Source organism: Nelumbo nucifera, chromosome 8 (genome assembly GCF_055504915.1).
Source record: "Nelumbo nucifera cultivar China Antique chromosome 8, China Antique-T2T, whole genome shotgun sequence".
NCBI lineage: Eukaryota > Viridiplantae > Streptophyta > Magnoliopsida > Proteales > Nelumbonaceae > Nelumbo > Nelumbo nucifera.
The window spans coordinates 16964099-17025046 of NC_142656.1; the positions used below are offsets into that span (position 1 = coordinate 16964099).

At 39.0% G+C, this 60948-nt stretch overlaps 3 protein-coding genes and 2 long non-coding RNA genes across 5 annotated transcripts; 3 read left to right on the forward strand and 2 right to left on the reverse strand.

Moving 5' to 3' along the window:
* Nucleotides 1–13118: 13118 nt before the first annotated feature.
* On the reverse strand, nt 13119–13772 carry LOC104592646 (putative fasciclin-like arabinogalactan protein 20). Its single transcript, XM_010252080.1, has one exon. It carries the CDS (start codon nt 13770–13772, stop codon nt 13119–13121), a length of 654 nt encoding a protein of 217 aa, XP_010250382.1.
* Nucleotides 13773–15058: 1286 nt separating this feature from the next.
* Nucleotides 15059–19237, forward strand: LOC148789660 (uncharacterized). Its single transcript, XM_088893756.1, has 4 exons — nt 15059–15079; nt 18171–18363; nt 18429–18544; nt 19163–19237. The coding sequence occupies exons 1-4, from the start codon at nt 15059–15061 to the stop codon at nt 19235–19237; spliced, it is 405 nt and encodes a 134-aa protein (XP_088749882.1).
* A 7982-nt stretch (nt 19238–27219) lies between these two features.
* LOC148789661 (uncharacterized) lies at nt 27220–27841 on the forward strand. The gene is made up of 2 exons (XR_016079119.1): nt 27220–27488; nt 27654–27841. It is a non-coding gene; the product is annotated as an uncharacterized LOC148789661 (long non-coding RNA).
* Nucleotides 27842–44815: 16974 nt separating this feature from the next.
* Nucleotides 44816–45453, forward strand: LOC148789662 (uncharacterized). The gene is made up of 2 exons (XR_016079680.1): nt 44816–45092; nt 45262–45453. It is a non-coding gene; the product is annotated as an uncharacterized LOC148789662 (long non-coding RNA).
* A 12144-nt stretch (nt 45454–57597) lies between these two features.
* LOC104592647 (putative fasciclin-like arabinogalactan protein 20) lies at nt 57598–58248 on the reverse strand. The gene has a single exon (XM_010252081.1). The coding sequence runs from the start codon at nt 58246–58248 to the stop codon at nt 57598–57600; it is 651 nt and encodes a 216-aa protein (XP_010250383.1).
* Nucleotides 58249–60948: the final 2700 nt, after the last annotated feature.

Consider the following 60948-nt stretch of genomic DNA (forward strand, 5'->3'; position numbering starts at 1 on the left):
GTTTATAGTACTTGAGTGCACCATGGCCAAGTTTGTTACATACTTGGCAGACAATTGTATTACCTCTACATCGACCTTGTCCTCATCCAGACTGATTTCCACGCCCCTTACCTCTACCACAGTCATAGTTCCCTTTGTTATTTTGAAACTGAGAATTATTATTGTTATTCTTGCCATTATTATTGTTATTTGCAGCTATATTGGCATTGGGAGCTTCACTGGAAACATTATGTTGAACAAACTAAGATTCATGACTAAACAATAGACCAAGAACATCATTGATGCCTAACTGATCAGCATTAGTTCTATTAGTAAATAGCAATGATAAGAGATTCATATTCACTTCCTAATTTAGATAAAACGTAAAGAACAAGGTCTTCCTTAGCTACTGGTTCAAAAACAACAGACAGATTGTGTGCAATAGTTTTTGCTTTCTAAACATACTCAGTTATGGACATATTGCCTTTCTTAAGATTCTGTACATGCCTCCTTAGTTGTAGCACCCTAGATCATGAGTGAAAAGAAAGCGATCTCTATAAGGCACTCCAGACTTCAACTATAGTAGACAGTCCAACAACTTGAGTTAATACGCCCTTTGTTAGAGATGCAACAAGCCAACTTAAAACGAGTTGGTCCAACTGTACCCATGAAGAATAATTTGGGTTAAGAATTTTCTTACTACCATCATTAAGATCTATAATTTTTTCTGGTGGTGCCTTGGTTGAACCATCAATCAAGCCCATCAGTTTGTAGGCTCTGAGAACTGGTAGAAGTTGAGCCTTCCATAGAAGAAAATTTTCTCCATTCAGCTTGATGGTGAGGTATGGAGAAATATTGGGAATAGAGTTCACAACTACTATAGTAGTCATGTTCTGAAGATCAGAGGAGTTGGAGCTCATAGCTTCAAACGAATCAGCACTTTGAGATGCCATAGGCTCTGGTACCAAGATAAAAATATAGAAGAGAGAAAATAAAAAATAAATGAATTGTTGAATTGCTTGACCCGTTGATCAGGCTGAGATGGGTACAGTATATATACACAAAGAGCAAAAATAATAAAAGAAACTAAGAATTGAATAGGCATTTGCCTATGTACAATGATTGCTAATTAATTCTCTTTCTATTTTAGTGGTTGCCAAATCTTTCCGAGAGCCTTCATTAGTAACTGCTATTCTTGGAGGAGATCTTTCATTGGCAGCTGCTAAAGATCCGATGTTGCACTGGTCTAAGGTCGAAACCTTGCTTTCTGGGCATCCTCTCGTTATCACTTCAGTGAATGGACGAGCATCCATCAATGGCGTCAAAATCACACATTGGAATTTATACAATGATGGGTATGTCATTATTCATGGCGTGGAGGATTTATTTGATCCTGCTTTTTCAGACTATTTGGTTTCTTCATTATGATGGTGGAGTTACGATCAACAATGACGAGTCGGTTAACAAGGGATCAACAAACGTGGTGGATTTTCTTCTTAATCTGATAGAGTGATGGGTTGTGCAGATTGCCACCTTTGGGTTAATCTTTCCTGGTTTCCTTGTACCGTTTTGGTTTCTTTTCTGTTGTTGATGCAAAGAGTTCTTGACTGATACCTTCCCTGTAATCTGGGTTCTGTATTCTTGATAGTTCTTCGTGGTTTTTATTTCATCATTGTCAGAATTGTTGTATTCTTCTGTAACATTTGTGAAAAAAAAAAAAAATAGTGACTTTCTTTAACTTCGATTTCTATCTGCTTATTGTATCATTGTTTGATTTATTGATTCCCAGGCTGCTAAGAGAGTCTTGTAGGGTTTCTTGATCAGTTCTTGTTTATATTGCAAAATCGATCCTAAACAATTAAGCCTTTCTCTTTCTACAGTTTTTTTCCCCTCACAGTTCTAATTGGTATGCTATAGTAAGAAATAAATTGATTTAGATTTGAATGAACGGAACTGGAAACCATTAGCTACAACCCCACAATTAATCATGGACACGCCAGCCCCTTGTTAATGTTGGAAGCATCATATGAATAGGATCTGCCATTTTATTTCCATCACAGGCGTGTCTATATTTAAATGGGGTCTTCAAGGAAGTGAAATGAACAAGGTTGCAGCTAGCAGATGTTTATTGAGTTCTGTGGATTTACAAATACTGCAACAATGGATGATGTATTTGCTACGAACTCCTCTCCTTGATTGCCATTTACGTACCTCAAAATTCCTTTCTGTATTGCAAAAGTCAAGCTATGAAGACGGTAGACAAGTAAAAAGTTTGTCAATCTTATTATTAATTGGATCGGTGGATGGATTGCAATTATATATGCGTATAATTTCAGAAACCACAAGCTCTTATTGATGATGATTGCTAATATAAACTAGCTAGACGATAGTTCTTCTTAATCACAGCAAAAACAGTGTACAGGCTCCCCAAGCTTCGAAATGCAACATGTCTTGCACCCGTCCAAATCTGCATAAATCAATGCATAAACATTATATCCACTGTAGACGTAAATTTATAAGAAAGAAAATGATAAAACTAGTGGAATTAAACATAAACTAAGTGATGTTTTGTTGCCTTACGCGTTCCAGAGTTTTGGTGTCCATTAGGATCCACAGCCAATGGAAGGCGAAGTGAGCCACAGTGAACAACTTCAGACGCTACAGCCAGTAGAAGCAGTACGAACACTAGATTAACAGCAACCTTCATCTCTTCTGTGTATTAATTGAAACTGAAGGATGAGTTTGAGAGACAACAAGAGAAAAAGGACACAAGATGAACAAGTTGTATGCTGCAATTCACACTAGCTTTCGCGGTATATATAGAATTTCAAGGGGATACTAATTGATGTTTTAGCCAAGATAGAATTCTTTTTCATTAAGATATTGGTTTTTTCTGGTGCATGTAGTTAAGTGGAAACTCACTTTTCTTTTAAATTAAGGTAAATAACGGTGGCTGCCATTGCTTTAATAGGAACTTCATATGTCCTTGGTAATAGGCCCAAGCAAGCATCCTGGTTGGAGATGGTCGTATTAATGTGGCTTGGGCTTAATCTCCAGTAGTGGGTGCGACATCCACTGGGGAGGTGGTAAGGACATATGAAGTTCCAATTTTATCTTATTTATCAGGTACTGTATAAAGCATATACCCATTAATGGAGAGCTTGCACTTAGAAAATGTACTTAAAGGGATATCTATATCCTATCTTTCCACCATTAATACCTTGTGCCAGGCATAATGAATACGTAGCATTAATCACCATGATAACAAAGATATGCAACTACTCTGAAAAGGAAACCATTGATTTCCAATTCGGGATCCCCCAATTAATTAGTTAATAAGAAATTTTGGTTATCAAGAAAAGAATACTTTCTTTTGCTAATGCAAAGAAAAAAAAAAAAAGCTAAAAATGATGAAATTCTGAATGAATTTTCCTATTAAAGCAATGGCAGCCACTATTATTTACCTTTATTTAAAAGAAAAGTGAGTTTCCACTTAACTACATGCACCAGAAAAAACCAATATCTTAATGAAAAAGAATTCTATCTTGGCTAAAACATCAATTAGTATCCCCTTGAAATTCTATATATACCGCGAAAGCTAGTGTGAATTGCAGCATACAACTTGTTCATCTTGTGTCCTTTTTCTCTTGTTGTCTCTCAAACTCATCCTTCAGTTTCAATTAATACACAGAAGAGATGAAGGTTGCTGTTAATCTAGTGTTCGTACTGCTTCTACTGGCTGTAGCGTCTGAAGTTGTTCACTGTGGCTCACTTCGCCTTCCATTGGCTGTGGATCCTAATGGACACCAAAACTCTGGAACGCGTAAGGCAACAAAACATCACTTAGTTTATGTTTAATTCCACTAGTTTTATCATTTTCTTTCTTATAAATTTACGTCTACAGTGGATATAATGTTTATGCATTGATTTATGCAGATTTGGACGGGTGCAAGACATGTTGCATTTCGAAGCTTGGGGAGCCTGTACACTGTTTTTGCTGTGATTAAGAAGAACTATCGTCTAGCTAGTTTATATTAGCAATCATCATCAATAAGAGCCTGTGGTTTCTGAAATTATACGCATATATAATTGCAATCCATCCACCGATCCAATTAATAATAAGATTGACAAACTTTTTACTTGTCTACCGTCTTCATAGCTTGACTTTTGCAATACAGAAAGGAATTTTGAGGTACGTAAATGGCAATTAAGGAGGGGAGTTCGTAGCAAATACATCATCCATTGTTGCAGTATTTGTAAATCCACAGAACTCAATAAACATCTGCTTGCTGCAACCTTGTTCATTTCACTTCCTTGAAGACCCCATTTAAATATAGACACGCCTGTGATGGAAATAAAATGGCAGATCCTATTCATATGATGCTTCCAACATTAACAAGGGGCTGGCGTGTCCATGATTAATTGTGGGGTTGTAGCTAATGGTTTCCAGTTCCGTTCATTCAAATCTAAATCAATTTATTTCTTACTATAGCATACCAATTAGAACTGTGAGGGAAAAAAAAAAACTGTAGAAAGAGAGGCTTAATTGTTTAGGATCGATTTTGCAATATAAACAAGAACTAATCAAGAAACCCCACAAGACTCTCTTAGCAGCCTGGGAATCAATAAATCAAACAATGATACAATAAGCAGATGGAAATCGAAGTTAAAGAAAATCACTAATTTTTTTTTCACAAATGTTACAGAAGAATACAACAATTCTGACAGTGATGAAATAAAAACCACGAAGAACTATCAAGAATACAGAACCCAGATTACAGGGAAGGTATCAGTCAAGAACTCTTTGCATGAACAACAGAAAAGAAACCAAAACGGTACAAGGAAACCAGGAAAGATTAACCCAAAGGCGGCAATCTGCACAACCCATCACTCTATCAGATTAAGAAGAAAATCCACCACGTTTGTTGATCCCTTGTTAACCGACTCGTCATTGTTGATCGTAACTCCACCATCATAATGAAGAAACCAAATAGTCTGAAAAAGCAGGATCAAATAAATCCTCCACGCCATGAACAATGACATGCCCATCATTGTATAAATTCCAATGTGTGATTTTGACGCCATTGATGGATGCTCGTCCATTCACTGAAGTGATAACGAGAGGATGCCCAGAAAGCAAGGTTTCGACCTTAGACCAGTGCAACATTGGATCTTTAGCAGCTGCCATTGAAAGATCTCCTCCAAGAATAGAGTTACTAATGAAGGCTCTCACAAAGATAAGAAACATAGGTAAGAGGGGCAAAATATATGTGCATTTTAAATAACTAGTATGAAGATTTTCATGGCATATGGGGGACTATGGCTCCCCTCTGCCACCCCTGTCTCCACCCCTGCTTCGACCCAATGAGCTGTATAGATTTAAGCATCTTATTTGGGGCAAATTAATACATGGTGATGCCCTAATTTTATATATTGATTTAAGAGGGTGTAACTCATTTTGGATCATTAGGGCAAATCTTTGGCCTACCTCCCTCCATCAGAGCAAATCTTTGTCCCAGCTATCAAGAGTCTTGCGAGGTTTATATAGGCTGGCTAGTCCAGTTATTTAACTATCCACAGAAACTTAAGGGACCCAAAAGTGTCCCCACAGAATCTTAAGTGACCCAAAAAGTGGCATGAGGTTTATATAGGCTAGCTAGTCCATTTCTCATTGTGTTATATTATTTATTTGATTATTTGATAATTCTTACATATCGAAAGGCAATAAGTGGAAGCAAAGGGCATGCAAAATGATATTCTAGGTACTTGAAGATCCAATATTTTTTAGCAATTTAGTTATACTTTGCTTCATTTTAATGATTTTTACTTGATATATATGAAGTGCTATTGGTTGCATGTATTGCTATGTGGAGAGGGGTGTTTAGTTATACATTTTCTTCCATATAGTCAAGTTCATTGGAAGTGATAATTGATGGCATTGAGGGCGGTTGGATGGATTTGAGCTGGAAACGATGGGTGGAGTGCCTTGACCCTAGCTCCTTTTAGAAGTGCTTTTTCTTTGTAGGTACCTTACCTTCTTAAACCATTAAATCCACCATTTTTAGTCTAAAAAGCCAATTCTCAATTTAGCTTATAAAAAGTCTCAATGTACAATCTAACACCCAATTAAAGTCAACTCTATCTCATTCAAGTTTTTAGTACCAAGAAACCTACACAATCAACCTAGAAACTAGCCAAAAACCAAACTAATTATATCCCAAAAACTATCTTAATTCATATTTAGGGGCACCCCTAGTTCAGTCATACCAAAACCTAAATATACTTCTACTATCCCAATACCTAAACCAGAAACAATTCATTCTCACATAACCCTTACAATCTATGACCTAACTCGAACTACCCATACATCCTTGAGACCAAATCTACAGCCAATTCAATTTCATCAAGTTTTTACACCTATGAAAGCCATGCAACTATCCTAGAAGCTAAACCAAAACCATCCAAATTTCCTCTTCAAACCAGTCCCATGTTGGCCTAGTTCAGCCTACAACCATGTCTCAATTGATTCTTAAAACCACTTCTATTTCAGCCTTAGAGTCACCCATAATAAACTCATTCTAGGCGACCAAATTAGCCCATTTTCACGTTGGCCTAGAAGCCCAAAACCTAAACCAAAATTTAGCCAATTTCACCCAACCCTTATAATAGATCTAACTCAAAACATTATTACAACCTTTAACTTTTAGAATTAAAAACCTCACCCCCTTCTTCAAATGCTTTTTTTTTGTTATATTCTTTCCTTCTATTTTTTCAAAGTGTTCAATTGCTTTTCTTCACCACCGATTTTCCCAAAAAAGAGAAGGCTTAGAGAGTTCCCAATTGCTACCTATCTATCCATAGGCCAACCAATATCCACTTCCCATTTTCAGTGTTATCTTCACCAAAAATCTCTTTAACTCTACCTTCCACTAACTCTCCTCCCCCACCCTTTGTTCCTCTTTGTCCTTAACTTGGACTTTCACATCCATAAATTTTTTCAAGTCTTTCATTATTTTACCTTTCCCCATTCTATCAATAGCCACCTCTTTTTTATTCCACTTCATTTTAGTCTTGTGAATGTCATCCTTCTTAAAATGTCTTACCATGTAAAGAAATATCTAAATATTAAGTAAAACACAACTCTGAAATATAAGAAGCTTGAAATCAATATCATAACATGTTAGGTAGTGTTTGCCCTTAGCTAATCAGATTAATGTACAGATACATTTATTGTAAATGAATAAAAATACATAATTATTTCATGTTATCATTGGTGTGTTTCTATGTAATTACCCCTTAAACTGGAAACTTATAAAACTCGTGTTAATTTAGAATGTTCTCAACCATTAGATAGACCTAAAGAGTTTATTCTACCAAGACTGATACTAATGTGCTACCAAAGAAGTTGGGGTAGCTTGACTTAGCTGCTAGGGTTAAACCCAAAGCACATGTAGTGTGTATTTGTTTGAAGCACTGAACCCGAACATTTTTTCAGTTATGCCCTGTAGCTTGGAGACTGATGGGCAAAACTGGAAAATTACACATAACCCCTAGATTTGATTATGGTATTGCAGTGAGTGTTGGATCAGGTTGTCTTTGATATGCCAATCATTGAGATCCTTTTGGGGCCAAAACCTGGGTATGTTGGGACAGTATGAAAATTCACTTAAGTGATTGATCATAGTGATAGGATTAGCCCCTTTGTTGGACAAAGTGAATGATCGGGACTGCACTCTCTCTGATGGACACCAAAACTGTCGGCAGTCAATTTCAACTGTGTTTGAGATTCGTTTTGCAATATATATTTACATCCGAACAGAGAGTGCAACACTGCACCTTGTAGTCATAGGAGAGGTCCTTCTCTGTCGGGTAGTGTTTGATCATTGTGGGCTAAGATGTTAAGTGTAAGAGACCATTAAGGGTTGTTTACCTGATGGGCTATATCTTACTTAATTCAATTATCCTTGTGCCTTCATAAGATGGCTAGACTTAGGGATCATTTAATTGTAAATGTTGGGTCCATTTTGAGCCCATAGTGATGGGCTCAGGGGTTCATTGCACTTAGCAGTGAATTCGGCTAGGCCTTTTCACAGAGGCTAGGTCAAACCCATATGGGCTTATGTGAGGTCATTGTTGGGGTCCCACACCATACAAATTGAACCTAAATGGGACAACAAATCCCTTGGGATGTGAGCCACTTAATTAATGGGCCTAAAGTCCATGATTAATATGATTAACCAAGTGGTCACATGACTGCTTAAGTTGTCATGTGACTTGGGAAAATATGGGTTTGGAGCACCCATTCTCATAAGAGGATAAGACCTATCTACTGTAAGAGTCCAGATCCAAATAAAGATTTGGATTACAAACCTCCTAATTCGAATAGGAGTGGTGCTCTTGAAGGATTAAGAAAAGAGAGATTGAACTACTTTAGATGACTCTGCTTTCAGCTTTCTCTCTCTATTCTTTGTTGCCCAGAAACCCTAGTTCAATCTCCAATTCTTGGAACTGATCTTGATCAATTCTATTTCTGAATTTTGCAAGAAAATTGCAGAGAAAAACCATGCTCATCTCCCTTGTTCGATCCAATCTGTTGAATTACAGTTTTGCTAAAAACTGTGTTGCTGAACCGACTTCACTCCAAGCTACGCCACTTTCAGTGGAAGCTAGTTTTGGGATTCAATTTGGGTGTGAACTACCACTTTGGTAGCTACATTTGTGGAATCCGGATCAGGTATACAACCATCTCCTTTTGGTTTCAATTGTGATCCGTTTTTGGTGCAAGAATGGCCTTAGAAAAATGCAGTTTTTTTGAAACTAGGGAATGCAATTCCCGAAATGCTGAAAGAAATTTTTGAAATTTCACCCAATCTATCATGGTTAGGCCATCCATTTGATGGATCTCACCTTCCTTCATAACCAACATGCGTCATACAAGTGCATCAAGCCCATTTAATTAAAATTTTAAAATTTATCTTGCGTTAAACAGAATACTAGTGGATCTTTTGTTACCTATCTTTCTTCACATTTTTTCATTGTATCTTGCATATTTAATTGGATCATCAAAGTAATCATTGTTCTAATTCATTTTTTGTTTTTCTTTGTAGGTTAAAGATGCAAGGAGTGACTCTTAAAGCATAGTTGAAGACAATGGATTAGTCTTTGAAATTTAGAATTTCTCTATTTTTTTTAAAGTCATGTAGACTTTAATATGTATTAAGGGAAATTTGACATTCGTAATACATTCTAAACAATGGATGTACTCTTTTTTGTAGAACAATGAATGTATTCAAATTATATGTGTAATGATTTGAATTATTACAATGATATAAGTATTTGGTAGAAATTATTATATAATTTTTACGTGATGTATGAACAAAATAGGTGTTGCTTTAAGGTGGTAGTCCTAATTGTCATTATTTTTCTATTTTATTTGGAATATAGCCACAATTTTTATATAGATTGAAACAATTAGCTATGGTTTTCCAAAAAATTGTGGGCATATATTGCATTTTTTAGCCGCAGTTTGTCAAAAAACCATAGCTATAGGTTAGAGTATTTAACTTCGGTTTTAGCAAAATATACGTGGTTATAAGTTAGTACATTTAGCTATGGTTTTGTAACAAACCGTAGCAATAAATAGAAGAATTACAGTTGTGATTTTATAAAAATCTGTGGTTATAGATTTGGATATATAACTACGAACAATTTAAAAATCGTAGCTATATGCATCTTTTAGCTACGATTCAGCCTGTGGCTAAAGATTCATATGATTTGCATTTGTCCTTTAGCTACGGACAGATACCGTAACTATAGACGGGTTATAGCCACGGATTAATTGAACCATAACCATAAGCTATAGCCACGTGAACATAAGCTACGGTTTTCTGTCTGTAGCTAGACCGTAGGTATAGATCTATAGTTACGGTTTTTTTGACCTGTCATATTTCTTGGGTGGTGAATAGACAATCAAGATGATATCATTCTAAGCAGCCCATGTTTTAGGCTAATTTATGCTACTCAAGTCTAAACCCTTCCTTCATTGGGTCAAATGGTTCAACGGTTTGACTGGTTATGTCATCGGGTTGTTGATTCAATTCACAGTTTTTACCATGTATGGATTCAGATTCCCAGCAGATGAGTTTAACGGGTCTGACCCAGTCAACAAATAGGTTCAACACCTTGGTTTTAGCAGAGAGATATTGTAGAATTATAGAGTCAGCATTTTTAATTATTTGAATTACAGGTATTTTTCAAATTTTTCAATGAACACACATTATTTTTCAATTAATAAACAATTTTAGCTTATTTATTTTTTTATGATAAATTAAACAAAAGGATGAGAAAATAAATACAAATGACCTGATACAAGAAAAGATCAGCTCTCACAAGTAAAAAGCCCACTCAAACCAAACACACAGGAACCACAAAAACAAAAACTAGACACGGCACAAACAACGTACAACAAGCATTGTGGAGGATATGAAGCAAAGGAAACCTTCAAACCGAAGAATCCGGCTTTCATCCTCATACCGTCTTCACATCTCTTTGCAGCTGTGCATTGTAAACATCTATCTATGAATACAAATAAACAAGTATGGAGGCATTTCCAATGCAATACTGCAAAAGGTTGTGAGGATGAAATCTGAATTACAAACTGAAATCACTAGGGCCAAACAGAAGTTATACCGCTTTCCACCCCTCCCCCCTCAACCTGATCTTCTCCTAACATTTTTTGCATCTCCACCTCTTTCATTTAAATAGATATCCACATACACATCCATAAGATCTTTCAACTTAATACACCCTAAAATTCCTCAAGTTTGTAAACATTCACTTCTTCTGCCTCCACCTTGTCCATATCACTAACTCCCATTGGAAATCGGATTTGATACTTACAAGATTGTACTCGCACCCTTCTCATAGCCTTTTCAGTGTGTATTGGGAAGATTTTCCTATAAATAAAAAATACAAGTGTAGAGATATTTCCAATGCAAGGCAGAAAAAGGTTGTAAGAAGGGTATGAACATAATTTTGTGAATACTGAATCTTACACCTGACATCTCATACATGACAGGTTCCACTTTTATGATAGGACCCAGCCTCGTGGTGAGGTGTGCAGATCAAGATGGTAGAGGGTAGACGTACAAAGGTGTTTCATTGGCAGATCTCAACTCCCATCACCCTCTGACAACCCACTAACCATGCTTAGACGAGGTGGGATCTTCTCCTCACACAAGGCGCCTCACAGGCACATCCCACTGTGAGGGCCTGAGTATTTCGTTGCAACAAATTGGGCCCTGCAATAGCTAGGCCTTACCACACCTCCCAGTGGATGTCGCACCCACTACTGGAGATTAAGCCCAAGCCACATGAATACGCCCATCTCCTATCAGGATGCTTGCTTGGGCCCATTACCAAGGACATATCAAGTTCCATTTTTATCCTATTTATCAGGTACTATATAAACTATAAAGCATATACCCATTAATGGAGGGTTTGCACATAGAAAATGTACTTAGGGGGCGTTCTTTTTTGGATTTTGAGAGGGAAAAGTTGATCAATGGGATTTTGATTTTCATTGATCAAGAATCCCATGTTCCTTTTTCAGAATTAGGTGGGGACCAGGTAAAGCTTAACACATTCTTAGGTGGGTAAATAACTTTCCCACCTTGGGGGTAAGTATTTCCAGGTAAGTAACTTACCGAAAAGCAAACAGGGCCTTAAGGGGATATACATATCCTATCTTTCCACCATAAATACCTTGTGCGAGGCATAATGAATACGTATTATTAATCACCATGATCACAAAGTTATGCAACTACTCTGAAAAGGAAACCATTGATTCCAATTTGGGGTCGTCCAATTAATGAGTTAATAAGAAATTTTGGTTATCAAGAAAATAATATTTTCTTTTGCTGGTAAACATTAGTTTTTCAAGCATCAATGGAGCTGTGCACCCACAATTATTTACCTTTATTGTTTAAAGGAAAAGTGAGTTTCCACTCAACTATACATGCACCAGAAAAACCAATAGCTTAATGAAAAAGAATCCCATCTTGGCTAAAACATTAATTAGTATCCCCATGAAATTCTATACATACCGTGAAAGTGTGAATTGCAGAAAACAACTTGTTCATCTTGTGTCCTTTTTCTCTTGTTGTCTCTCACATTCATCTTTCAGTTTCAATACACAGAAGAGATGAAGGTTGCTGTTAACCTAGTGTTCGTACTGCTTCTACTGGCAGTAGCGTCTGAAGTTGTTCACTGTGGCTTGCAACAAACATCACTTATTTTATGTTTAATTCCACTAGTTTTATCATTTTCTTTCTTATAAATTTACGTCTACAGTGGATATAATGTTTATGCATTGATCTATGCAGCTTTGGACGGGTGCTATAACACATGTTGCATTTCGAGGCCTCGGCAGCCAGTACAGTACTGTTTTTGCTGTGATTAAGAAGAACTATCGTCTAGCTAGCTAGTTTATATGGCAATCATCATCAATAAGAGCTTGTTGTTTCTGAAATTACGTGTATGTAATTGCAATTCATCGATCCAATTATAATAAGAATGGCAAACTTTTTACTTGTCTACCGTCTTCATAACTTGATTTTTGCATAACAGAAAGGAATTTTGAGGAACGTAAATGGCAATCAAGGAGAGGAGCTCCTAGCAAACACATAATCTATTGTTGCAGTATTTGTGAATCCACAGATTAATTGTGGGGTTGTAGCTAATGGTTTCCAGTTCCGTTCATTCAAATCTAAATCAATTTATTTTTTACTGTAGCATACCAATTAGAACTGTGACGGGAAAAAAACTGTAGAAAGAGAAAGGCTTAATTGTTTATAATCGTTTTTGCAATATAAACAAGAACTGATCAAGAAACCCCACAAGACCCTCTTAGCAGCCTGGGAACCAATAAATCAAACAATGATACAATAGGCAGATAGAAATCGAAGTTAAAGAAAGTCACTATTTTTTTTTTCACAAATGTTACCGAAGAATACAAGGGAACGTATCAGTCAAGAACTCTTTACATCAAGGACAGAAAAGAAACAGAAACAGTACAAGGAAACCAGGAAGGATTACCCATTTAACCCAGAGACGGCAATCTGTAGATTCTGTACATCCCATCACTCTATCAGCTTAAGAAGAAAATCCACCACGTTTCTAGAACCCACGGTAACGGACTCGTCATTAATGTTGATCGGAACTCCACCATCATACTGAGGAAACCAAATAGTCTGAAAAGCAGGATCAAAGAATTCCTCCACGCCATGAACAATGACGTGCCCATCATTGTATAGATTCCAATGTGTGATGCTGACGCCATTGATGGATGCCCGTCCATTCACTGAAGTGACAACGAGAGCATGCCCAGTAAGCAAGGTTTCGACCTTAGACCAGTGCAGCTTCGGTGAATCCAAAGCCTCCCTGTCGAACTTCCCCAGTGCAACGTGGTATCTCAGCAAGGTCAAGGGAGGGCCTGCGTACTTGAAGCCTGGAGACATGAACGCTCTGTCCAAGGGGCAGAATATGGTGATGGTTTTATCGTTGCTGTTGAAGAACTCAGATGGGATCGTGGTGTTGAGAGCCATGTCCAGAGTCAAGGACATGGTAAAGAAATTGGCATTCGAGAGAGCATTCTTGATCTTCTCGATTGGTATTATTCCTCCTTCCACACGATGAGCAGCGGCAGTAACAGAAGTACCCAAGATAGGTGAGACACAGAACGATGAGAGGAAGAGAAGAAACAAAATGGAGAGAAGATGGGGACTGGAAGCCATTGGCGAGCGAGAGAAGTTGAAGGTGAGGAGATGGAAGAAGGATTAAGAGAGTACTGACACAAGTTAAAGACCCTAAAGTCACCACATCTATTTATAGACCTTGGTCTACTTGTCCTTGGCCAATTAGGAATCAGACAATTCCGAGATAAGTTTGGAGTCCGAGTTATGAAGACAACAGGGACTCGGCAAGATTATATAAACAGACATCTAATCATACACTAATTCCGTGTATAGCAACTCTTGTTAGTTAGTGTGGAGTCTACACGGTAGGACCCTGAACCATGGAGAGACCCATCATCATTTACAACTTAATTCAGATATTAAAACAATATTAGCACCTTGTATTTACTTGGAAAATAATCTTGATGGGTATATATCCCAGACTTTGGCATTAATTAGCTTAGAAGCTATAATTGTTTTTTGTCCTTGTAGGTCAAGGATCCCTGTTAATCCCCATCCTGCCCCACCAAAGCAATCTCCATTCACAACCAGATGGGTCGATAAGGAGGACGAATGCCCAGCGGGCCGGGATGGGAAAAATTACCATCCTAACAAAGATTTAAGTACAATAAAATATACCTTTAAGGTTATCTTTGTTTATGATAATTGCATATTCATAGGGAGTAAATGCAAAAGACAACGTTGCAAAAATGTAGCGGCCGTTTGTGTGAGATCTCCCCCTCACCGTTTGTGTGAGATTCTATTCCATCATTAGATAGTACAATCTACTTCACTAGTCGATGGAACCGCCGGAGCCCATTCCGTTGCAACAAAGACTGAGATAGCTCTGGTAGAAAGTCTGGAATATCTGCTTGCTCCACGAAGTGATCGGGAAATAAAAACAAAGAAGGATCATGTGTCCAGCTCTCAAGATTGGAACAGATCCTTGGTGATCCGAGTCCTGTCAGATAAAGAAATCGACCTAATGGGTTTGAGAAAGGGTTCACAAGCGGCTTGGAACATCAAAGATGCAAATGGTATTGCTGAGTTCGATTTAGACACCTTCCTGGTCCATTTCCCCTCTAGAAGATCTAGGGATGCAATATGACAACGGGCCTTGGACCTTCAATAATGATCTCATTATAATGGAAAAGTTCTTGCCAAACAGAGTTCCCTCGTCTTACTTGCTTAATAGAATTGATCTTTGGGTTCACATAGGAGGTCTACCGGTGGAATACCTCACACCACTGGTAGGGATGGAACTAGCGGAGATGATTGGAAAACCTTATGAGCCAAGAATCGGTGCAGAGAAAAGTTGGAGTAAGTTCATTCGAATCAAAGTTTCCATGATCATCTATAATCCCTTAGTTAAATCTACCAGCTATACTCTTCTGAGTAACAAAAAGATACCTATTTCCTTTCATTACGAAAGACTACCACGATCAGCAATTACAAGATTCTGTAGTGGGCTGAAAGAGGAAGCCTGAATCAGATTTGGAGCCCAATGTGGAAATAACAGAATCCTTGATTACAAGAACCACAATTGCCCATTTATGTTTGAAGAAGAAAGCGCGACTCAAAACTCTCGACCAACAAATGAGCGTGGGCATGTTATGGGCCCGCGCATAGGATCTTGTTGCAGGTCGGTCCGCCGGAAGACTCCTATCTTCCCTTGCCCTTTCCCTTGCGTACAAACCCTATTGTGGCAATCGCATGGGTGATTTGTCCAAGAGATCACCCGAACTCTCCTAATGGGTGATTTGTCCAAGAGACCACCTGAACTCTCCTCACTCTTTTCTTGACTCGAAAACTGAATGCCTCTATTTCAATTCGTGGCTCTTTAAATAAGGGATTACAGAAGGAAATTCCTAATTAAACTCAAACTCCTAATTACCTACTCCTAATGGCAACACAACTCTTACTTAAGATAAGATAAAGATAAGGATAAGATAAGATAAGGGATAAGGAATGGTATAGCTGGCGGAGAGTTGGCGGGCAGAGCTGATGTGGTAAGATAAGTGTGCCCCCACCCTGATGAGCTGTCATGTGGGCCCCGCCCTGGGCGGCGCACGCGTCTCACGGTGCTGCTGCCGTGCGGTGCGTGCTGCATGCGTCTAGGCGGTGCGTGCAGCGCGTTGTCGGGCAGTACGTGCTGCGCACTACCGGGCGGTGCGTGCTGCGTGCTGCCAGGCAGTGCGTGCAGGGCACTGTCAGGCGGTACATGCTACGCGCTGCCAGGTGGTGCGTGCTGCATGCTGCGCGCTGTCGGGCAGCGCGTGCTTCTGGGCGGTGCCTGCTGCTGTGCGGCCTACTGTGCGTGCCACTACCCATGACTGCGCCGTAGTGCGCTGCCGGTTGGTGTATCCATAACAGGGCACTAGTTCTTTGTCTGAAATGGCCAAGGTGGCAGGCCGTGTATTGCCACCACAGGAGCCATGATTGTCCTCTTTTGGAACTGCCAAGGGGGGTGGGAGAGCCGATCGGCAGTTCGCTATTTTAAATATCCCCTTCATAGAGCTAAAACAGATTTATTCTTTTTGAGTGAAACTAGATGTAATGAAAGTAAGTCTGAGAAAATCTTAAGCACTTTATATGATTATAATTACTTTTATGTGGCATCTGAGGGTCAATCTGAGGGACTGTGGTTAGGTTGGAAACGGCATATTACTCTTTCTATTAATTCAGGCAACTCAAATTATATTCATGCTTCAATCTCAAATTTCCCACCTCACTTCAACTGGGAGATGCTTGGACTTTATGGGAGTCCTACTAAGGAACTTAGACACTCTATTTGGATCCACAAGAGCTTAGCGGGTCTATCCACAATCCTTGGTTCATGATTGGAGATCTAAATGCCATAGCCCAGGAAGGTGAAAAGTTTGGAGGGTAGAGAGCTGATAGGAATCAAATGCAACTCTTCAAAGATTTTATTCATACTTGTGGACTAATTGATATTGGTTTTCGTGGCCCTCCCTTTACTTGGCCAAATGGCTGTGATAGTTCAGACTTGATAATGGAAAGGTTGGACCGTGCATTGTGTTGCCCCCAATGGTTGGAAAAATACCCAAATTCTTATGTGGAACATTGGGCATCAGCCAGAAGTGATCATCTGCCAATTGTTTTATACACAAGTTCAAATAGGACCAATTACGTGGGCAGCCCAAGATTTGAAGCAATCTGGACTCGGGAACCCGATTTTAATAGCGAAGTTGATTCAGCCTGGAAGCAAGAGAGGGTCTCCTTCTTACAAAAGTGTATGACTTGTAAAATCCACATAACACAATGGGGGAAGCAAATCCTAGGCAACTATCGCTAACGAATCCACGACATTGAAGAGAAGTTATGGGCAATTCAAAATAGAAGTGTTGATGCTCCCACAAAGATGCAAGAATTGTCTCTAAGAGTTGAACTTAACCACCTGTTAGAAGCAGAGGAATTGTATTGGAAGCAGAGATCCCGTGTCACCTGGCTCCGAGAAGGGGATAGAAATACTTCTTTTTTTCACATCTCTACCTCCAATTGGAGAAGAAGAAATAGCATTCAATGGCTACAAAGTAGTACAGGGTCATGGACAACAGATAAAGAGGAAATTGTTGCCACTGTGAGGGAGTTCTATGAGCATCTCTATAAATCATCCCACCCAACTCTCCCGCATATCGAAGATGATGTCATACCTAGTACGATAAGTAGTGAAGACAATGAATCTTTGTGCAAGGTACCCTCCCTTGAGGAAGTCAAATATGCACTTTTCAGAATTGGACCTCTTAAAGCCCCGGGGTCGGATGGATTACTAGCTATTTTCTTTCAAAGGAGTTGGAATGAGATAGGTAGTGATTTTGTGAAGTTTGTTCAATAAATTTTCATCACTCCAAAGACTGTTACAGAAGTCAACGACACTTTTATCGTCCTGATCCCGAAGAAAGATAGCCTCCAAAGAGTGAAGGATCTATGCCCCATCGAACTCACTAATGTAATTTACAAAGTGGTGGTCAAGATTATAGTTAATCGGTTAAAGCCATACTTGGACACAATGTTAACCCCTTACCAAAGTGCCTTCACACCAGGACGTCAAATTCACGATAATAGAATTATTGCTTCAGAGGTAGTTCACACTCTCAGCCATATGCAAGGGAAGCATGGGGGATTCATTTTAAAGCTTGACCTAGCCAAAGCCTATGACAAGATCGAGTAGTCCTTCCTGGAGTGGTGTTTGAAGAGAAGAGGTTTCTCTCCCCATTTCTGTAAGCTAATTATGTGTTGTATTGCTTCATCAAGTTTTAGCATTTTACTAAATGGTGAAAGAGTGAGAGGTTTACCCCAGAGAGTGGCCTACGTCAAGGCTGTCCCCTCTCTCCGTACCTCTTCATTTTGTGTACTGATGTTTTGTCGAGGTTGCTTGATAAACAGCTTCAGGTGGGGGATCTTCATGGAATTAAATTCGGAAGAAGCAATCTCAAGATCAATCACCTGCTATTTGCTGATGACCTTCTCATCTTTGGACGTAGAACGACTTCAGAGCTAAACAAAGTTAAAGAGACACTTGAGAAATACTACGGCTGGCCTAGAGAGGAGGTCAATTTTGAGAAGTCCTCAATCCACTTTAGTAAAAATGTTCACCGCCATCAAAGAGAGATGTTGGCAGATCAGATTGGTGTGGCACACATGCAATGCAACGAGAAATATCTTGGAAGCCCACTCCTCATGAAGCATAAGAAGGTAGAGTCCTGGCATTTTCTTATCGACAAATTTACTGCCTCTCACACGCGGGGAGAGAAATCATGATTAAATCAACACTTTCTGCAGTTCCCAATTTTTTCATGGCAATCCACGAGGTACCGCATGGTACTCTAGAGAAAATCACCAAAATAATTTGTGACTTCTGGTGGGGCTTTGATCAGAATAGGGATCATGTCTATCTGAAACCATGGAGTGAATTTACTAAAGCTAAATGCATTGGGGGGTTGGGCTTTAAAAGTCTGGAGATTACAAACAAATGTTTGTCGATGAAACTTGGATGGCATTTCCTTAAGGAAACAGAAAGTCTATGGAGTAAGGTCCTACGAGCAAAATATCTATCACAAGGATCCTTCTGGGGTGCAAAAAACAATCCAAGTAAATCAATCATTTGGAACACTCTCCTTAGATGTCGACCTTGTTGTTGAAAGGAGTTGCGATTTTAATCAACTCAGGGTGGGATATCCATGTCCTTTTGGACCCTTGGACTTTTCCCCCATTGAATTGTGACCACATGGTAAACAATGTTTAGGCTGAAAGTTTAAAGGTTGCTGAGCTTATCAACTCTCTTACTGACACATGGCATTTTGACCATGTTGAAAACCTGTTTAAAAGTGAAGGTATACATTCATTTCTTCAAACCCCATTATCACAAGGTCATGAGCTCATCTCGGATAGACTGATTTGGACTTGCACGCCTTCTGGGATTTTTACAGCTGCTTCGGCTTATAAACATCCATCCTCAAAGGATTCAGGCACTTATTCCCAAACCGAAGCTTTCCCTGAGGTAAGCTGGAAAGTATTTTGGAAGTACAAGAAGCTCCCACCACGGGTTCATGTTTTTTTGTGGCGTTGTATTAAGAACACCCTACCTCTTGGCGCAACCCTTGCAAAGTATTGTCAGGGAGTAAACTCGACTTGTTGTGTGTGTATGGAAGCTAATGAAACAATGTCACATAGATTCTTTCACTGCCCTACCATGAGAGCAGTTTGGTTTGGTCTCCAAATCCAGTCGATTGATGTTAACTCCCAGCATGAATTCAAGGATTGGTTAGCAACTTGGTGGACTGCAAACAACAATCACCCACTTCCAGGGCTTGACAAATTCATTCTGGGGTCTTTGGTATTATGGTATGCCTGGAAAGCTCGCAATAAAATGGTTTTTGAGGGTAAAAAGTTTAACCCCATTCTAGTCTTACAAGAAGCAACAACGCACTATGAAGAAATTTGGAATTTACAGTGCATGGACCAAGAAGAGACCCCTTCTCTCCTCATGTCCCACCCAAGGTCATGGCTCCCCCCTCCCCCCATTGTATTAAAAGTGAATGTTGATGGAGTCATGGGTCCGCTTTACGCTGGTATTGGAATTATTATCAGAGACTCAGGAGGAAACTTTTACATGGCTAGAGCCATAAACAATGAAGTTCTGTTTGGCTCTCCTCCGGATTATAGGTTCCTCAAAATTTTCAGGTGTGTTTGTTATCCTCTGCTTCGCCCGTACAATCGGCACAAGTTTGATTATCGTTTTCAGCAATGCATCTTTCTTGGCTATCTGCATCTTAGAACTAGGAAAGAATATATTTCCAGACATGTTATCTTTGATGAGCATCATTTTCCGGGGTACTCTGCGGCTGCTCCCACCAAATTGGTTCAGCCAACCGGCGTTTATCTGGAACCACCAACTGTAATTCCAACTACATCTTCGCCCTCCATTGCAGATTCCCCAGCTCCCACTTCACCGACTACCAATTCACTGTTACAAGATAATTCTGTTATTCCACCGCCATCTGACAGTCCTCACCATTTGGCAGCTTCCTCCATAGGCATGTCTTCTCCTGAAGTTGGACCTCATGGGACCCGTCCTATGTAGGACATTCTTGCTACAACGGTTCTAGTTTCTCCTCAACATTCTCGCCAGCATACTATGGTTACTCGTTCTATGGGTAGGTCTCTTCCTCCCCGTTCTCATCTCACGACCAAGTATCCTTTACCACAATCACTATTAGCTCAGTCTCGATATGATACTATGGAACACTCTGTTTATTCACAAGCGGTCAAATCCGCTCATTGGCGCGATGCTATGATTAAGGAATTTAATGCACTTGTTTCTAATGGTACTTGGAGTCTTGTTCCCTACTCTTCTCATATGAATGTGGTAGGGAGCAAATGGATCTACAAGGTAAAATGAATGGCAGATGGTACTACTGACAGGTACAAGGCATGATTGGTGGCATAGGGTTTTACTCAAATCCCTGGGGTTGACTTTACTACTACTTTTAGCCCGGTTGTAAAACCCGTAACCATCCGTACCATTCTCTCTTTTGTCATATTAAATCAGTGATGTATACATCAAATTGATTTTGGTAATGCCTTTCTGAATGGGGTGCTTCGTGAGGATATCTATATCAAACAGCTCAAGGGTTTTGAAGATCCCACCAAACCGACCCATGTTTGCAAATTGAACAAAGCTCTTTTATGGGTTCCAACAGGCACCATGGGCTTGCTATGCTTGTCTCACTCGCTAGTTAACACAAATGGGTTTCAGAGACTCTACAGCTGATACTTCTTTATTTGTGTTATGCTCCAAGAATGTTACTCTTTATCTTCTTATATACGTGGATGATGTCTTACTTATTGGGAACTCCCAAAACGCTATCCATAGCTGCATTCAAGAGCTCTTTCACCATTGTTCTCTTAAAGATATGGGTCCTACTGCTTTCTTCCTTGGTATTTAGTTTATTCGGCATCCTCATGGGGTCCTTCTTAGTCAATGCCAATACATCACAGATCTACTACATCAGGCTCACATGGAAGCTACAAAGCCCATTTCTTCTCCTATGGCGGTTCATCCCAAGCTCACTTGACATGGTGGTTGTCCTCTTGATGATCCTACTGAATATAGAAGTGTTGTTGGCGCTCTTCAGTATGTGGCGATCACCCGTCTGGACATCTCACTTAAAGTAAGCAAAGTCTCTCAGTTTCTTCAGTCTCCTACTAACAAACACAGAGCAGCCATGAAATGCATCTTGCGTTACCTTAAGCATACTATTATGCATGGTCTGAACCTCTCACGAACATCCTCTACTTCTCTTTCTCCTCATGCTTATTCAGATGCCGACTGGGCAGGTTGTTCAAATGATCGTAAATCTACTGGAGGCTTTGCTATCTATTTAGGCCCTAATTTAATTGTTTGGAGCTCTCGCAAACAAGCTACAATTGCACGATCCAGCATTGAATCTGAGTTTCGTGCTTGTGCCACATCAGCAACTGAAGTTCTTTGGATTACATCTCTCCTTCGAGATCTTGGGGTTACACTTTCTGAAGTACCTACTATTTGGTGTGACAATATTGGTGCCACCTATCTTGCTGCCAACCTAGTGTTCCATGCTCGGACTTAACATGTTGAGATTGACTTTCATTTTCTCTGGGATCTGGTTATTGCACAACGCCTTAGTGTCTGTTTGATCTCTTCCAAGGATTAGGTTGTTGACATTCTCACCAAACCTCTCGCCAGTGGTCATTTCTGCTTCACGAGAGACAAATTCCATGTTCTTTGATGAGCATGGAGATTGAGGGGGCATATTAGAGTATATCCGGTATATCCATTTGTGTTGTATATCAGTTAGGACTCCATCCTTAGGATAACAATTATCCTCAGAGATCTAGGATAATTGTTATCCTCATGAGATGAACTTGGTTGGTTGTTATCCCTACAGGACTCTACCTAAGATAGAGTTTCCTCTCATATAAAACTCCTCTATTATAAATTCAATACAAGGCCAATGGCCAATTCATTGCACCCAAACATTCTTGGTATTCTCTGATTTAACTAAACTTGCTTAATTTCCTGGCGTTATGTTTCTATCTGTTTGATCCAAAAGTCCAGCTTTCCCCTGATTTCTGGCGGTGACAATTTCAAATGGGATCACATTGCCACTTGAAACGTGCAAGGTGCAACCAACAGACGTAGACCTGGCCGATACTTGACTCAAAGTGCAATTTTAACTCTTCATTATTTCAAAATGCCAGATGGAGTTATGTTTGTCGGTTCTGGAAACTAAGCTTCGAGCATTTCAGTTGGGGTTAATCTTGGAGGCACCCAGCTTCTCGTCACTGATAGTTTGTTTGGATTTGAATATTAATTATTATGGGTGGAGTTTTACCCTTGATGGGGTGTTATCCAAACACCCGCAAAAGTGCAACGCATCATTCGCCTCAACCCCCCAAACATGATCAGTGTAAATGGGCCCAGCATCCAGTTCCCATTTTACACTCTCATCAAACCGGTGGTGATATTTTCTTCGGTGTAAACTTGCTTTTAACACCAAATTCTTTGTTTATTTATGGTAAGCAAGATGTTTGCTCTTATGCTTTGTTTGATCCCATTGAAACACTATATATACCGAGTATTGGAATCCGGCCAGCAATTTAACCCTTCAGGTCAAACGAGTCAACCTATAATATCATAAATTATAAATAAACTCTTAAAAAACAAAACTGGATAAAGTGCAAAAAAACATATAGACAATTGCAAAAAAAAAAGGGTAAAACAAAGACCCCCTAAAATTTTAGCCAGGCCCCCTCCATTAGTGCTCCGTCAATTATCTTCAAAAAACATTTTTATTTAACTATTTTATTTTTTTAAATCTCAAAATTACCCTTTTCTTATTTATTTGAATGGTGAGAAAGATATCTTCGACCAAACCGCCATAGATATCCAACGCCACACCAAAACCGTAAAACGTAAACGGGAAAAGCAAGAACCATCAGAACCCAGTTCATAAACTTAATGAGAATCTAAAGAGGACAACACGTAGGATCCAAGAAGTGACTCTGCACTGATATCTTAGACAACATCAAAAATAATCATGCGCTCCTTCAAATTCTGCAACAAAAAAAAAAAGTTAGAAGTCCGTATTCCCTACTGCTGATATTGGACATCTATGACCCAAAGAGTCTTTATGATGAATCCACATTTGGTCAAAACCTACTTGATAAAAGTCCATTTGAGAATATCATACCATTTTTTCATATCAACTTTACAAGCCAACACACCAATCTTGTCTTTATTTTTCTTCAAAGATTGGAACATTTCATGGGCAATAAAATTTTTATCAGTAATTTGCTCGCTTGAAACAAAGGCATTCTGATCATATGGAGATGCAATCTCATTGAAATAGGGTTTAATCTTGTTAATTAGAATTTCGAAAATAGTTTTATAAATAACACTGCATAAGCTAATTGATCTGAAATTGTTAATTGTCTATGGGTTCTTCACGTTTGATCAGATTTTTTTTAACTTGATCAGAATTTCTTTAAAAAATAAAGCATCCAATCCATCAAGCCCAAGGACCATGAGTTAATATCATGATAAGGCACCAGTAAATAACATTGCACAAGCTAATTGATAGCATCCTAAACCTCCAAGTCAGACACTTCTATGATAAGGCACCAGTTAATCCTTAAAAGTTGAATAAAAATTGTTAGCAGTCTCATCTTTTCCATGAACCCACTCGCCATTACTATTTTTAATGGTAACAATAATCCTATTTTTGTTTTTCCATGAAAGAATTTATTATTTTTGTTTTCCCATCTCAACCAATTGATTCTAGATTTTTGGGCCCAGAAAATCTTCTCCCAAGCAAAGATGTTATCAAGATGCCTTTAGAGGGCCATTTCCATGTCAGAGAGGGCCATGTTATAGGAACCATCTATTAATGTTTTTCTTGTTTATGGATATCCTCTAATCTCCACATGTTGCAACTTTTTTCTTTTAAATATTTCCAAAATGATTAGCTTCCCAATCTCGAAGCTTATGAACAAGAGAGTTTTTTTTTTTTTTCAAGAGAACTTATGAACAAGTGAGTTTTTTTTCCTTGATGAATTAAGTCACTCTTAACCCACTTACATTGTCTTTTCAAGAATATCTTTAATAATATCACCTCAGCTAGGGTTAGGGCACCACATAGCCCCGAATCTAAAGGGCGTAGGGCCAAAAAAAAATGGAAAGCAGATGTATTAAAAAGCAACAAGGTGTGGTCTGATTTTTTTTTTCAAAAAAAAAAAATCACCCACAAGCTAATCCATTCAATATCAACTTTCAGTTACGTCTCAGTGATAAACATCTAACATAAAATTTGACACAAAAGACCAAGTTTTAGGGGATCAGCAACACAACGCAAATTCAGCAATTTATGGGATGCCTTGTTACAAGATCTAATATGCAACTGAACAGTTAGGAAGGTGGTTTAACAGATTCCTACAAGAACCATAATGCTCCAAGGAGGATTTGGATTAACCTCCAATAGAGATTCAACTAGTACTTTAGCATCACCTTCAAATGAGATTGAGTGTAAATCCAACTGCATAACAAGAGTCCCGCAAGACCCAAAGACCCCCCAAAACCCAATAGACTAAACATAGGGATACAAATGGATTGACACGGACTCGACAAAGGGTATATCCAACCGGTTTGATAAGAAATTTGACAGATCCAAATCTAATAAGGACCCACCAGATTTTCAAAAGTATGATTCGAATTTGAATTCAAATATCATATTGGATATTTGATTCGATTAAAATTGTAATAAAAAATCTACAATATAGTATAAATAATTTATAATAATATCTTATACTATTTATAGAATATAATGCATTATAATATATAATACATAATATATAGTATATAATTATATAAATAATATATATATATATAATATTTCATAACTAACAGACCGGATCGGGCCGTGGCAGATCAGATTGGGGTATATCTGAATTCAATTCCTTATCTAAACAGATGGACTTTTCCAATCCGATCCAATTTACTAGGAACAAGAGAAGTACCTAATTCAATTCATACCGGATCTAGTTCAGATTTGGATCAGACCTGATCCGACTTGTTTGCTGCCCTAACTTAGCAATATGCAAACTAGGACTCAATATTTTTTTCCTAGACCAGGACTCACTCTAGTTTCCATTAAGAAACAATTTGATAAAATCTTCTTGGTTTTCTAAAGTGAGAGGAATCTTTAATGTGAAAGATCGAGATAATTGAACCCTCGCACAAACTCTTTGAAACATTGCCCTAAACATTTTAGATGTATAATTATCAAGCTTCAGGATGGTTCTTACGTCTCTGAGGATGACCTATATAAGTCCTCCTTATTCTATATCTTAAAAGGAAGACCTAGCAATCTAACCCACAAATCAGCTTCCTCCAACTTTTCTTTGAGCGAGTTGAAAGAAACTTTCCACTAAACAAAGGCAATTTATTTGTTGTTGATGATCCACAAGCCCTTGGTGATCAGGATCATTTTATAGTCCTCAACTAAGGTGAAAGAAAACAGGTTAAACCCATTCCCAATGGTCTGAATTTCCTTCTTGCCCACAAGGTTCCAATCATTTGTCTTGTCAGTGACCACCTTAAGTGGTTCAGTTTCACCAATCAACTTTGCAAGTAAATACTTAGGCCACTTTTCCTCCAAATGCAACTTGCACTAGAGATCATTCAAGTTCACTACACAAGCCAAAGTGGAGGTGACTTGATTCTTTTTGGTTTTTGTGGATCATGTGGCCCTTGATAGGGGGCGGAAATGAATCAAGAATTTCACAATCTATTCGATCTTAGCTTGTGAAAAGCTTGATTGGACTCAGTTTAAATCATTTTTCAAGCTAAGATTGAGCCCAATATATAGGCTCATTTGCTAATTGAGCTAAGCTCAAGACTAATGAAGCTCAGCTCTTGAGGCTCACAATCCTAATAAAGCCTAATACATACATGCATATAATAGATAATTTTTATTATATGTATAATAATATTTTTTATATACATAACATTTTTATTTTTCTTGTATTATAATAAATAATTTTTATAACTCTTAATTTTGTATATATAAAATAAAATATATATATATATATATATATATATCTTATTTTTATAAGAACCTAGGTGCTCATAGTCGAGTTTGAGCCAAGTTGAACTCGAGTGTACAAACTTTTAAGCCGAGTCGAATTCAAACTGAAGTCTCTAAATCGAATTAAGCTCGAACTTAAACCTAACATTGTTTTGGAGATTGAGTTCAAATAGTTAAATATTTGGCTTGGCCCGATTCGAATCCACCCCTAACATGACCGGATTCGGTACTCGCAAAGTTCTCACACTTTGCTCAAAGCCTTTTACATGAACATCTCCATATTTTTATACTTTTTCACGGGAAAATATTCCCAATGCACAGCTTTAATTTACACCCTTTTGGGAGGACTGAATCGGATTACAGTATTTCACCCCTCGGATTCCCTTTGAAATACCGATGGTAGTGAATTAGTGATCCCTTAGTTTAAGCCAGAAACTCTCCATTTTCATAAGATAACTGCTGCTGCAAAATCTGCATATCCCCCGACTCTCGAGGCCAAGCAAGGTTGGTTTCCATCGCAATCAATGCACCTGCAGGTTTCATGGTCTGATTTTCCATATTTTTTTAATTAAAGCTTATCTTTATAGCTGGCAAATCCGGAGTGGATTCTTCATATTCTGATTTTCCATATTTTTTTAACGCATGCATTATCACTACCTGACTTGGAGTTGATCACTCCAGCATGTCACTGTACTGTGCATGCCTGCATGGTAGGTCACTTCGATCGACTGGATTCTTCACACTCATGTTTAATTGTCATGCGTGGAAATGGATTGGCTGATTAAATTCTGTAGCCAGCTGGTAAATCGTAACGTAGGTTGGCTGAAGCTAGCATTAAGGAATTAATATCGATCGATCATCCCATATTGAAATCCTATATATACTGCATGTGTATTGGAGTGGAGACAATAACTTAATTGTTCATCTTATTATTTCTCTTGTTGTCTCTGATCGATCATATTCATCTTTCAGTTGTTACAACATACAGAAGATCTAGAAGAGATGAAGGTTGCTGTTAATCTAGTGTTCGTCCTGCTTCTGCTGGCAGTATCGTCAGAAGTTGTTCGCTCTGGGTCACCTCGCCTTCCCTTCGTTATGGATTTTCAGGGAGACCAAAAATATGAAATCCGTAATGCATCCTACATCACTCAACTCATGCACTTTATTTTTAATTCCACTAGCACTGGCTAATTTTATCATTTTAATTTCTTTCTATTAATTAATTTATGTGTGGTCCGGTGTAAGATCATATAGTTCTAGTTCTGACTAAAAGTTTTTGTGTTGATCTAAGCAGCTTGTGGCGAGTGCATGACATGCTGTTCATGCTTTACAGAGCCTGGGGGAGGGAAACGCTGTGATATTTGCTGTGAACATTAAGAAGAAGGGTTTAAGAGTTTAATATATAGCATTAGTCAGCATCAATAAGAGCTTCTTGTTTCTGGACTTATTATCTATATAATGCCTAATTTCAATATATATATATATATATATATCGTTTTCATGTCTAGCTTTTTGCACCTTGGAAAGGGACTACGAGAAGAATCAGAGCTCCATTTCAATTAAGGCCTAATTAAGGATTAATAAAACTTGTTATAAGTTCAAAATTGAGTTTTTTCCTTCTACCCAAAAGAGATTTATTTGTCGGACAATAGTCATCCGACCAAGATACATGCAGTTATACCAAGTTCAGATCCTCTATAGGTTCATTAATCATGAAAGAATTTCTGGGAAACTTAATATATCCCCAAAAGAATCCTCTAATGAGAGTGTGCCGGTAAATCAGAAGTTATAATAAATTTATAAGGTTCAGTTTGTATAAATACATACAAAATAATATAAAAGACAAGGTTTTGCATTCTATTTGTATTTGTACTCCTTCTAAACTGAGCCTAAAGTCACCAAATCATTTATCGTGTGCATCAACTGTTAACTAGTTGGAAGAATGACCGATAACTTCAGTATGCAGTGAGAATAAAAAAACTGCATTGAATGTATCCATAATTCTCCGTAATTACTTTAGAGTCTACACGGTTGGACTAACTGAGCCTACTACAGTCACCAAATCATTTACCATGTACATCAACTGTTAATTACTTGGGAGAAGTACCGATCAACCCAGCTCAGTTTACTAGCGAGGAATGCATCCTGACCGTGAATTGATGCTAAATTCACGAACAGAATGTGGTTTATAGGGGAAGAGGGCTAGTTGTAGGGGGTGGCTGGAATTCAGAATTCTGCATGTGTGTATTCGTACTTTTCCCTAATTACTTTAGAGTCCACACGGTTGGACTATAGAGTGATCCATCATCATACGTCATACACCATTATCATCAACATCAATTCGATCAGTTGTAAAAAAAATGAGGTGATTTGATTGATTTGACATAAATCTGCTTATATGTTGGGTCCAAATCTGGAATTCTGGAAAGTCTCGATCTATTAACCATTTTGTGCTTTCCTTTGTTAAGCATCTACAATAGTTTTCTGATGCTAGAAATATGCATGTAATTAAACAGGTCGGATATTTCTGACACCGATCGGTTGCACAAAAACTTTAAAAAAAAAAAGACTTTGATTCGAAATTCCATTGTGACATGGGAGTCAGGTCGCTGACTGAATTCAATGTTAATAGATCATTTAGGTCACTGATTTCATTTTACCTCAAATTTGGTCTTTCGTTAAAATCGGTTGAATTAGTCAACAAGCCATTGATCTAGACTATTTGACCATTGAGCTGTTCCACATGAAAAATAATTTACGGTTTATCAGAACAAAATGAAAAATGAAGAATATTTCTTTAAAATCTGAGATCTACTGAGATAGATGTCTAAAACAGAGAGAGATTTCACATTTAGAGATTTGGGAGAGAAGTTTACTCTAGATGACACATCTGCAAGAGAGCGAGTGAGATATGAGATTAAGAAATCTCATATCTACTCCAGTTTTCCACCATCGTCGCCGCTATTGCCACCATCGCCGTCGCCGTCGCTGCAGCCTTCAAGCCTTCAAGCCTTCCTCCTCCTCTTCCTTATTCTTCTTCTTCTGGATATTCAGATAATCCGATTTAATTTGAGCATGATTCATCATTTTGAAAATTCAAATAAAAGTAAATTAAATCTTAAAAATGATACTAGGCCTATATACATAAAAAAAATGTTTACAAAATAAGTTGATAGTTGAATAGCACAATGTAGAAACATTGTTCTTCTCAGAAATAAGAAAGCCAAGGTTAAAAAAAATCACCAACTCCTTCCGAAGGGACTCAACCCCACGATCATGAATCCTAATTCCTACATATAGTTTGCTGGGTTTAGTAATTTAGGAAATAAGATATGCTTTTTCTTCTACATGTTATTTAATGTTTATATCGTTTCCAACCAACTGATTTTATATGTCTAAAACAATTTTTCGATTAAAATTAAGGGTCCATTTAATTTATAGTCAAAACCTGAATCAGAATTAGAATCAGAATCAGAATCAGAATGATCTGGTTCAGACAAGAATTAGAATGGGAATTGAAACCAGTTGGAATGGTTTTCATTCCGAGGGGAGGAAGAGGAAAAGGCCATTCCTTCTAATGGAGGAATCAGGAATGTCATTCCACCATTCCTTGTGGAATGGGAATGAGATTCCAATTCCACCCAATCAAACAGAATCAGAATAACCCATTCCGATTCTGATTCTAGACCACTATTTTCATAAGTCAAATCAATCATAATGCAAAATCATGGCAGTGTAAATGATTTGAGTGTAAATTTTGACATATTTTTGTTTTAAATTTTAGCTTATTTTGTTTAATTGCACTATAAATAAAATAAAATTCAAAACAAAATTATACTAAAATTTGTATTTTTTATATTTGCACTCATATACATTTGTATTAATGCAAATAAAAATTGCACTGCAATCAAACATAGTCTAACATGTAATATCGCATGGGTAAATGCCCGGTATACATTTGTACTGCATTAAAACGTTTGTTGTAGTTAGTGCTTTTATTTTGGGATTCTAGTCAATAAAGACAACTTTTAGCTTTTTGCCCATAATATTAATAAAAATAATAATTTTTATATAATAATTAAAATAAGATAACTTTTTGAGAAGAATATTAATTAAGGGTACAGTACTCTTGTTTGTCTTCCTCCGCTAATAAAGAAAGAGTTCCCTGTGCCAAAGAAGAGTTTCAATGTTTTGAGAGAAGAATCGATATAGCCGCACGATTCCTCACCATGAAAAAGAAAAGGAATAAATCTGAAATAAAAACGGTAAAAATCATAGAAAATCTTAGGATCTGGACACCGACCTCCCTGAAGGTTCGAAAACATAGTTAAGTTCGAAAATACAGTTGAAACAGGCTGAAACCTCTCCTGTTTTCAGGAAAATAACTTAAAATTAAAGGATATGGACATCGACCTCCTCTCCGAACTGCTGTTCCAACGCTGGAAAATCAGGAGTTTCTGATGATAAATCGCCTAAAATGAACTTCAACAGCTCATCAATTTAGCTCTTGGCTTCACTTTGCCTTTCTCTCTCTCTCTCATGAAAACCTCCAAACCCCTGTTATGGGCCCGGGCGTAGAATCTCGTTACGGGTCGGTTCACGGGGAGAACCTCTTGCTTTCCCTTGCGCCTTCTCTTGCGTGTAAACCCTATTGTGGAAAACCGAATGGGTGATTTGTCCAAGAGACAACCCGAACTCTCTTTTTATTATTCTCTTGATTGGAAAACTGAATGTCTTTATTCCAACTCATAGCTCCTTAAATAGGAAATTACAAAAGGGGGTTCCTTGTTGGATTCGGCTAGGGTAATCCCTATCAAACTCAAACTTCTACTTCTAAATAAATTACCTACTTCTAATGGTAACACAACTCCTACTTCTAGTGGCAAACAGAACTCTTACTAAGAAGATAAGATAAGATAAGGATAAGGGATGAGGGATAATGCAGTTGGCGAGCAGAGCTGTTGTGGCAAGATAAGTGTGGGCCTACCCTGATGAGTTGTCGTGTGGGCCCCGCTATACTGCTGCTGCAGGGCGGTGCGCACGTCTCATAGTGCTGCTGTCGTGTGGTGCGGGCTGCTGTGCGTGCTGCTGCCCTTTACTGTTGCTGCCGGCCACGGTGGTTAGGCTCGCCTACGAGTGTGTCTACTGCTTCTGTGTCCGCAACATTACACCCCTCTTGGACTACGAGCTTGTCCTCAAGCTCGAATTCAGGATGGGTGTCGAAAACACCGTCAAAGGAATCCTAGATAGGTGGAATGGCTTTGCCCTCCTGGATCAGGTTCCCATGGAGGGGGTTCCTCTTCATCTTCCTCTAGTTTCACCAGGTAGCAGAAAAGTCTCTTGCACTTGTGCCCTGCTGAGTAGAATTCCTCACAATTAAAACATTGCCCCCTCACCCTGCATTCTGCCATCTCAGCCCTGGACAAGTGTTTAATGGGGGGTGTAACGACGCTGCTCCCTACACTGGATGCTGATCTAGGATTGGTGCTTGTCTGTGGCTTTCGTTCTTGGCTGGCTGCTGAGTATGGAGCCACTCCGAGTGGTTCCGGGGATGCCCATGCTGATGGAGGGCGCCCCATACTGACGGTTCCATGGCTGAGTTGTAGTTTGCGTTCGAAGGCGCGTGCTAGGTTCATGGCTGTGACCAGGTTGGGAGGATGTTGCATCTCCATGTCCACCCTTAGGGGTTCTGCTAGCCTGTGGTGAACATATCCACCTGTTGGTCTGGGTGTACTGAAGAGGCTCTGGCAAGAAGGGTCTAAAATTGCCGCGGGTACTTGGCTATGGTCCCGGTCTGCTTGAGGTTAATTAATTCTCCCATGGGGTTGCTCGTTAATGGGGGTCCGAACCGAGGGAGGTAGTATGACTTGAACTGATCCCAACTAAGTCCTGGTTCTTCCTGCTCCACTCGGTAGAACCAGAGCTGCACTTCGTCTGTCAGATGAAATGCGGCCAGGCTGACTTTATCCTTCTCCTTCGTGCGCTAATTACGGAAGAATTGCTCACAGCGATACAACCATCCCAGTGGGTCACCGCTGCCGTTGTATAAGGGAAACTCCAGACGACTATATTTGGGTATGACCGCTGCTGCTGGGGTGGCGTTCTGTCGTTCACCGAAGCCCTCGGCCTGATCTGGACCACCCAAACTCTCCTTTTACTCTTCTCTTGACTAGAAAACTGAATGCCTTTATTTCAACTCATAGCTCCTTAAATACGATATTACAAAAGGGGGGTTCCTTGTTGGATTCAGCTAGGCTAAGGTAATCCCTATCAAACTCAAACTTCTACTTCTAAATAAATTACCTACTTCTAATGGTAACACAACTCCTACTTCTAGTGGCAAACAGAACTCTTACTAAGAAGATAAGATAAGATAAGGATAAGGGATGAGGGATAACGCAGCTGACGGCGAGTTGGCGAGCAGAGCTATTGTGGCAAGATAAGTGTGGGCCTACCCTGATGAGCTGTCGTGTGGGCCCCACTCTACTGCTACTGTCAGGCGGTGCGCGAGTCTCACAGTGCTGCTGCCGTGTGGTGCGTGCTGCTGTGCGGGCTGCTGTGCGTGCTGCTGCCCTTTACTGCTGCTGCCGGCCGCGGTGGTTAGGCTCACCTATGAGTGTCTACTGCTTTTGTGTCCGCAACAACCCCCACCGCCATTTAAACCTTCTAGTAACGAAACCACTTTCATTTCATCATTCTCTTTCCTCTCATGGTTCCCATCGTCTGTGTTTTCAAATCCAGATCCTGAGATTTTCAATTTGGCACAAGGAACTCGCTGAGGAAGACGAGCAATAGTAATGCCTGCCCTTAATTGATATTTTTCCTAAAAAGTTATCTTATTTTAATAATAATATAAAAATATTATTTTTATTGATATTAAGAGACAAAATTGTTCTTATCGCATAGAAGCCCTTTTATTTTTGATAAATACCGACACAGAAACAGAATTTGGGGATCAAAGCGAGTACAACTATCGTCTACCTAGTTTATATGGTAATCACCATCAATATAAGAGCTTGTTGTTTCTGAAATTACGTATATATAATTGCAATTAATCCACTGATCCAATTAATAATAAGAATGACAAACTTTTTTGTTGTCTAGCGTCTTCATAACTAGATTTTTGCATAATAGAAAGGAAATTTAAGCTACATAATTGGAAATCAAGGAGCGGAGTTCCCAACAAATAGAGAATATGATGTTGTTTAATCTGAGATTGTGCATGAACTGAGAATAGCAAGCAGATAGTCCTTGCTAATAGGGTGGGGCCGAGCTACAAGGGCGAGGCTGTGCTTCATGACCTGTGACCAAGAAAAGAGGATTCAGAGGCCCGATGAGTTATCCCCGGGTAGGTATTTCGACGCTCAAGTCAATAGGATGTGATGGATGGCCGGGCCGAACTATAGGGATGTTGGTCCGAGCTAATTAGTAGTATGGGTGTTAGAAGTTGGGGATCCCTTACCTCGAGCATGGATTACCTTTTTATAGCCGAATATTCGTTTCCTGGTCAGATTGGGCTTCTGGGGTTATCAGGATGATGTTAGCCGCCGAGGTATTCAGGATAAAGTCTTATTCCCCAACGGAGTCATCTTCCTTATTCCTCTTTATTCGTAGTTGTGCTCATCCATGTGACGTGTAGTTGACGTGGCTGAAAGGAGAAGATGAGGGGCCACCATAATAGCATAGCTCGGCCGAGCTATGCTGATGTGGCCGAGCTAGGCCGACGTGGCCGAGCGATAACTTGGTGGCTACGTGTCTCGTAGGGCCAATTCATCCATGACCCGAACACCACTCCCCCAGTTCTGAAGTCGATGAATGAAGTAGTCCAATTCGTTCTTCGGCTGAAGAACTTCAAGTTGATGTCTGGATGGGCGTCTGGCCTCTTTGGTGTTCCTCGACGCCTAGCGCAATCTTGAGAACCGGGCAATATGGAACATGGCCGAGGAATCTTCCCATCATCGGCTACAGAACTCTAAGAGCTCTAACTTCGGAATCTGACCACCACTCCCCCAGTTCCGAAGTTGAGGAGGGGGAGTGCCTAGTCCGAAGTGTAGCGGGATTGCGTAGCTCAGCAGCGTGCCGAGGTGTCGAACTGAGCTTCCAAGTCCGTCCTCCTGGTGGAGCCGAGGAACAACTCTGATTCCAAGTGGAAGTCGAACTTTTGTGCCATGGTGTTGCTTGGCCATGGTGCGCCGAGCTTTGGAGTTGAGTCTAAATTTCGGAGTTGAGGCCGCTGTGATGCTCGGCCATGATGTTCTGAGCTTCGGAATTGAGCTTGTGATGCTTGGCCACAGAGCGCTGAGCTACGGAGATGGCGCCCTTGGGGGTGCCGAGTTGTGGAATTGAGGCCATTGTGATGCTCGGCTATGACTTGCCAAGCTCTGAAGCTGAGGGCCCCCAGGTGCCGAGCTATTGTGATGTTCGAGGACCTACAAGTGTCGAGCTTGTTGTGATGCTCGATTGTGGCTTGTCGATCTTCGAAGCTGAGGGCTCGCATATGCCGAGCTTTGGAGTCTATGCCTCTTTGATGCCCCGCCGAGGAAGGTGTTGAGCTTCGAAGTTTGGGTCTCTCCGAGGCTTGGTAGTGCAGTGCCGAGGAGGATGTCGAGCTTCGGAGTCTGCGCCTTTCCGAAGACAGGTAGCATCATGCCAAGGAAGGTGCCGAGCTTCGAAGTCTGGGTCTCTCCGATGCTTGGTAGTGCAGTGCCGAGGAAGGTGTTGAGCTTCAAAGTCTATGCCTCTCTAAGGCTTAGTAGCGTTGCGCCGAGGAAGGTGCTGAGCTTCAAAGTCTAGGTCTCTCCGAGGCTCTGTAGCGTTGCGTCGAGGAAGGTGCTAAGCTTCAGAGTTTGCGCCTCTCCGAGGCTTGGTAGCGCTGCGCCAAGGAAGGTTTCAAATCTGGGTCTCTCCGAGGCTCGGTAGCACAGTGCCGAGGAGGGTGTCGAGCTTCGGAGTCTGCGCCTTTCCGAAGCCAGGTAGCATCGCACCGAGGAAGGTTCCGAGATTCGAAGTTTGGGTATCTCCGAGGCTCGGTAGCGCTACACCGAGAAAGGTGTCAAGCTTTGAAGTTTGGGTCTCTTCAATGCTCAGTAGTGCAATGTCGAGGAAGGTTCAGAGCTTCGGGGTCTGTGCCTCTCCAAGGCTCGGTAGCGATGCGCCAAGAAAGGTGCCAAGCTTCGAAGTTTGGGTCTCTCCGAGGCTCGGAAGCACAATGCCGAGGAAGGTGCCAAGCTTCAGAGTCTACACCTCTCCGATGCCCCACCGAGGAAGGTTCCGAGCTTCGAAGTTTGGGTCTCTCCGAGGCTCCGTAGTGCTACATCGAGGAAGGTTCTGAGTCGTTGGGCCGAGCTCCCTTGATGCTGCACTGAGGATGGACTCTCTATTCTTTGACTAAGGAATTTGTAGCTTAAGTTTCGAAATCCAAACACCACTCCCCCAGTTCCAAAGTCGAAGGGTGGAGTGCTCGGCCGAAGTGTAGTGCGGCTTCCCTTGGTCGACATTGTTGTCGATTGCCCTGCCGAGGATTGAACAACTGTGGCTTGCTCTTAGAATTTTGTCTTCTTGTCTTTTTCTTCTTTGATAGCTCGATATGTCGAGCTTTAACCTGTTATACTGATGGCTTAACTTAACAAAATTGTTTTGTTCTAAACTTGTGTGCATACATACGAGTTGGTTCATCGGCCTTACCTTGGCCGAGATCTGGGGTTGACCGAGATCTTCAGTCTCCGGCTAGTGTGCCAGAGTATATTCCGAGGTCTCATCTTTGGGACGCTCAGTTTCTGGTCTCAGGAGCCTTTGGAGCCCTTTGAGGGTCAGTCGTTGTTCAGCTAGCTCTACGACGTTTTGTCACCGAAGTACGGAGTACGATGACTGCCCTCTGGCCTCGAAGGCTGGAGGGATCTTCTCCGATTTGGGCTATGGCCATTGATCAGTCGAGTCAGATGTTTGGCTATACACTACCAAGCTAGCTACTAGCTATGCGTTAAGGGCTCGAGCCGTTATAGGTCAGCTGAGTCGGTTTTCTTAGTCGGTGATACACTACCGAGCTTCGTGCCATGCCCGTTGGTAGGTCAGCCGATTCAATGCAATGTGTCGTGCATGCGTCGGTCAGTTGGCTGTGTAGCGGGACGGTGTAGCGCGGCTGTGTAGCGTGGCGGTGTAGCACGGCTGTGTAGCACGGATGTGTAGCACGGCTGTGTAGCGCGACTATGTAGTGCAACTGTGTAACGTGATTGTGTAGTGCAATTGTGTAGCATGGCGGTGTAGGGTGACTGTGTAGCATGGCTGTGTAGTGTGGCTGTGTGTGTGGTTGTCGGGCTCGCGGGAGTGGGCCATGGAGGCAAACCACCTTATTGTGTCTTGCTTCTCATGCTTGGACTGTGCTCCCCTCCTTTCCGGTCGGTGCGTTTTGGGGTCATCGGGATGAGGATCGTCCTTCGTACGCATCGGGGCATGGGGGGGGACGGCCTGGTTGGGCGGTGCCGTGCATCTTAGTGTCTGCATCATCTCAAAGATCCTATTGACTCTCTTGCATTGCTCGAAACTGTACAAGGTCAGCCATGGCTAGAGGCTGTGGAATTTCTTGAAGCGGAGGGCTGCAATGCCGAGATTTCTGAGATGGGGATTGGCCTGTTGATCATTCGGACTAGTTCTTGGGCATCTTGATCGCTTTCTTGATTGTGCGGTGAGGAATGAAAGATTTTCGAGAAAGGTTTTTTGTGTGTTTCCCACAGACGGCGCCAATCTGATGCTGCTCAATCCAAGGTTGTGCACGAACTAAAGACAACAAAGAGATAGTCCTTGCTAACAGGGTGGGGTCAAGCTACAAGGGCGAGGCCGCGCTTCAAGACCTGTGATCAAGAAAGGATGAGTCAAAGGCCCGAAGAGTTATCCCTGGGTAGGTACTTCGATGCTCAAGTCAGTAGGATGTAATGGATGGTCAGGCCGAGCTATAGGGATGTTGGTCCGAGCTAATTAGTAGTATGGGTGTTAGAAGTTGGGGATTCCTTATTTCGAGCATGGAGTACTATTTTATAGCCGAAGATCCATTTCCTGGTCGGGTTGGGCATTCAAGGTTGTCGTGATGAGATTAGCCGCCGAGGTATTCGGGATAAAGTCCTATTCCCTAGCGGAGTCATCTTCCTTATTCCTCTTTATCCGTAGTTGTGCTCATCCACGTGACGTGTAGTTGACGTGGCTGAAAGGAGAAGATGGGGGGCCACCATAATAGCGTAGCTCGATCGAGCTATGCCGACGTGGCCGAGCTATGTCGACATGGCCAAGCTAGGTCGGCGTGGCCGGGCGATAACTAGGCGGCCACGTGTCTCACAAGGCCAGCTCAGCCATGACCCGAACACCACTCCCTCAGTTCTGAAGTCGAGGAATGAAGTAGTCCAATTCGTTCTTCGGCTGAAGAACTTCAAGTTGATGTTTGGATGGGCGTCTAGCCTCTTTGGTGTTCCTCGGCGCCTATCGTAATCTTGAGAACCGGGCAATATGGAACGTGGCCGAGAAATCTTCCCATCGTCGGCTACAGAACTCTAAGAGCTCTGACTACGGTATTTGAACAAAATCCATTGTTGCAGTATTTGTGAATCCATGAAACTCAATAAACATCTACTGCAACCTTGGTTGTAGCACTTCCTTGCAAACCCCATTTAAATATAGAAACGCCAGTGGTGGAAATAAAATGATAGATCATATTCTATATGATGCTTCCAACATTAACAAGAGGCCAGCTCTTATAGTTAATGTGCTAGAAAGTTAAATATTTTATTTTTATTTTGTCTTTAAACCAGAATACGTATGAAGTGATTTCAGCCCTTTCTCTTGCTCTGTTTTGCTCTATATTTTACATCAATCTACTCCATGTAAGTCCTCTATTTTTTCCACTTTGCATGCACCCATAGTTAGTTGAAACTACAGCCAAAACCTAACAAGTGGTATCAAAGCTTCAAGGTTCACTGGAACAAGTTTGGATGCAAGAAAAGTTGAAGAAAAATTGATTGTGGAGAGCAAACCATGGACAACACTAATGCTGTTAATTTCAGCACAGTCCAAGTTCCTATTTTTTATGGAGAATACTATGATTCATAATATGTTAAAATGAAAACCCTATTCTTGTCTTTGGATTTATGGGATATTGTTGTCCTTGGATATGAAGAACTAGAAAATGCAACAAATTTTATAGCAATTCAACAAAAAGTACTAAAGGACAAGAGAAGTAAGAATGCAGGAACACTTTCGATGATTCAAAGAGGAGTTAGTAAATCCATTTTTCCAAGGATAATGAGTATAGGAAAGGAAAAAAAAAATGGGAAACACTTTAGCAAGAGTTTCAAGGAGACAAAAAAGTAAGTGTTGTTAAACTCCAATCTCTTAGAAGAGATTTCAAAATATGAAAGTGAAGGAAAATGAAAGTTTAAATGACTATTTCAGTAGATTTATGGAGTTAATAAATCAGATGAAAGCACATGGTGAAAAATTTGATGATAGGAGGATTGTTGAGAAGATTTTAATTAGTTTACCAGAGAAATTTGATCCTATTGTGGCTGTTATTGAAGAAACAAAGGGTCTCATTGAATTAAGTGTTCAAGAGTTGTTGGCATCATATGAACAAAAATTGGCACACCACTTCGAAAAATAAATAGAGAGTGCATTCCAATCCAAGTTCAATGTTAGTTACAAAAGTCATGATGGAACATCCTCAACTCATGAACATGGAATAAGAGACTCCTATAAAAGAGGTAGATATGCAAGAGAAAGAGGAAGAGGTAGAAACCAAAGAGGAAGAAGCAGAGGTACTTTTGACAAAAATTTTAGCGATGAAGAGTCACACAATGGTGTTCTATTTGCAAAAGAAGTAGCCATGTTGATAAGGATTGTTGGTTTAAAGGAAAGCCACAATGTCATTTTTGCAAAAAGTTTGGGCATCTACAAAAGAGTTGTAGATTGAAAAACAATCAGCAAGCAAATTTCACAAAAGAAAATGAAGACAAAGGAAATTTGTTTTATGCATGTCAAAGTGCCACGAAGGAAAACAATGATGTGTGGTTCTTGGATAGCGAGTGTAGCAATCATATGATAGGGCACCCAAATATTTTTCTTGACATGGACACATCATTTAGCTCAAATGTAAAGTTGGGAAATAGAGAAATTGTTGAAGTAAAAGGAAAAGGCACAATTGGTATTGAAACAAAAAAGGGAAGAAAATTTATACATGATGTGTTATTTGTACATGAGTTGAATGAGAATCTTTCCAATGTTGGACAACTTTTGGAGCAAGGCTATTCACTCTATTTTGAAGGTCTTGATTGTACCATTTATGACCATGAGAAACATGTGATGAAAAATGTGAAAATGAAGACAAATAGAAACTTTCCACTAATGTTAAATTATGCAAGAAAGCTTGCTATGAATGCCAAGGAGATTGATGAATCTTGGCTATGGCATAGAAGATTTGGCCACCGAAATTTCAATGGGCTGAAACTGTTATCACAAAAGGAGATGGTTTAAGGGTTTCCAAACATTAAAGAAAAACATGAAGTTTGTCAAGGTTGTGCACTAGGAAAGCATCACCGACAACAATTTCCAAAAGAAGTTGCATAGAGAACCAACAAAGTGTTGAAATTAGTTCATACCGATGTGTGTGGACCCATGAGGACTCCCTCTCATTCCCAAAACAAGTACTTCATTCTTTTTATTGATGATTATACTCGCATGACTTGGGTTTATTTTATGAGAAAAAAATTGATATGTTTACTATTTTCAAGAAATTTAAATGTCTTGTTGAGAAACAAATGGTTGTTATATTAAAAATTTGAGAAGTGATCAGGGCAAGGAGTACACTTCAAATAAATTTGATAAATTCTGTGAAGATGAAGGCATGGAAAGGCAACATATAGTCCATTATACTCCTCAACAAAATGGAGTATTGAAGATGAGAAACCAAACTGTGATGGAGATGGCTAAATCCATGCTACATGAGAAGAAACTTCCCAAAATTTTTTGGGTTAAAGCTATAATTACAATTGTGTATTTGATGAATCGATATCCCAGTGTTTCTATTAAAGGAATGACTCTATTGGAAGCTTGGAGTGGAAGGAAATCATCGGTTAGACACTTGAAAGTGTTTGGTAGTGTGTGCTATGCCCAAGTTCCAAAAGATAAGAGATCAAAACTTGATGAAACAAGAAAGAAGTGTATTTTTATTGGCTATAGCTCTATGTCAAAGGGTTATAGGCTATACAATTTGAAAACAAACAAGATGGTTATTAGTAGAGATGTGTTGTTTGATGAGAAAGCTGTTTGAAATTGGGAGTAAGAAAAAATTGAAGAATATATTCTTGTGTCTAATTTGGAAGAGAATACAACCCAAAATGATGAAGGAAGTTCTCAATCATCTCCAAGTTAAAATTCATATTCATCTAGTTCAATTCCAAAAAAAAAAATAAGGAGCTTGAGTGATGTTTATGCAAGGTGCAATTTCTGTGTTATGGAACCAGAAACCTTTGAAGAAACTGTTAAGGAAGAAGTTTGAAAAAATGCAATGGAAGAGGAAGTTGCCATCATAGAAAAGAATAAAACTTGGGAGTTGGTTAATAGACCAAACAACAAAGAAGTGATTGATGTTAAATGGGTTTACAAAGCAAAGCACAACTCTAATGGTTCTGTGCAAATAAACAAAGCAAGGCTAGTTGCAAAGGGCTATGCACAACAGGCCGATGTTGATTACTTTGAAACCTTTGCTTCGGTAGCACAGTTGGATACTGTTAGAGCTCTTCTTGCACTTGCTTCCCACAAAGTTTGGTTGTTCTGGAACTTGATGTTAAATCAACTTTCTTGAATGGAAGATTAAAAGATGTGTATGTAGAACAACCACAAGGCTTTGTTATTCAAGACAAAGAAGAAAAAATGTACAAGTTGAAAAAGGCTCTAATTGATCATATAAAGATATAATCTCATTGAAATAGGGTTTAATCTGATTAATTAGAATTTTGATAATAGTTTTGTAAATAACACTATACAAGCTAATTGATTTGAAATAGTTAATTGTCTATGGGTTCTTCACGTTTGATCAGATATTTTTTTTTAACTTGATCAGAATTTCTTAAAAAATAAAGCATCCAATCCATCAAGCCCAAGGGCCTTGAGTTATGGAATAGAGTTGATAGCATCCTAAACCTTCAAGTCAGACACTTCTATGATAAAGCACCAGTTAATCTCATCTATCCTCTAAAGTTGAACAAAAATTGTTAGCAGTCTCATCTTTTCCATGAATCTACTCGTCATTACTATTTTTAACGGTAACAATAATCCTATTTTTGTTTCTCCAAATCATAGCACAAGTATGAAAGAATTTATTATTTTTGTTTCCCCATCTCAACCAATTGATTCTAGATTTTTGGGCCTAAAAAATCTTCTCCCAAGCAAGGATGTTATCAAGATGCCTTTGGAGGGCCATTTCCATGTTAGAGAAGGCCAAGTTATAAGAATCATCTGTTAATGTTTTTTCTTTTTTATGGATATCTTCTAATCTCCGCATGTTGCAACTTTTTCTTTTAAATATTTCCAAAATGATTAGCGTCCCAATCACGAAGCTTATGAACAAGAGAGTTTTTTTTTTCTTTATGAATTAAGTTACTCTTAACCCACTTACATTTTCTTTCCATGATTTAGTAATATCACCTCAGCTAGGGTTAGGGCACCACATAGCCCCGAATCTAAAGGTCTTAATTAGGGCCAAAACAATGGAAAGCGGATGTATTAAAAAGCAACAAGGTGAGGTCTGATGACGCCCGTAGGCTATTCCATTCAACATCAACTTTCAGTTACATCTAAGTGATAAACATCCAACATAAAATCTGGCATAAAAGACCAAGTTTTAGGGGATGAGCAAGAGAGTGAAAATTTAGCCAATTTATGGGCTACCTTGTTACATGATCTATGAACATATGCAACTGAACAGTTGGGAAGGTGGTTTAACCGGTTCCTGCAAGAAGAGCCATAATGCTCCAAGGAGGATTTGGATTAACCTCCAACAGGGAATCAACAAGTACTTTAGCATCACTTTCAAATGAGATTGAGTGTAAATCCAACTGCATAGCAAGAGTCCCACAAGACCCAAAGACCCCCAAAAACTGAATAGACTAAACATAGGGATACAAATGGATTGGATCGAATTCAATAAAGGGTATATCCAATCAGATTCGATAAGAATATTGACAGATCCAAATCCAATAAGGACCCATTAGATTTTCAAAACTATGGCCGAATTTAAATTCAAATAACTTATCGAATATCCGATTCAATTAAAATTGTAATAAAAAATCCACGATATAGTATAAATAATTTATAATAATATCTTATATTATTTAGACAATATAATAATATATTATAATATATAATACATAATACTGTATATAATAATATGATATAGTATAAATAATACTGTATATAATTATATAAATAATATATAATATATAATATTTTATAACTAACAGACCGGATCAGGTTGTGGTAGATCAAATTGGGGTATATCTGAATTCAATTCATTATCTAAACGAATCAACTTTTCCAATCCGATCCAATTTACAAGGAACAAGGGAAGTACCTAATTCAACTCATACCGGATCTAGTTCGGATTTGGATCAGACCTGATCCGATTTATTTGCTACCCTAACTTAGCAATATGCAAACTAAGACTCAACATTTTTTTGCTCGACCAGGACTCACTCTAGTTTCCATTAAGAAGCACTTTGATCAAATCTTCTTTGTTTTCTAAAGTGAGAGGAATCTTTAATGTGAAAGGTCGAGATAATTTAAACCTCACACAAACTCTTTGAAACATTGCCCTAAACATCTTAGATGTATAATTATCAAGCTTCAGGATGGTTCCTGCGTCCTTGAGGATGACCTATATAAGTCCTCCTTGTTCTATAGCTCAAAAGGAAGACCCAGAAATCTAACCCACAAATCAGCTTCCTTCAACTTTGCCTTGAGCGAGTTAAAAGCAATTTTCCACTAAACAAAGGCAATATATTTGTTGTTGATGATCCACAAGCCCTTTGGTGTCTTGCCCACAAGGTTCCAATCATTTGTCTTGTCAGTGACCACCTTAAGTGGTTCAGTTTCACCAATCAACTTTGCAAGTAAATACTTAGGCCACTTTTCCTCCAAATGCAACTTGCACTAGATTTCATTCAAGTTCACTACACAAGCCACAGTGGAGGTGAATTGATGATTCTTTTTGGTTTTTTCGGATCATGTGGCCCTTGATAGGGCAGAAATGAATCAAGATTTTCACAATCTATTCGAGCTCAGTTTAAATCATTTTTCAAGCTAAGCTTGAACCCAATATATAGGCTCATTTGCTAATTGAGCTAAGCTCAAGCCCAATGAAACTCAGCTCGTAAGGCTCACAATCCTAATAAAGCCTAATACATACATGCATATAATAGATCATTTTTATTATATGTATAATAATATTCTTTATATACATAACATTTTTATTTTTCTTGTATATTAATAAATAATTTTTATAACTCTTAATTTTGTAAATATAAAATAAAAAAAATATTTTTTATTTTTATAAGAACCTAGGCACTCATAATCGAGTTTGAGCCAAGTCGAGCTTGAATGTACAAACTTTTAAGTCGAATCGAATTCGAACTCAAGTCTCTAAATTGAATCAAGCTCGAACTTGAACCTAACATTATTTTAGAGATTGAATTCAAATAATCAAATATTCGGCTTAGCCCAATTCAAATCCACCCCTAACATGACCGGATTCGATACTCACAAAGTTCTCATACTTTGTTCACAGCCTTTTACATGAACATCTCCATATTTTTATACTTTTTCATGGAGAAATATTCCCATTGCACAGCTTTAATTGACACCCTTTTTTGTGAGGACTGAATCGGGTTTCAGTATTTCACCCCTCGGATTCCCTTTGATATACTGATGGTAGTGAATTAGTGATCCCTTAGTTTAAGCCAGACACTCTCCATTTTCATAAGATAACTGCTGCTGCACCATCTGCATATCCCCCGACTCTCGAGGCCATGCAAGGTTGGTTTCCATCGCAATGAATGCACCTGCAGGTTTCATGGCAGGTCATATTCTGATTTTCCATATTTTTTTTAAATTAAAGTTTATCCGGAGTGGATTCTTCATACTGTGCTGTGCAAAATGCAAATCTGGAGTGGATTCTTCATATTCTGATTTTCCATATTTTTTTAACGCATGCATTATCACTACCTGACTTGGAGTTGATCACGCCAGCATGTCACTGTACTGTGCATGCCTGCATGGCAGGTCACTAGGTCGATCGACTGGATTCTTCAGACTCATGTTTAATTGTCATGCGTCAGAATGGATTGGTTGATTAAATTCTGTAGCCAGCTGGTAAATCGTAACGTAGGTTGGCTGAAGCTAGCATTAAGGAATTAATATCGATCTATCATCCCGTATTGAAATCCTATATATACTGCATGTGTATTGGAGTGGAGACAATAACTTAATTGTTCATCTTATTATTTCTCTTGTTGTCTCTGATCGATCATATTCATCTTTCAGTTGTTACAATATACAGAAGATCTAGAAGAGATGAAGGTTGCTGTTAATCTAGTGTTCGTCCTGCTTCTGCTGGCAGTATCGTCTGAAGTTGTTCGCTCTGGGTCACCTCGCCTTCCCTTCGTTATGGATTTTCAGGGAGACCAAAAATATGCAATCCGTAATGCATCCTACATCACTCAACTCATGCACTTTATTTTTAATTCCACTAGCACTGGCTAATTTTATCATTTTAATTTCTTCCTATTAATTAAGTTATGTGTGGTTCGGTTTAAGATATAGTTCTGACTTCTGACTGTAAAAGTTTTTGTGTTGATCGATCTAAGCAGCTTGTGGCGAGTGCAAGGCATGTTGTTCATGCGTTACAGAGCCTGGGGGAGGGAAACGCTGTGATATTTGCTGTGAACATTAAGAAGAAGGGTTTAAGAGTTTAATTTATAGCATTAGTCAGCATCAATAAGAGCTTCTTGTTTCTGGACTTATTATCTATATAATGACTAATTCCAAATCTCTTGTTTTCATGCCTAGCTGTTTGCACCTTGGAAAGGGACTACAAGATGCAGAGAGAAGAATCAGAGCTCCATATCAATTAAAGCCTAAGGATTAATAAAACTTCGTTATAAGTAAGGTTCAAAATATTGATATGCCTGATACATTGACGTATTGGGCGAATCGATACATCTTTTTAGTACTTTTTTTTATATTTTTTCGTAATTAGTAAAAGAAAGTCGGTTTAGGTCTCTTCCACACCTTGAACCAGTCAGACCCCCAATATACTCACTGTAGAGACATACCAGAAAGGTCCCAGAATAATACGTATCAGCTAATATGGGCCGATACGTGTCAATACTTTAAACCTTGATTATAAGTTCAAAATTGAGTATTTTCCTTCTACCCAAAAAAGATTTATTTGTCCGACAATAGTCATCCAACCGAGATACATGCAGTTATACCGAGTTCAGATCCTCTATAGGTTCATTAATCATGAAAGAACTTTTGGGAGAGTTAATATGTATACAAAAGAATCCTCTAATGAGAGTGTGCTAATAAATCATAATTTATAATAAATTCATACGACTCAGTTTGGAAGGAATACAAATATAAATATATACTATATAAATACATACAAAATAATACAAAAGACAAGGTTTTTCAGTCTATATGTATATTTGTACTCCTTCCAAATTAAGCCTAAAGTCACCAAATCATCGACCGTATACATCTACTGTTAATTACTCTCGAGAGATCCATCATCATACATCATTATCATCAACATCATCAATTCAGTTGTAAAAAAAAAAGAAAAAAAATGATCTTCATGGAGTAGCCGAGCCTGGAGGATTTTGGCATAAATTAACTTGGGCTAATTCAGTGGTGATTTGATTGATTTGACATAGATTTGCTTATATGTTTATGTTGGGTCCAAATCTGAAATTCTGGAAAGTCTCGATCTATTAACCACTTTGTGTTTTCTTTTGTTAAGCATCTACAGTAGTTTTCTAATGCTAGAAATATTTATGTAATTAAACAGGTCGGATATTTCTATCTATCGGTTGCACAAAAACTAAAAAAAAAAAACTTAACACCACCCCTACTGGAATTTGATTCGAAATTCCATTGTGACATGGGAGTCAGGTTGTTGATTGAATTTGAATACTGCTGTGCTACTGGATATTCAGATAATCACATTTATTTTGAGCATGATTCATCATTTTGAAAATTCAAATAAAAGTAAATTAAATCTTAAAAATAATACTAGACCTATATACATAAAAAAAATGTTTACAATAATCTTTTTTACAAAATACGTTGATAGTTGAATAGCACAATGTAGAAAGCCAAGGTTAAAAAAAATTCACCAACTCCTTCCGAAGGGACTCAACCCCACGATCATGAATCCTAATTCCTACATATAGCTTGCTGGGTTTAGTAATTTAGGAAGTAAGATATGCTTTTTCCTACATGTTATTTAATGTTTATATTGTTTACAACCAACTGGTTTTATATATCTAAAACAATTTTAAGATTAAGGATCCATTTGATTTATAGTCAAAACCGGAATCAGAATTAGAATCAGATTCAGAATGATCTGATTCAGACAGGAATTGGAATAGGAATTGAAACCAGTTGAAATGGTTTTCATTCCCAGGGAAGGGAGAGGAAAAGGCCATTCCTTCTAATGGAGGAATCAGGAATGTCATTCCACCATTCCTATTGGAATGGGAATAAGATTCCAATTCCACCCAACCAAACAGAACCAGAATAGCCCATTCAGATTCTGATTCTAGACCCCTATTTCTATAAGCCAAATGGGTATAATGCAAAACCATAGCAGTGTAAATTTTGACATATTTTTGTTTTAAATTTTAACTTATTTTGTTTGATTGCAGTACAAGTAAAATAAAATTACACCAGAATTTGCATTTTTAAAATTTGCACTCTCATACATTTATACTAATGCAAATAAAATTCCACTACAACCAAACACAGCCTAACATGTAATAGCGCATGGGTAAATTGCCAGGTATACATTTGTACTAGAATAAAACGTTTGTTGTAGTTAGTGTTTTTACTTTTAATAAATACCGGCACAGAAACAGAATTTGGGGATCGGAGCGAGTACACTGTTTTTACTGTCATTAATTATCGTCTAGCTAGTTTATATGGTAATCACCATCAATAAGAGCTTGTTGTTTCTGAAATTACGTATATAATTGAAATTAATCCATCGCTTCAATTAATAATAAGAATGACGAACTTTTTTGTTGTCTACCGTCTTCATAACTTGATTTTTGCATTACAGAAAGGAATTTTAAGCTACGTAATTGGCAATCAAGGAGAAGAGTTCCCAGCAAATAGAGAATCCATTGTTGGAGTATTTGTGAATCCATGCATAGAACTCAATAAACATCTTCTGCAACCTTGGTATAGCACTTCCTTTCAGACACCATTTAAATATGGACACGCCAGTGGTGCAAATAAAGTGGCAGATCATATTCATATATGCTTCCAACATTAACAAGAGGCTGGCGTGTCCAAGCTTAACTGTGGGGTTGTTGCAAATTAAATGGTTTCCAGTTCGTGAATTCAAATCTAAATCCATTTAATTCTTTCTGTAGCTAGCATATCAAGAACTGTGAGAGAAAAAAAAATTTGCAGAAAGAGAGAAAGGCTTTGCTTATGATCGGTTTTGCATATAAACAAGAACTGAATAAACCACACAAGACCCTCTTAGCAGCCTGGGAATCAATAAATCAAACAATGATACAAGAAGCAGATAAAAATCGAAGTTAAACAACCATGTAGAACCATCAAAAATACAGAACCCAGATTACAGGGAAGGTATCAGTCAAGAACTCTTTGCATCAACAACAGAAAAGAAACCGAAACGGTACAAGGAAACCAGGAAAGATTAACCCAAAGGCGGCAATCTGCACAACCCATCACTCTATCAGCTCAAGAAGAAAATCCACCACGTTTGTTGATTCCTTGTTAACCGACTCGTTATTATTGGTCAGAACTCTACCATCATACTGAGAAAAACAAATAGTCTGAAAAACAGAATCAAAGAATGTTAGGGAAGTTATACTATAGTAGCAGAAATGAGTGTAAAACCAACCCTAGGACAGTAAGAATTTTTCCCTTAAGTTTGTGTGTGAAAATGGATATGCCAACAACAATGATAACAAGTAAATAATTCAGCCAAGTAACAGAAAAACAAATAACAGTCACCACACAATAGCACATCAGAATTTTTACGTCAAAAACCCCAAAACCCCATAGGACCTATGATCCGTAAAAGTCTTCTACTAATTCAGAAATTAATGAGTACAATATTCTTCTCTAGTTACAATTAGAGGCTTATAAACATCAAGGAAATAATCCTTAGCTCACAAATACAGCACTAACATCATCAAATGCAAAGTGGATACAACACAAACAGTCTGAAAAACAAATAGTCTGAAAAACAGAATCAAAGAATGTTGGGGAAGTTATACTATAGTAGCAGAAATGAGTGTAAAACCAACCCTAGGACAGTAAGAATTTTTCCCTTAAGTTTGTGTGTGAAAATGGATATGCCAACAACAATGATAACAAGTAAATAATTCAGCCAAGTAACAGAAAAACAAATAACAGTCACCACACAATAGCACACCAGAATTTTTACGTCAAAAACCCCAAAACCCCATAGGACCTATGATCCGTAAAAGTCTTCTACTAATTCAGAAATTAATGAGTACAATATTCTTCTCTAGTTACAATTAGAGGCTTATAAACATCAAGGAAATAATCCTTAGCTCACAAATACAGCACTAACATCATCAAATGCAAAGTGGATACAACACAAACAGTTTGAAAAACAAATAGTCTGAAAAACAGAATCAAAGAATGTTAGGGAAGTTATACTATAGTAGCAGAAATGAGTGTAAAACCAACCCTAGGACAGTAAGAATTTTTCCCTTAAGTTTGTGTGTGAAAATGGATATGCCAACAACAATGATAACAAGTAAATAATTCAGCCAAGTAACAGAAAAACAAATAACAGTCACCACACAATAGCACACCAGAATTTTTACGTCAAAAACCCCAAAACCCCATAGGACCTATGATCCATAAAAGTCTTCTACTAATTCAGAAATTAATGAGTACAATATTCTTCTCTAATTACAATTAGAGGCTTATAAACATCAAGGAAATAATCCTTAGCTCACAAATACAGCACTAACATCATCAAATGCAAAGTGGATACAACACAAACAGAGGTTTAAATTTCACCAAATTGTTGTAAATCTGAACTGAGAAGTAGAAGAAGAAGAATCACCAAATTTGAATTGGAGTGAGATTCTTAACTCCAGCACTTAATATCATCAAGAACAGGCTAGAAACACCTCCGAGCTTGGCCTTGAATAGAGCAGAAAAACAACTATCTTCTTCTCTTCTTCACAAACTGCAAAAACCCAAAAACCCTCGATTCTCTATTTTTCTCCTCACTTGTTTTCTCAGTTAGGTGGTTATTAACATATATCACCAAACAATACAGAAAAAAAAAAAAAGTTTTGGCTTCCACTATACGACTCCTTTATGGAAACAAATAAAAGTGGGATGAACCCCTCATATGGACTGGACCCACACCCAACAAAGAAATCCTCCACGCCATGAACAATGGCATGCCCATCATTGTATAAACTCCAATGTATGATAACTAGAGGATGCCCAGAAAGCAAGGTTTCAACCTTAGACCAGTGCAGCTTCGACGAATCCAAATCCTCCCTGTCTAACTTCTCCAGTGCAACGTGGTATCTCAGCAAGGACAAGTGAGGGCCTGCGTACTTGAAGCCTAGAGACATGAATGCTCTGTCCCAAGGGCAGAATATGTTAGAACACTGAGGTTGGTTATAACCAACCGGAAGCTGTAATCTGCCACGTGGCCATGTGGACAAAGTCGGTGATTCATCACCTCTCTTTTGGCCCTTAGTATCAATAAAAATAATATATTTAAAAATATTTCAAAAATTGTAAAAACACTATTGATCTTGTTCTTCTTGCAATCCATTCACCGACGCTGTCGCTCGCCGCCGCCTCTAGCAACGCCTCCACCTATCTCCGCCACCTTCGCCTCCGCCTCTGCCAACGTCGTCGGAGGTGGACGGAGACAAAGGCGATGGCAGCGGCACTGGTGGTCATTCCTCTGTCCAACGCCGCCACTTCCGCCCAACTTCGCCTCCGTCTTCAGCAACGTTGCCGGAGGTGGGTGGAGGCAAAGGCGGTGGTGGTGCTAGTGGGCGGAGGTGGCAGCGTACGACAGAGGAGTGACCACCAATGCAGTCGCCGCCACCTCCATCTCCACCCACCTCCGGCAGCGTTGCTAGAGACGGAGGCGGAGTTGGGAAGAGGTGGTGGCGTTTGGCAGAGGAATGACCACCAGTGACGCCACCTCTGCCTCCGCCCACCTCCGGTAACGTTGTCGGAGGTGAAGGCGGAGGTGAAGGCGGAGGTGGCGGAGGCATTGCCGAAGGCGACGGCTGGCGGCAGCGAAAGGCAGCGCCGATAAATAAATTGCAAGAGGAAGAAGATGAACAATATTTTTAACTGGTATTATTTTTAAAAAGTTAACCCATTTTTGAAATTTATTTAAATATATTACTTTTTCTGATTGGTATTATTCCTCCTCTGGCACAATGAGCAGCGGCAGTAACAGCAGTACCCAAGACAGGTGAGAGACATAACGATGAGAGGAAGAGTGGGGACTGGAAGCCATTGGCGAGACAAGTAGTTGAAGGCGACGAGAGGGGAAGAATGATTAAGAAAGTAATGACAGTCTGATACAAGTTAGAGACCCTAAAGTCATCACATCTATTTATAGACATTGGTTTACTTGTCCTTGGCCAATTAGGAATCAAACAAATCCGAGATAAATTTGGTGAAGACTTCTAATCGTACACTATTTCCGTGTATAGCAACTCTTTGTTAGTTTGGAGTGTACACCTTGGAGGGAACCATCATCATTTACAACTTTCAGATATTAAAAAAATATTAGAACTGTTGAGGATAATAGTGCCACGTCACTAGAGGCCATTCGCATACATGCGATAGACTTCTGGTTGAAATGGACTTCTACTAAAATTCTAACTTCTCCCTTATCATGATAAGACTCTCTATTAGATAGAGTTATATTGTAACTTAAACTTATCTCCTGACTTAGTGTTGTACACAAACTCTAATAATTATATTTAGTCATCTATAAATACATCAAGGTTCGATTAACCTATTAATTTGAATCATTCACACAATTCAGGTTTTTATCTTTTTCTAACATGGTATTAGAGCCAATTCATCATAGCTTCAATCAATAGCTCAACCGAAGGAAGGATCAATAGCCTAGGGTCATTGTCTTCAGCCGTGACTCCAGGAGCACCAGCATCAATGCATAACATCACTCATTACTTGCCCATCAAGTTGAACAGTGACAACAAACTCCTATGGCGCACACAACTTCTTCTCATTCTCAGAACTCAAACTCATGGGAAATGTTGAAAGTAAAACTCCTGCACCTCTTGAAGAGATTGATGATCCAAAGGATCTGACAAAGAAAACCTTCAACCCAGCGTTTGATCATTGGTACCAGTTGGATCAATTGGTACTCAGCTAAATAGTTTCTTCCCTCAAGAAGGCAAACTCGCTCAAGTTGTAGGTATGTCTTCATCAGCCGAAGTATGGGGTGCGTTAAAAGACTCATTTGATTTGCACTTTAGATCTAAAATTCTCCAATGTAGGATACAACTTCAAAGTCTCAAGAAAGGTATTCTTTTTATCTCTGAATACGTCCAAAAAGTCAAAGGTATTGCTAACAATCTTCCAGTCGTTTCTGAACATATTTTAAAACAGGATCTTGTTCTTTTTATTTTGGGTGGACTTGGACTTGAATATGAATCAATTATTACTACTATTACTAACCGATATGATTTTGATAAATTAAGAATTTCTAATGTTGTTGGCCAAGTGCTTAACCATGAATATTGGCTCCAAGAGAATCAATACACTAAGATAGATGATAGTGCATCTACCAATCTTGCTTCAAATAGCAACAAGAATCATTCCCAGCAGCCGCACAATAACTCCTAGCGTGGGCGAGGCAGAGGCGGTCATGGTAATCACACTAATGGCTCAGGACACAATAAAGGGCACAGTAACACCATTATTTGTCGGTTATGCAAAATTCTCGGCCATAGGGTTTGGAAGTGTTGTCGCCGATTTGATATTTCTTTCCTTAGTGGTGACCAACAATCTGCATCGAATCCTACTACTGAACAAGCTGCCTTTCACATTGGTAACTCATCACAGTTTGATCCGGTCCGGTATCCGGACTCAGTGGCAACACATCACATCACCTCAGAACTGGACAACCTTCAGATTCGGTCAAACTATGGTGGGTCTAATCAAGTAAAAATCAGTAATGGCGCAGGCTTGCAAATAAAAAATATTAGTTCTTCTATTTATTCTCATGGTGATCATAATTTTTCTCTAGAAGTTATTTATCATGTTCCGTCAATTACGATAAATCTTCTTTCCGTTAGCAAGTTTACCAAGAATAACAATGTTATTTTTGAATTTCATCCCTCTCATTTTCTCTTGAAGGACCATACGGGGAGTATTTTACTCCAAGGACCCAATAAAGGTAGACTCTATCAGTTTCTTACTTCAACAACCATTAGTTCTTCTACATTATCAGGTAGTGCTGCATTTGTTGGTGAAAAGGCATCAGTTCGAATCTGGCACCATCAATTTGGACATTTCTCCATCAAAATTGTTCAACATGTCCTTTCACAATTCAGTCTTCTGTAAAGTGGCTCGTTTAGCTCACAAGTTTGCAATGCATGTCAACTAGGAAAGAGTCATCGTCTTCCACTTTCAACTTTGTCTACTTCTTATAGTCATCCATTAGAATTAATTTATTCAGATGTATAGAGACCAGCCTCAATTGCTTCTAATAGTGGTTCCATATACTATGTGTTATTTGTAAATGCTTTCTCCAAATTTTTTTGGACTTTTCCAATGCGTCAAAAATCTGATGTATTTGACATTTTTCTTAAGTTTAAAAGGCATGTGAGAATTTATTTGATGTAAAAAATAATTTTTTTCAATCCGATTGGGGAGGAGAATACCAATGGCTCTCACAGTATCCCGACTCACAAGGCATTGGACATCAGATCGCCTGCCCACACACTTATGAGCAAAACAGAACTGTTGAACAGAAGCATCGACATGCAATAAAGTCCACCCTTACCTTATTGGCGTCCTCCTCTCTCCCTCAGATTTTTTGGTCCGATGTTGCTGAAACTACGGTTTTTCTTATCAATCGCCTTCCCACACCGACTCTCAAAAGCAAGTCTCCCTATTAAGTTTTATTTGGTCGGACACCAAATTACTCTCTTCTTCGCACCTTTGATTGTGCGTGTTACCCCTTTCTGTAACCATATAATCGTCACAAGATGGAATTCAAGTCTTCTCTTTGCATCTTTCTAGGTTACAGCTCCTCTCATAGAGGTTATCATTGCTATAATGTTAATATTGGTTGTATATATATATTAGTTGACATGTTATCTTTGATGAACGGTATTTTTCGGGTTTGCCGCCACCGGCATCACCTCATGCTCCAAATACAGATGGTGTCTCACGGCTTCCAATTTGTACAACTCCACAAGAGATTCCAACATTGGCATTGGTCAACAATTCAGTCAACAATTCACATTCTCCTTCTTCTCCGGTGTCATCACCTGGATTTGATATTGTGGCTTCAGAACCCGTCTCGGAGCTATAACTCTACATCTCGGGGTCCCGAATCTGCTACTATGACCTTAGATCCCAAATCGGACGACTGCAACTCCTCACCCCATGCTCGCCCATGGACACGACTGGTTCAAGATCTATTAGACACCACTTAACCAATTCCTGCTTCTGTCGGGCACACTCATTCTATGGTCACCCGATCCATGAGTTCCACAACTTTATCATCTGCTTCTCTTGCAACTCAGTACCCTCTTCCTCTCTATTTTAATGCTTTCGTTGCTGCTACTAAGTGCAAACCCACTTCTTACTCTGAAACCTCCAAACATCGCCATTGGTGTGATGCGATTTCCAAAGAATTTCAGGCTCTCGTTAACAACGGAACTTAGGACCTTGTACCATATCAACCTTCCATGAATGTGGTTGGATCTAAGTGGGTATATAAAGTTAAAAGAAAACCAAATGGGTCTATGGATCTCTATAAAGCTCGGTTGGTCATTCAAGGCTTCACTCAAATACCAGGAGTTGATTTTTCTGACACCGTCAGCCCTGTCATTAAACCAACCACCATACGCACTATCCTGTCTCTTCCGGTCTCCTGCCAGTGGGATGTTCACCAACTGGATTTCGACAATGCCTTCCTCAATGGGCTTGTCACTAAAGACATTTATATGTAGCAACCTAAGGGTTTTGAAGATGTTGATCACCCTTCTCATGTGTGCAAACTATCAAAAGCCCTTTATGGGCTTCGACAAGCTCCACAGGCTTGGTTCTCCCGGCTCAACACTAAACTTGTCGAGCTAGGCTTTTGCACTTCACGTTGCGATCCTTCTCTCTTCATTTACTCTCGCGATGACCATCGTGTTTATTTGTCTCTATATGTAGATGATGTGATACTTACTAGAACTTCTCCAGCTCTCATACAATCCTTGGTTACTAGCCTGGGATGTACCTTCCAACTTAAGGACCTTGGAGCTCTACATTATTTCTTAGGAATTGAAGCCCATAGAGATGTGACTAGACTCTATCTTTGCCAACGCCAATATATTATTGACCTTCTTCATCGTGCTAGACTTGATGGTGTGAAGCCTCTCTCTACTCCAATGGCGGCATCTACTAAGATCTCAATACTCCATGGCTCACCTCTCTCTGACCCCTCTCAGTATAGGAGTATTGTTGGAGGTCTGCAATACCTTACTCTCACCCGACCTGACATTAGCTTCACAGTTAACAAGGCTTGTCGGTTTTTGCAAAATCCCACGACGAACACTGGGTAGCAGTCAAACACATTCTTTGGTATCTCATACACACCTTAAACCATGTGTTGTTCTTCTCTTCCTAGTCATTTGTCCATCTCACTGCCTTCCTAGATGTAGATTAGGCTGGTTGCCCCAATGACCGACGATCTACTGGTGTTTATTGCATCTATCTTGGCTCTCACCTTGTCATCTAGAGTGCCAAGAAGCAACAAATCGTTGCACGATCAAGTACGGAGGCTGAGTTGCATTCTCTTGCCAATACCACCACTGAATTACTTTGGTTGCAGTCCCTCCTAACTGATCTAGGAGTTCGTCTCCCTGCAGCTCTATCTCTTTATAGTCCTACAGACCATATCTCCAATAATGCTCCAAAATCTCTTAAAAAACATGACACTAGGTCCATCAGTGCTTGGGGCATTGAGTTCCTTCATGGAATCTAGGGTATTAAAAATTTCCTCATTTGTAACTTCTTTAGTTAAATTATTGTTAATCTCCTCAGTAGCCTTGTAACTAGTATTTTATATAAAGTTATCAACATCTCTAACCCCTTAAGACTTGAAACACTCCTCAAATTTTCTCCTGAAGAACTCCTTAGTTAAATCTCCCTTCTCAATCCAATCACCATTCTCATCTTTAATTCTACAAATGTTATTTTTGTTCCTTCGGATTGTAGCAACAGTATGAAAGAATTTATTATTTTTTCCCCAAATTCAACCACTCAACCCTAGATTTTTGAGCCCAGGAAACCTCTTCTTGGATCAAGATGTTATTAAGAAATTTGTGTAAAGCACTTTCATGATTCAAAAGAGCTAGATTGTTGGGATCTACCTCCAACTTTTTTTGGACATCAAGTAAATCCTTAAGAATACCATCTTTTTTTCCTAATATTCCCAAAGTGGTTTTTATTCCAGAGCCTAAGCTCTCTCACCAAATTATCTCTTTTTCTATTAAATTGATAGGCTCTCGAACCATGAACCTCAACTTCCCATCCTTTCTTAACTATTTCATTGATATCTGGATCAAGACACCACATAGCCTCAAACCTAAAAGAAAATATAGGATAAATTAGTGTAGTTCTGTAAGCAAACCATTTAAAATGGGCCAAATTACTATTAAGTGTGTTTATGAATACTTGTTTAAGGATAAGTACTAGAGTTTCCGATTAAAGTCTAGCAGCTTCCATGTGCTGATAGGGTAAATTTTTTTTTTTGTTAAAACAGTCTCCATCCGTTCAATTCGAACGGTCAGACCATTCCACCCAGAAACTGGAACCTTGAACGGTTCATTGTCTAGTTTGGTTTTACAAACCTTGCTCTTTTTTTATGGCCTGACATGTCGGGTATAGCCAGTGGTGTCATGTTGGTAATGATGAACACAGGCTCTAGTATGATAAATATTTTTGAATTAGAAAAAACAAACAGACACACATGATACCAAAAGGGGTTTGATCATTCATCTCCCCGCCCCTCCCAATTAATTTGATGAATAAGCGCCTGATTGGTTACCGCTTTTTACAATCTTTTACGAGTATCATAGTCGAACGTTGCACTTAGACCATGTGGTCAAGCGAGATGCAGTAAAAAAGGAACGATTGTTTTAGATAGTGATTTTACTTTTAATTAAAACAGGCAAAGATTTAGCTGAACGTTTTGACAGTTTAGCGGACTCTAAAACGAATGATAAAGTTCCACCACAGTAATAAGATACATGGGCCCGCACATTTTACTATACGGTCCATGAATTTATTACCGTCGTGAACCCCATCATTGATTACACAAACCGCAAAGCGTTATATGATCAGGAACTGAAGAAACCCCCCACGAGAGCCTGTTAGCAACTTGGGAATCGATCAACAATTCAAACAATTAGAAAATTAGAAAATGAAAGTGGAAGTCGAAGAAAATCACTGGTTTTTTTCACAAATGTTACAGAAGAACACAATAATTATGATAATGATGAAACAGTAATAAACAACCATGTAGAACACACAACGTAACCACATCCCAAGGGAACGTATCAGTCAAGAACTCTTTACATCAATGACAGAAAAGAAACAGAAACAGTACAATAAGAAACTATGAAAGAAAGATTAACCCAAAAGGCGGCAAATCTGCACAACCATCACTCTATCAGCTTAAGAAGAAAATCCACCACGTTTGTTGATCCCCGGGTAACGAACTCGTCATTGTTGATCGGAACTCCACCATCATACTGAGGAAACCAAATAGTCTGAAAAGCAGGATCAAAGAAATCCTCCACGCCATGAACAATGGCGTGCCCATCATTGTATAGATTCCAATGTGTGATTTTGACGCCATTGATGGATGCCCGTCCATTCACTGAAGTGACAACGAGAGGATGCCCAGTAAGCAAGGTTTCCACCTTAGACCAGTGCAGCTTCGATGAATCCAAAGCCTCCCTGTCCAACTTCCCCAGTGCAACGTGGTATCTCAGCAAGGTCAAGGGAGGGCCTGCGTATTTGAAGCCTGGAGACATGAACGCTCTGTCCGAGGGGCAGAATATGGTGATGGTTTTATGGTTGCTGTTGAAGAACTCAGATGGGATCATGGTGTTGAGAGCCATGTCCAGAGTCAAGGACATGGTAAAGAAATTGGCTTTCGAGAGAGCATTCTTGATCTTCTCGATTGGTATTATTCCTCCTCCCACACGATGAGCAGCGGCAGTAACAGCAGTACCCAAGATAGGTGAGACACAGAACGATGAGAGGAAGAGAAGAAACAAAATGGAGAGAAGATGGAGACTGGAAGCCATTGGCGAGCGAGAGAAGTTGGAGAGGAGATGGAAAGAAGGATTAAGAGAGTACTGAAGCAAGTTAAAGACCCTAAAGTTACCACATCTATTTATAGACCTTGATCTACTTGTCCTTGGCCAATTAGGAATCGAAACAAATCCTAGATAAGTTCGGAGTCCGAGTTATGAAGACTACAGGGACTCGGCAAGATTATATAAACAGACTTCTAATCATACACTAATTCCGTGTATAGCAACTCTTGTTAGCTAGTTTGGAGTCTACACGGTAGGACCATGAACCATGGAGACACCCATTGGGGGAGTTCAAATCTGCACCCCACAACTTCCCACAGCACATTCAACATCTCTCAATGACAGTACCAGTCTTATGATGTCATCATCGGTCCCAACACACGGCAGGGATGTGCTGTGGACGTTGTGGGATGCCCCTTTATGGGGCGTTTGTGGGGCGCAGATGTAAACTCTCGTCTTGGGGTAGCCAGACATCGACATGAATTAGCTTAAAAGCTGGAATTTGTTTTTCGTCCCTTTGTCATTAGACCTGTTCATGGGCCGGGTAGCCCGACGGCCCGGCCTGGCCCGGCCCGCACTCTGGCCGGGCTTGGTCATATAATTAGGCCCGCGGGCCTGACCTCGGGCTTAACACAGTAAGCCCGACTGTGTTTCGGGCCAGGTTCGGGATTTGTCAAAAAAGCCCGGCCCGACTCAGTATTATATATTTTATAAAATATATAATATGTATTTTATATATTATATAAAATATATAAATAATATAATATTTATTAAAATATATATTTATAATTTAATATATATATTTTATTCTTTTCTTTATAATTTCAATCTATCTCTCTCTTTATTCAGCTGCTTCAACATTAATAATAATAATAATATAGGCTAAATTTCGGGCCCGGGCCCAGGCTCGGGCTTCGGGCTTTTTATGAGGGCCGGGCTCGGGCCCAAATTGTAGGCCCGATGGTCGGGCCGGACTCGGACTCGAGCCTTAAAAAAATTTGTTAATACACAGTAAAAGCCCGGACCGAGCCCGGCCCATGATCAGGTCTACTTGTCATCCCATAAGATATATTATCCATGTAACTCGGTGTTTCGATAAATTTGGCTTTTTTTTTTTTTTTGTCGGTGGATTATGTTGGCCCCAAATATGGAATTCTGTACTCTTACCCGCACAATCTCAAATGGTCATTCATTGCATTGCCACAGCATCAGTTTAGTACTGATATATACAAAGGGCATTCCTTTCAATGGAGTTCCAATTTTTGTTTGATTTAACTGTTTATTAAGAAAACGTTTCTTTTTTTTTTTTCTAGAGTGTGTGAGGGCCATTCAACGGATGAAATGTTATTTTGATGTTTATGCCACAACAAAGATACATAAAGCATTTTTTTACTATTTGGCTTATGCGGTATCAAATGAAGTTTAGCTATCATGTAAAAATAAAACTTTTGTCCCAATTTTCAAAAGAAAATTCTTATAAAATATTTTTCTGAGTTTTCTTGTGTTAAGTATCTGTAGAGCCACATATGCAACAATTTTCTAATGCCAAAGATTAGGAATGGCAACGGACAGGTTTGGGGCATGGACCATATTCCCTGTCTCCGACCCTATTCCTCCTATTAAAGATAAAAGTTATTCTCCATCCCCGATCTCCAATGGAGATGAATTCCCCATGGCAACCAACATCTTTAAAATTTGTTAATTAACAGTTTTTAGAAAAAAAAACAGATTTATTTAAAATAAAGGAAAATTTTAAAATATAAATAATATTTTAATATATAATATAAATAATATAAATGATATCATATATAAAATAATAAATATTTAATATATATATATATATAGGGGCAAGGGAAAATTGTCATCAGATGTAGGTACAACAAAATATACCTTTAAGATTATGTTTGTTTATGATAATTGCATATTCATAGGGAGTAAATATAAAAGATAACAGTTGCAAAAATGCAAATGGATTCGGTTTTACCATATGTAATGTCCTCGTTTGATTTGACAGTAAAGATTGCAAAGGTAGCACACTAGCTGCTACCGGAGTAAGGCTGTCAACGAATTGGGTATGGGCCGGGACCAGTTAGAACTGGAACCTACTCGATAGAAAATATTGAGAACCCAGAATAGAACCAAACCTGATAGGGTCTGTAACTTTCAAATTCAAAATCGAGCCGATCAATTCTCAGGATAATCGGGTTTGACCCGATAGATCCCATTATAATAAATAAATATATTTAATATATATTATATATTATATTTATATTATATAATTTATTTAATATATATTATACATTATATGAATATTTCTCGGGTCTGTTTGAGTCGATTCGGAATTGGGTGGAACCAGTTCTAAACAGATAATAATCGGGATACTATATCAGGATTCCTCTAAATTTTCTCTTTTTTTTTCCTTTCTTTTTCTATAATGTAACAAGATGAAAGTCCTTCACAAGCATCTCCCATTCATGCACATTACTTAATTAACTTAAATAAATTGTTAAGCAATAGAAAATGATTCAGCAATTCAAAATCGACCGAATAAATGCACAAAAGGAATATAAATTGTTTAAACAATTAAAATCGTAGATACTAAAATGACTATAATTAACCTATACTAAAAGAAAAATTAACATAGTTTAATAATATAGGAATGAAAATGATTATATAATTAAAAATGAT

What these genes read in the sequence shown, in the direction of transcription:
- LOC104592646 (XM_010252080.1), bottom strand. Translation starts at nt 13,772, where the DNA reads ATGGCTTCCAGTCCCCATCTTCTCTCCATTTTGTTTCTTCTCTTCCTC.
- LOC148789660 (XM_088893756.1), top strand. Translation starts at nt 15,059, where the DNA reads ATGATCATCTATAATCCCTTA. An exon ending in GATGTTGGCAGATCAGATTG is followed by an intron (nt 18,364 to 18,428) that starts GTGTGGCACACA and finishes AAGCATAAGAAG; the next exon opens with GTAGAGTCCTGGCATTTTCT. An exon ending in TTTTCATGGCAATCCACGAG is followed by an intron (nt 18,545 to 19,162) that starts GTACCGCATGGT and finishes GGATTTTTACAG; the next exon opens with CTGCTTCGGCTTATAAACAT.
- LOC104592647 (XM_010252081.1), bottom strand. Translation starts at nt 58,248, where the DNA reads ATGGCTTCCAGTCTCCATCTTCTCTCCATTTTGTTTCTTCTCTTCCTC.